Source organism: Triticum urartu, chromosome 3 (genome assembly GCF_003073215.2).
Source record: "Triticum urartu cultivar G1812 chromosome 3, Tu2.1, whole genome shotgun sequence".
In the NCBI taxonomy this organism is placed as follows: Eukaryota; Viridiplantae; Streptophyta; class Magnoliopsida; order Poales; family Poaceae; genus Triticum; species Triticum urartu.
In genome coordinates, this window is record NC_053024.1 from 593,037,511 (window position 1) to 593,108,256 (window position 70,746).

Sequence of the window (70,746 nt, forward strand, 5' to 3'; positions counted from 1 at the left end):
TATATGTCTGTCAAGATGCTAACGAATGTCACCCTCTTCAGGATGGCTCCTCCAACGCGTCAGAATCCGGAACCGCCGCCACCACCTCCACCTTCGGAGGCATGGCAAGCTGTGATGGACGCTACCAATGCCAACACGCAGATGCTTATGCAACTCTTGCAAGAGCGCAACCAAGGAAATCAAGGCCATGGCAACAATCAGAATTAGTTTGCTACACTCAACCAGTTCCTCGCAAACTAGCCAAAGACCTTCAGTAACTGTGTCGAGGCAACAGACGCTGATGATTGGCTCGTGGATATCTGCAAACATTTCGAGTGCAGCAACGTCAGGCCTGAGGACTTTGTCAAGTTTGCCTCGTTCCAACTCAAAGACCAAGCTGTAGAGTGGTATCAGCAATACAAAGATTCCAGAGGAGGTCGCGTGATTACCTGGGATGAATTCCGCCAAGACTTCAAAGCTCACCACATTCCTCAGAGTGTTGTTGAGAGCAAGCGTGAGGAGTTCCACAATCTGAAGCAAGGCAGCTTATCTGTTTACCAGTACAACATCATGTTCCAGAAGCTCACTCGTTTAGCTAAGCAAGACGTCCCTGACGAGAAGAGCATGATTTATCAGTTCAGAGGTGGCCTCAAAGAAGATCTGCAACTAGCCCTTGTGCTTTTCGAGCCGAAGAAGTACGATGAGTTCTACAACATGGCACTGAAACAGGAGACTGCTCAGCTCAAGTGCGATGCTTCCAAGAAGCGAGTCAGGGATGCAACTCCTTCTTCCTCAACTCAAGTGACAACTAAGCAGCAAAATTATTGGTTGCCTCCTCCTCCTCCGTTCCGTCAGCCTTATCAGTAGAAGAGCAAAGTTGGCAATGGATCTTCCCACCCACCCAACCCAGGCTTTCAGAACAAGGCTTCATCTCATGTTCCAAGATCAAGTGCTCCGTATCACCGTCCACTTTCAGAGGTCACGTGCAACAAGTGTCAGCAGAAGGGTCACTATGCCAACAAATGCTTCAACCGGAGGCGTCTTCCTCCTCCTGTGTGATCTGCTAGCACCGCCATGGTCAAGCATAATCCCAAGCATGCCAAGGTCAACTTGATGAAGCAGCTCAGGCAGAGGACTCGTCAGAAGTTATCATGGGTAACCTTCCTGTTAACGATATTCCTGCAAGAGTTCTTTTTGATACTGGTGCATCGCATTCTTTCTTGTCATTCCCTTTTGCATCAAAGCACAATGTTAAGTGGATGACCTAAGGTTTATCAATCCGTGGGAGGCATAGGATGAAGATGGTCTCTCTGAAGCAACCTTGCAACCAAATAACAAAGAGTCTCTTGTGTCCCCAACACACCCAATACAATGGTAAATTGTATAGGTGCACTAGTTCGGCGAAGAGATGGTGATACAAGTGGTATATGGATGGTAGATAAAGGTATTTGTAATCTGAAAATATAAAAACAGCAAGGTAACTAATGATAGAAGTGAGCGTAAACGGTATTGCAATGCGTTGAAACAAGGCCTAGGGTTCATACTTTCACTAGTGCAAGTTCCCTCAACAATAATAGCATAATTGGATCACATAACTATCCCTCAACATGCAACAAAGAGTCACTCCAAGGTCACTAATAGCGGAGAACGAACGAAGAGATTATGGTAGGGTACGAAACCACCTCAAAGTTATTCTTTCCAATCAATCCGTTGGGCTATTCCTATAAGTGTCACAAACAGCCCTAGAGTTCGTACTAGAATAACACCTTAAGACACAAATCAACCAAAACCCTAATGTCACTTAGATACTCCAATGTCACCTTAAGTATCCGTGGGAATGATTATACGATATGCATCACACAATCTCATATCCATTTATTCAACCAACACAAAGGACCTCAAAGAGTGCCCCAAAGTTCTACCAGAGAATCACGACGAAAACGTGTGCCAACCCCTATGCATAGGTTCATGGGCGGAACCCGCAAGTTGATCACCAAAACATATATCAAGTGAATCATGTGGTATCCCATTGTCACCACAGATACGCACGGCAAGACATACATCAAGTGTTCTCAAATCTTTAAAGACTCAATCCGATAAGATAACTTCAAAGGGGAAACTCAATTCATTACAAGAGAGTAGAGGGGGAGGAGAAACATAAGATCCAACTATAATAGCAAAGCTCACGATACATCAAGATCATGCCAAATCAAGAACACGAGAGAGAGAGAGATCAAACACATAGCTACTGGTACATACCCTCAGCCCCGAGGGAGAACTACTCCCTCCTCGTCATGGAGAGCACCGGGATGATGAAGATGGCCACCGGAGAGGGATTCCCCCTCCGGCAGGGTGCCGGAACGGGTCTAGATTGGCTTTCGGTGGCTACAGAGGCTTCTGGCGGCGGAACTCCTGATCTATTGTGCTCCCCGATCGTTTTAGGGTATATGGAGATATATAGGAGGAAGAAGTGCGTCAGGGGGGCCACGAGGGGCCCACAAGGGTGGAGGGCGCGCCCTAGAGGGGTGGGCACGCCCCCTACCTCGTGGCCTCCTCGAAGGTCCCCTGACGTGCACTCCAAGTCTTCTGGGCTTCTTCTGATCCAAAAATAAGTTCCATGAAGTTTCAGGTCAATTGGACTCCGTTTGATTTTCCTTTTCTGCGATACTCTAAAACAAGGTAAACACAGAAACTGGCACTGGGCTCTGGGTTAATAGGTTAGTCCCAAAAATGATATAAAAGTGTATAATAAAGTCCATAAACATCCAAAACAGATAATATAATAGCATGGAACAATAAAAAAATTATAGATACGTTGGAGACGTATCAGTAGGAATGACATCCTCAGTAGCCTTGAACTTAATGGATTCCTCAGGTGGTATTTCATCTAGCACAGAAGGTAGGTGCTCTCTTTGTGAGCCATTAGTTTCATCGAACCGCACATCTACAATTTCAACAACCTTGTGGTGATAGGTGTTGAAGACTCTGTAGGTGTGCGAGTCCTTTCCATAACCAAGCATAAAACCTTCATGTGCTTTCGGTGCAAATTTAGAGTTGTGATGAGGATCTCTAATCCAACATTGAGCACCAAAGACTTTGAAATAATTCACATTGGGTTTCTTGTCAGTGAGGAGTTCATATGAGGTCTTTCTAAAGAATTTGTGAAGATATACCCTGTTGATGATGTGGCATGCAGTATCAATTGCCTCAGGCCAGAAGCGAGGAGTCGTCTTGTACTCATCAAGCATAGTGCGAGCCATCTCAACAAGAGTCATGTTCTTGTGCTCCAGGACGCCATTTTGCCGAGGAGTATAAGGAGTAGATAACTCATGAGTAATACCAAGTTCATCAAGATAGTCATCAAGACCAGTGTTCTTGAACTCAGTTCCATTGTCACTTCTGATGTGCTTGATCTTCACACCAAAGTTTGTTGAAGCCCTCGAAGAAAATCATTTGAAGACTTCCTGCACTTCAGTTTTGTAAGTGATCATATGCACCCATGTATAACAAGAATAATCATCAACAATGACAAAGCCATATAGAGATGCAACATTAGTAAATGTGACATAATGAGTAGGGCCAAAGAGATCCATGTGAAGCAATTCAAATGGAAGAGTGGTAGTCATGATGGTCTTTGAGGGATGCTTGGCCTTGGTCATCTTTCTGGTTTCACAAGCTCCACACAAATGGTCCTTGAGGAATTTGGCACCCTCGATGCCGATGACATGCTTCTTCTTCGCGAGCGTGCGCAAGTTCCTCATGCCAGCATGACCAAGTTGTCGATGCCATAGCCAGCCCTCTGAGGCTTTTGCAAGTAGACATGTAGCAGGTTGTGGTCCTGTGGAGAAATCAACAATATACAGATCTCCTCTCCTAAAGCCTTCGAAGACTTTGGAGTTGTCAGCTTCCATGATCACAACACAACGATACTTGATGCTACCTCTTGAGCACTGCGTTGGTTTTCCCTTGAATAGGAAAGGGTGATGCAGCAAAGTAGCATAAGTATTTCCCTCAGTTTTTGAGAACCAAGGTATTAATCCAGTAGGAGGCCAGGCACAAGTCCCTCATACCTACACAAACAAATAAGAACACCGCAACCAACGCGATAAAGGGGTTGTCAATCCCTTCACGGTCACTTACGAGAGTGAGATCTGATAGAGATAATAATGATAAGATAAATATTTTTAGTATTTTTGTGATATAGATTGAAAGTAAATATTGCAAAGTAAAATAGATCGGAAACTTATAGGATGGAAAATAGACCCGGGGCATAGGTTTCACTAGTGGCTTCTCTCAAGATAGCATAAGTATTACGGTGGGTGAACGAATTACTGTCGAGCAATTGATAGAAAAGCGAATAATTATGAGAATATCTAGGCATGATCATGTATATAGGCATCACGTCCGTGACAAGTAGACTGACTCCTGCCTGCATCTACTACTATTACTCCACACTTCGACCGCTATCCAGCATGCATCTAGAGTATTAAGTTCATAAAAACAGAGTAACGCCTTAGGTAATATGACATGATGTAGAGGGATAAACTCAAGCAATATGATATAAACCCCATCTTTTTATCCTCGATGACAATAGTACAATACGTGCCGTTTCCCTTTCTGTCAATGGGATCGAGCACAGCAAGATTGAACCCAAAGCTAAGCACTTCTTCCATTGCAAGAAAGATCAATCTAGTAGGCCAAACCGAACTGATAATTCGAAGAGACTTGCAAAGATAACCAATCATGCATAAAAGATTTCAGAGAAGAATCAAATATTGTTCATAGATAGACTTGATCATAAACCCACAATTCACCGGATCTCGACAAACACACCGCAAAAAGAGTTACATCGAATAGATCTCCAAGAAGATCGAGGAGAACTTTGTATTGAGATTCAAAGAGAGAGAAGAAGCCATCTAGCTAATAACTATGGACCCGAAGGTCTGAAGTAAACTACTCACACATCATTGGAGGGGCCATGGAGTTGATGTAGAGGCCCTCCGTGATCAATACCCCCTCCGGCGGAGCTCCGGAAAAGGCCCCAAGATGGGATTTCTTGGGTACAGAAGGTTGCGGCGGTGGAAATAGGGTTTCGTGGTGCTCCTGGATGTTTTCGGGGTATGTGAACATATATAGGAGGAAGAAGTAGGTCGGCTGAGCCATGAGGGGCCCATGAGGGGGAGGGCGCGCCCAGGGGGTAGGCGCGCCCCCTGCCTCGTGGACACCTCGTCCGTTTCTTGACGTCCAGTCCAAATCCTCTGGATCACGTTTGTTCCAAAAATCACGCTTCCGAAGGTTTCGTTCCGTTTGAACTCCGTTTGATATTCATTTTCTGCGAAACACTGAAATAGGCAAAAAAAACAGCAATTTGCACTGGGCCTAGGGTTAATAGGCTAGTCCCAAAAATAATATAAAAGTGTAAAATAAAGCCCATTAACATTCAAAACAGATAATATAATAGCATTACACATACATTATCTATATCTATCTATATCTATACCTACTATTAAAGTAAGATGATATTTTTGGTTTCGTCCCACGATAAGTTTTTTTTTCCGTTAGTTTTGATCACGTACGAGGTGGCGAGGTGGTACTAAACGCTGATCTCAATTTTAAGTCCGTTGTTGGGTGTTGGGCCTCCTTCGTACAGATACATATATGGGCCAAAAAAATCATGCGAGCCTTTAGTTTGCCCGCACACCCGTTGTGGTACTATTGCAAAAAGGCCCTTCTCTTTTCTGAAAATTGAACCCGCACTCCTCACGTAAGTGGCTCTGGGAAAAACGATGCGGTAAAACAAAAAATCCTTTTCGTGTATCCTCTGTTTCTTCGTATGCAGACCGGCAGTGTTGGAGGCCGCGGCGGCGAACGGGGTGGACGAGGTGGCGGAGCAGGGGGCGCAGCACATCCCGGCGGAGCAGGGGGCGCCGCACGGGGACTGCGAGCCCGCTGCGCACCTGTCACCCACCAGCGCGGACCCCGAGGCCGTGCCGACGACGATGGACAGAATCAGGATGAGGAGGATGCCACTGCGGATCCATGCCGATCCGAAGCACCGAAGCGCCGGCACAGATCCACGCGGCCCCGTCAAGCAGCCGCCGAGGCCATCGCCGCCGCGCCTCTGCCACAGGCCCAGCCAGCTCCGTGCGCGCAGGCCCAGCCAAAGTCGCGCCGCAACGGGCCGACGAACACGAAGCAGCCATCGGTCATGGGCGTTACAATCTGGGAAATCAGAGAGATGGGGTCAAAGGGCTTAGGAAATCAGAAGAGAGAGAGATGGGGTCAACGGAACCAACACCAAAAGAGGGGATCAAGGGCGGGGAGGGAGGAGGTTACCACACCCATCAGTGCTCGATTCGGGTGCCGCGGGCAAGAAGAGAGAGGGGAACGCCACGGCGTGGGCTGTGGAAGACACGGGCGCGTGGTGTGGTGTGGCTGGAGCATGGATAGAGAGAAGGGCAGCGCTGATGGAGTGATGGGGTTCGTGGGCTCGCTGGATGGATGGATAGATAGAAGAGGAGATGAGCACCGCTGCTCCAGAGGAATGGAGATACAGAATAAAAGCACACGCAGTGGAGAGCTTCTCGGTGAGGATCTGTTGGTGTGGATTTGTTTTTCTAATGGCTGCACCGACCATAAGGTACTAGCACTAGCACCGATTGCAAAAAAATAAAATCTAAATGAGCATCGATATAAGGCAGACTCCAAAGTATCGAAGCAAACAGACGCGAACTTTGTTCTTTTTTGTCCTTTGGGTCGGCGTTTTCAGCCTTGTTCACCTTGTTCCCATGATTGGTAGTGCACCCAACGCGCTGACGCATTTTTCATCCGCGCGGCTGGTATTCAGTCAATTTTTACTCTTTTGCATATATCAAAAAAAATTGCCCAAAGTTCACATAATTCAATCAAATACAAATATTTTATAGTATCACAACCAAATAAAATCTCATGGTTTACAAATCAAATAAAATTTAAATTGGCACAAATACAGTTAAGAGATAAAATTTAAATCTCATAGTAGCCGTGCTTGGAGTGTTGCTGCTGGCGGCGGAGGCGAGAGGTGGCTTGGACGTTGGGGTGCTATGGCGGCGGCGAAAATAGTCCACCAACGCCGGCAAGAATAGTCGCCGGGTAAGGCGTGCTGCTGGGGGAGTTATGTGGGTGCGAGCGACAGCCTTGGCATCGGAACTAGGCGGCAGCGGCGAGGGAGGGGCGGCCGGGTGTGGTGGCCGTCGGCGGGAGAGAAGGGGAATGGCCAATGTGTCATCGACTGGCAGCCCATGGGGAGGACAAGGGAGGGTGTCGCACGCGTGTGCTTCGTGTCCGCGCCGACACAAAGCCAACCCAAATTTGGGTCTAAAAAACATCGCGAGTGGACAAAAAACAAACGCTCATCCATTTGCGTCTGCGTGTTGGGTCGTGATTTATTTTTGTTTCGAGCCAAATGGACACATGTAGACAGTTTGTGTCGGCGCGTTGGAGTTGCCCTAATTAGTTGTCGTTGTTTTTTTGTTAGTCATAGTTTAATGTTCATGCCTACCACATCTTATGAATAGATCATCAGATACAATAATTAAAGATGAGTGAAATATTTGATATAAATATTTCTTAAGGGATAACATATTTTGAGCTCACCCAGACTTGCCGACAATTAAGATATTTCTCAACTCTGCATGTCACCGACATCGTTGGTGACACAAGGTGGAGCGAGTGAGGGATAAAGAGTAGAGAGAATGTCACAACAGTGCATCAACCTAGAATTTAGCCATGATGGGAAGGAAAAACTTGCTTTTTTTAGGTTCCATAGCTAAGGTTATTGCCTTAGAATTGGTTATATTAGAACATGGTGTGACCATGTGAACAAGAGTCTTGACGAATGTTTATTGAATAGGGGCCTATGATATTTTCTCCCTTGAACTCTCGAATAGTATACAACAATTCCACTATTTGTATATCCTGCTAAAGACAATTACACCATTTCGCTTTCACTTGATGATAGTGCTAAGTTGAAATAGGCGCCATCAAAGGATATTCCTATGACTTTCTTAACTTTATACTACTTGGTATGGACACCAACAATCCTTTTTTTAATTGCAGACACCGAGCGTGTTTTTTAAGATACTTTTTTAAGATACAGAGTGTTTCAAATTCTTCTTGCTTCAAAGAGAAAGCTTTTAAATTTGTTCACGCTTTTTAAAAAATGCTCAAAATTCCCAAAAATGATTTCAACTTTTTTAAAATCAATCACAAATTTTAAAAAAAATTGCTTAAAAACATGGTTAAAAATGTTCATTTTCAAAACATGTTTAAATTCTCATAAAAATATAAAAAAATCAGAATTATTTAATTATTTTATAATAAATAAAAATAGTGTTTTTTCAAAAAATAAAATATAAAACCGATTACTAGACTATTCCATGCACCACTACTCTTCCATCAGATGAAGAATATTAGGGTGGCTTCTTTACGTCTACACTTTATACTTCGAAAAGCAATAACAATATAGACTTATTAATGATGTTTATCAGAACTGTATATAAGAAATGGCGCGTACTATCACATGGAGCAGGCTTTACAATATTTTTTGCCTGTTACAACGCATGGGCATTTGTACTAGTTACTAGTTAAAGAAAAAAGGCAAAGAGCACCTCCACCATAGTTCTACAAACTTTTTTTAGAACATAGACGTCCAGCTTTAAATTAATAAAGCCCTCAACATAGGCAGCATGCACAACCAAACAAACCAACAAACGGAACCAAAGCATGTCTTCCATGGTCTCAGACACACCACAAAAGGAAACGGCGGCGAAATAGAGTGCATTACATGGCGCATCCGGCCAAACTTACGAGCACGCAAGCTCGGGGGTAAACATGACCAAAAGGGGCTGCCCATCCCTATGAGGCGGCAGTCGATGACGACGGGGCTCGAGACGCCGAGTAGACGAAGCGAAGACGTGCTAGAGCTTGGCGGTGGAGATCAGAGTCCTGTTGTCTTCCCAGCGGGGCCCACTGCTGCAAGAATAAGATGCATTTGAAGATTACATCAGCAGGGTGTGAGGGAAACACTCCCTCTATAGTAAACTTGTTACGAATCTGCCATAAGGTCCATAGCATGGCCGAAGCACATGTCCACATGATCCGGCGCAAAGAGCCTTGGACCGAGGACAGGGATGACACAAGCTCGGAGCGAGAGCGTGGATCCCAATCCACACCCGCAGCCTCACGGACCGCGCTCCAAGCAAAGCGCGCCAAAGAGCACCGGAAGAACACGTGGTCAGCATCTTCCGGGTCACCACACAAAGCACAAGGACCGGAAGCAGGGCCATTGCGCTTAGCTATATTGATAGAGGTAGGTAGGCGATCTTGGCAGAGTTGCCAGAGGAAAACCTTGATCCTGAGAGGGATTCGAGCCTTCCAAAGCCCGTGGCTGCCGTAGGGGCATGTCCACGGGACAACTCTCTATAGAGGGGCTTGACAGTGAACTTGCCAGAGCCCGAAAGTCTCCAAGAGACCAAGTCTTCAGTGTCCGACAATCGCACATCCGTTATCATTGCCCGTAGGCGATCCCAATCCTCCAGCTCCGGCCCCGATAGCTCCCTTCTAAAGTAGATAGGGGGCGGGGAGGAACTTAGAGTCGAAGCAACCAGTTGGTTGGGCTCAACAGCAATGGAGTAAAGTTGGCTAAACTCCGACCAAAGAGGATGCTAGCCTATCCAAACGTCGTGCCAAAAACGCGTGGAGCGACCATTATTAACCGAGAACCTCGCGCCCCTGGCGAAGAACGGTTTGAGGGATTGGATGGAGTTCCAAAAAGGAGACCCATGAGGTGTTGCCTCAAAGAAATTCCCATGAGGGAAGTATTTGGCATGAAGGAGGTCAACCCAGAGGCCGGTCTCTCCCTGGGCCAACTTCCAGATCCACTTGCACATGAGCGCAATGTTCATCAGCTTAGAGTTGATGATCCCGAGGCCCCCCTGGGCTTTAGGTCTACAGACGGCTTGCCATTTTACCATATGGTACTTCCGTTTAGGTCCCGCTCCTTCCCAAAAGAAACGTGCCCGCGGGGTGTCCATTTTCGTGTGGACCCCATCAGCCAACAAGAACATACCCATGGCAAACATAGGTAGGGACGAGAGGCTGGAGTTAGTTAAGATTAGTCTAGCCCCTGAAGACATAAATCGACCTCTCCGCGGACAAACCCGGTCCGCCACCTTAGTGTTGAGAGGTTCCCAATCGGCAATCGAGCATTTCTTCTCTGCGATTGGGAGGCCGAGGTAGGTGAACGGAAACTTCCCAAGTTTGCAGTTAAGCAAATTGGCTACCCGCAGACTTTCGACCGCGTCCATCCCTATGGACACCACTTCACATTTGTGAAAGTTAATTTTTAGTCCGGACATGAGTTCAAAACACAGAAGGATGACCTTAACCGTTGCGATACTGTGTTCGTCCGGCTCGAAAAGGAGAAGTGTGTCATCCGCATACTGCAGGTGTGACACACCCCCCGGGATCAGATTACCGACCACTCCCCTGATGTGTCCAGCAGAACGAGCTTTGTCTGGCATGGCGCCCAAAGCGTCCTCCACAAAGTTGAAGAGCAACGGCAAGGCTGGGTCCCCTTGACGCAGCCCACGCTTGTTGCAGAGGAAGTTTCCTACTTCTCCATTCACCGCAATCGCCGTTTGGCCCCCCGAGACCAATTGCATCATGCGATGAACCCATATCGACGAAAATCCTCGGTCCAGGAGGATTTGTCGGAGAAACTCCCAGTTCACTCGATCGTACGCCTTCTCAAAATCTAATTTCAAAAGAATTGCAGGCTGGCGAGTGCGTTTGAGCGAGTGAACAATCTCTTGGATGGCCAACGACCCCTCCAAAATGTTGCGACCACGAATAAAAGCCGACTGGTTCCTACTAATAATACGATGAGCTATCGGAGACAAGCGCATAGTACAAGCCTTAGAACAAATTTTAAACGGGACGTTAATAAGCGCAATAGGGCGAAAAAGTCTAATATTGTCCGCGCCCTGAACTTTGGGGATAAGAGAGAGAACCCCAAAGTTAAGGCAAGATATATCTACAGTGCCACGCATGAACCCGTTACATACTTCGAAAATAGGTCCATTGAGCACTTGCCAAAACCGTTTAAACATCGCCACCGGCCACCCATCCGGACCAGGGGCGGTGTCAATTTTCATCCCAAGGGCCGCCTGGTCAATCTCTTGGGGGAGGAAAGCCAGCCCCAGGCCCTCATTTTCCTCGTCCGTGACCCGCAACGCGGGGTCCCAAACATCTGACCGCAGTCGAGCCCGGGACTCCTCCCTGGAGCCCATCAATTGGATGTAGAAGTCGTAAATGTGACCGACGATATCCTGTTGTCGCAAAAGGAGCCCCTGCTCAAATTGCAGTCTCAGGATGGCGCACTTACAACGCCGGCCGTTAGCGTAGGCATGAAAATATTTAGTGTCCGCGTCCCCCTTGAGCATCCACTTGATACCACCGCGTCTACGCCAGTACTCCTCCTCGGCTCTAAGGAGGGACTCAACTTGGGCTTCTATAGCGTAGCGCTGAGCCCAGTCTTGCTCCGAGAAAACCTGCGAATCCGCAGTCGCATCCATACGAGCGAGGTCCGCGATCAAACGCGATCGGAGCAGCTTATCCTCACGGCCCTGGTTAGCCCCCAACCTTTGAGAGCCGCACGCATTCCCGCCCCTGCGGCAATCCAGAACTCCATTGGCCCGTGCGTGTGCCCGATCCGGGCAACACATGTCTTCCATTTGGAGAGAAATATTTGCTCGAAGTTCGGGGTCTCGAACCACGCGGTTTCAAAGAAGAAATGAGGGCTACGTTTTAACCTATCCTCCCCTAAGGAGAGGATTAAGGGGACGTGGTCCGACCCGATCCTCGTTTCAGCGTGTAAGGAGCACATGGGAAATAGCATTTCCCACTCCGCGGACATAAAAACCCGGTCCAGCACAGACCGCACCGGCGTAAGCTGCTTGTTTGTCCAAGTGTAGCATGCGCCCACGCGGGCCACTTCCCTAAGGGCCATAGATGCTATCGCATTATTAAACATGGACACCCTTGTCCAGTTAATGATCCCGTTGTTCTTATCTGCTCCCGAACGGATTAAGTTGAAATCACCACCCACTATCAGTGGCAAGTTACGCACGCCCAAGGACGCTACCTTCTCTTGTAGTTGCCCCAAGAACTCATGCGAGTGCGAGTGGTCGGACGGGCCATAAACCACGATAACCTCCCACTCATGGAGGGTTGTGCGGTGGCGCACGTGTGCCGACAAGAAAAATCTACCGGCATCCCACGCCACCACCTCGCAGCAGACTTGGTTGATGCCAAGCAACAGACCCCCCGAGTGGCCCACCGCCGGCACCCATTGCCATGCGAAGCGTTCGAGCGGATCGACGGCTAGCAGGTCCCGATGAGAAAACTCGGCCTTGATGGTTTCCTGCAAGCCAACTACGTCGATCCCCTCAACACGTATGAAATATTTTAGCTGGGTCTGCTTCCCAACATGGCTGAAGCCTCGGATGTTCCATAAGATGAAACACATTATATTATGCGGTTGCGGAGGCGGATACCGTGAGCGGTAACCGCTTTGGCCACACGTCGTGTCTTGGCAGGACAATGGGTTGAGGGGGACGGCGCAGCCCCTGCTGCTGTGTTCTCCTGATCGGGCCGCGCAACAGGAACTAGAGAAGCCCCTGCTTCTTCTGCTACTGGTGCAACGCGGGCCGCCACTGCCTGGGCGAACGCGGCCTGCGCGATTTCCTTAGAGCGGATGAGAGATAAAAGTTCTTGAGCTTCACCCACATCGGACATATCGACACCACTATCCTCTAAGATACCCCCTAAACGCTCGTCCGAATAGTCGTCAAAAATCATAAAACGGGGTAGGGGATTACCTTCGGTTTCCATGCTCTTCTGGGCCACCAAGAGTTGAGCGCGTTGCAGTGCTGGAAGGTTGCCCTTGGCGCCCTTCGAGCGGGAGCTTGCCCTCTCCTACGCCACCAGAGCCCCCACCACCGCCTTGGAGCGCTTGGCCGTGGATATGGGCACCGCATTGGTCACCTCCGCCCGAAGCGCATCAGAGGGAGGAGGGGGGATAGCCGGCGAGGGGCCACCAGTCGGACCCCCAGGAGAGGCCAGCGCCATCACCACCGGCCGGTGCGAGGCAGGCGTGCCCGCACGAACCGATGGGGGCTTGCCGACGCCACCGAGGGAGTCTTGCGGCCCGCCGTCTTCTTGTGGAGCCGCACCCCGCCGCCACTGCTACGTCTTGAGCTTGCGTTGGTTTTCCCCGAAGAGGAAGGGATGATGCAGCAGAGTAGCGTAAGTATTTCCCTCAATTTTTGAGAACCAAGGTATCAATCCAGTAGGAGGCCACGCTCAAGTCCCTCGTACCTGCACAAAGCGATAGCTACTCGCAACCAACGCGATTAGGGGTTGTCAATCCCTTCACGGTCACTTACGAGAGTGAGATCTGATAGATATAATATTTTTGGTATAAAGATGCAAAGTAAAAAGTAAAAGCAAAGTAAAAAAGCAAAGCAAGATTAAAGTGATGGAGATTGATATGATGAGAATAGACCCGGGGGCCATAGGTTTCACTAGTGGCTTCTCTCAAGAGCATAAGTTTCTACGGTGGGTGAACAAGTTACTGTTGAGCAATTGACAAAATTGAGCATAGTTATGAGAATATCTAGGCATGATCATGTATATAGGCATCACGTCCGTGACAAGTAGATCGAAACGATTCTGCATCTACTACTATTACTCCACTCATCGACCGCTATCCAGCATGCATCTAGAGTATTAAGTTAAAAACAAAGTAACGCCTTAAGCAAGATGACATGATGTAGAGAGATAAATTCATGCAATATGAAATAAACCCCATCTTGTTATCCTCGATGGCAACGGTACAATACGTGCCTTGCTGCCCCTTCTGTCACTGGGTCAGGACACCGCAAGATTGAACCCAAAGCTAAGCACTTCTCCCATGGCAAGAACTACCAATCTAGTTGGACAAACCAAACGGATAATTCGAAGAGACTTGCAAAGATAACCAATCATACATAAAAGAATTCAGAGAAGATTCAAATATTATTCATAGATAGACTTGATCATAAACCCACAATTCATCGATCTCAACAAACACACCGCAAAAAGAAGATTACATCAAATAGATCTCCACAAGAGAGGGGGAGAACTTTGTATTGAGATTCAAAGAGAGAGAAGAAGCCATCTAGCTACTAACTATGGACCCGAAGGTCTGAGGTAAACTACTTACACTTCATTGGAGAGGCTAGGATGATGTAGAAGCCCTCCGTGATGACGGCCCTCTTCCGGTGGAGCTCCAGAACAGGCCCCAAGATGGGATCTCGTGGATACAGAAAGTTGCGGCGGTGGAATTAGGTTTTTTGGCTCCTGTTCTGATTGTTTGGGGGTACGTGTGTATATATAGGAGGAAGAAGTACGCCGGAGGAGCAACGAGGGGCCCACAAGGCAGGGGGCGCGCTCTAGGGGGGGGCGCCCCCCACCCTCGTGACCGCCTCTTTTGTTCCTTGGAGCAGGGTCCAAGTCTCCTGGATCACGTTCGGTGAGAAAATCACGTTCCCGAAGATTTTATTCCGTTTGGACTCCGTTTGATATTCCGTTTCTTTGAAACACTAAAATAGGCAAAAACAGCAATTCTGGGCTGGGCCTCCGGTTAATAGGTTAGTCCCAAAAATAATATAAACATGGAAAATAAAGCCCAATATAGTCCAAAACAGTAGATAATATAGCATGGAGCAATCAAAAATTATAGATACATTGGAGATGTATCAGGCATCCCCAAGCTTAATTCCTGCTCGTCCTCGAGTAGGTAAATGGTAAAAAAAGAATTTTTGATGCGGAGTGCTACTTGGCATAATTTCAATGCAAATTGTCTTAATTGTGGTATGAATATTCAGATTAGAAAGATTCAAGACAAAAGTTTATATTGCCATAAAAATAATAATACTTCAAGCATACTAACAAATCAATTATGTCTTCTCAAAATAACATGGCCAAAGAAAGTTATCCCTACAAAATCATATAGTCTGGCTATGCTCCATCTTCACCACACAAAGTATTTAAATGGCAGGATCAGTCACCCGGGCAAACCAAAACCCTCCTCCAAGAAGAATTGTGCTATGCCCCCCCCCCCGATATCCCTATAGAGCGAAAGAGCTGCCTGGTGATCCCTAGGTTGCAGCACGTCCGGTCGTTAACTCCTCGCTAGCTGCCGCTGTTTCTAGGACCGACCGACGCCTCACCTGCATGCATAGGTACCTACGTAGTGTAGTGTCGGTCGCACATTCATAATAGCATTCGGACTCATGTGCCTTCCTGAACCAGGGGAGTTCCCTTGCTCCTGCTGCGTACGATTAGCCGGCCTTGCGGCGGCAAAAGGATTAGGACGTGGAATTGCTTCTTGTCTGCTTTGCCGAGTGCACAACCCCGATGACAAGCCAAGCAATTGTTTCATACTCTAACTTTTTCAAAACTTTTTCAATATTCATGCAATACATGAGCGTGAGCCATGGATATAGCACTATAGGTGGAATAGAATGGTGGTTGTGGAGAAGAAAAAAGGAGGGGAAGATAGTCTCACATCAACTAGGCGTATCAACGAGCTATGGAGATGCCCATCAATAGATATCAATGTGAGTGAGTAGGGATTGCCATGCAATGGATGCACTAGAGCTATAAATGTATGAAAGCTCAACAAAAGAAACTAAGTGGGTGTGTATCCAACTTGCTTGCTCACGAAGACCTAGGGCAATTTGAGGAAGCCCATTATTGAAATATACAAGCCAAGTTCTATAATGTAAAATTTCCACTAGTATATGAAAGTGACAACATATGAGACTCTCTATATGAAGACCATGGTGCTACTTTGAAGCACAATATATGAGACTCGCTATATCATGGTGCTACTTTGAAGCACAAGTGTGGAAAAAAGGATAGTAGCATTGCCCCTTTTTATTTATTTTCTATTTTTTTGGGGCCTTCTTTTTTTTCTTTGGCATTTCTCTTTTTTTTATTGGGACAATGCTCTATTGAATGATGATCATCACACTTTTATTTATTTACAACTCAATGATTACAACTCGATTCTAAAACAAAGTATGACTCTATATGGATGCCTCCGGCGGTGTAACGGGATATGCAATGAATCAATAGTGACAAGTATGAAAAAATTATGAACGGTGGCTTTGCCAGAAATACCATGTCAACTACATGATCATGCTAAGCAATATGACAATGATGAATGTGTCATGATGAACTAGATGGTGGAAGTTGCATGGCAATATATCTCGGAATGGCTATGGAAATGCCATAATAGGTAGGTATGGTGGCTGTTTTGAGGAAGGTATATGGTAGGTGTATGATACCGGCGAAAAGTGCGCGGTATTAGAGAGGCTAGCAAAGGTGGAAGGGTGAGAGTGCGTATAATCCATGGACTCAACATTAGTCATAAAGAACTCATATACTTGTTGCAAAAATCTAGAAGTTATCACAGCAAAGTATTACGCGCATGCTCCTAGGGGGATAGATTGGTAGGAAAAGACCATCGCTCGTCCCCGACCGCCACTCATAAGGAAGATAATCAATAAATAAATCATGCTCCGACTTCATCACATAACGGTTCACCATACGTGCATGCTACGGGAATCACAAACTTTTACACAAGTATTCTTTAAATTCACAACTACTCAACTAGCATGACTTTAATATTATCACCTCCATATCTCAAAACAATTATCATGTTTCAATCTTTTCTTAGTATTCAACACACTCAAAAGAAAGTTTCACAAATCTTGAATACCAAGCATATTATTATTAAGCAAATTACCATGCTATTAAGACTCTCAAAATAATTTAAGTGAAGCATGAGAGATCAATAGTTTCTTTAAAACAAATCCACCACCGTGCTCTAAAAGATCTAAGTGAAGCACATAGAGCAAAATTATAACGCTCAAAAGATATAAGTGAAGCACATAGAGCAAAACTACTTAGCTCAAAAGATATAAGTGAAACACATAGAGCAAAACTACTTAGCTCAAAAGATATAAGTGAAGCACATAGAGTATTCTATCAAATTTTAATTCATGTATGGCTCTCTCAAAAGTTGTGTACAGAAAGGATGATTGTGGCATACTAAAACACAAAGACAAAAATAATACAAGACGCTCCAAGCAAAACACATATCATGTTGGTGAATAAAAATATAGCTCCAAGTAAATTACCGATGGAAGTGGACGAAAGAGGGGATGACTTCCGGGGCATCCTCAAGCTTTTACTTTTTGGTGTCCTTGGATTATCTTGGGGGTGCCATGGGAATCCCCAATCTTAGGCTCTTGCCACTCCTTGTTCCATAATCCATCACAAGAATTCACCCAAAACTTGAAAACTTCACAACACAAAACTTAAAGTAGAAAACTCGTGAGCTCCGTTAGCAAAAGAAAACAAAAGACCACTTCATGGTACTGTAATGAACTCATTCTTTATTTATATGGTGTTAAACCTACTGTATTCCAACTTCTCTATGGATTATAAACTATTTTACTAGCCATAGATTCATCAAAATAAGCAAACAACACACGAAAAACAGAATCTGTCAAAAACAGAACAGTCTGTAGTAATCTGTAGCTAGCGCAAGATCTGGAACCCCAAAAATTCTAAAATAAATTGCTGGACGTCAGGAATTTATCTATTAATCATCTGTAAAAATAATTAACTAAATATCACTCTTAAAATAAAAATGACAGCAGTTCTCGTGAGCGCTAAAGTTTCTGTTTTTACAGCAAGTTCAACAAGACTTTCCCCAAGTCTTCCCAACGGTTCTACTTGACAGAAACACTAATTAAACACAAAAAACACAACCAAAACAGAGGCTAAATAATTTATTTATTACTAAACAGGAGTAAAAAGCAAGGAATAAAAATAAAATTGGGTTGCCTCCCAACAAGCGCTATCGTTTAACGCCCCTAGCTAGGCATAAAAGCGAGGATAGATCTAGGTATTGCCATAATAGTAAGATAGATTATTAAAACTCATTTCATATTCTCTATGTTCGGCAGCAAGCTTTCTTTGAGGCAAGAAAAAGTAATCAAAAGGACTAAATTTAATGGGACAAAAGTCCCCAAGATCAACCTTGGGAGGTATAGGTTCCTCCTTTGGTCCTTCGTAATGCACAACCAATTCATCATTATAAGCATTCTTTTGACAGAACTTTGTAAGCCTATATTCAAGAGAATATCCTAGCTCATTATTTCGAATAGCCAAATCATCACTAAGTTCAGAAATTTTATCAACTAAAACATTGGTAGGAACCCTTCTTCTAAGATTTTCATTGAAAGCAACATCATCTAGAGATTGAAAACGCATTATTTCTTCTTGATCAAAGAGGATAGTTTCTATGGGAGGACGGCAAGCGTCCATCCTATAATGCGCAAAGATTTATTTGGCTTCTCTTATTATGAATCTAAACTCATGAGCCAAAAAGATAGTAGCGGCACGATTAACAAAACAATGCTCAATATTAGAAAATTCCAGAAAAATCCTTTGTATGGAAGGATGCATGTGCATGAATTGTCTTTGAAGTTCAACTACAAGCATGGCAATAGCGTCCGCAAGACTACTAGTTCTGTGAAGGATAGAACTACCCATAGAAGGTAAAGCACCGACACAAGTAAAGAAATCTTGAATACCTCCTTTTCCAATAATATTACCACTACCAACACGGATTTTTTTTGTATGAAAGATGGTAGGTTCTTTAGCAGGAGCATCAGAATTTTCCATGATATTGTTATCGCCCATATTGGCGATAACTTCCCCAATTTCAGACATAACGACAAGCGAGCAAACTAGCACATGAGCAAACAAGAGGCAAATAGAGAGGGAGGACAGAGAGAGAGAGAGAGAGAGAGGGCGAATAAAACGGCAAGGGTGAATTGGGGGGAGAGGAAAACGAGAGGCAAATGGCAAATAATGTAATGCGAGAGATAGGGATTGTGATGGGTACTTGGTATGTTGACTTTTTACGTAGATTCCCCGGCAACGGCGCCAGAAATCCTTCTTACTACGTCTTGAGCTTGCGTTGGTTTTCCCCGAAGAGGAAGGGATGATGCAGCAGAGTAGCGTAAGTATTTCCCTCAGTTTTTGAGAACCAAGGTATCAATCTAGTAGGAGGCCACGCTCAAGTCCCTCGTACCTGCACAAAGCGATAGCTACTCGCAACCAAAGCGATTAGGGGTTGTCAATCCCTTCACGGTCACTTACGAGAGTGAGATATGATAGATATAATATTTTTGGTATAAAGATGCAAAGTAAAAAGTAAAAGCAAAGTAAAAAAGCAAAGCAAGATTAAAGTGATGGAGATTGATATGATGAGAATAGACCCAGGGGCCATAGGTTTCACTAGTGGCTTCTCTCAAGAGCATAAGTTTCTACGGTGGGTGAACAAATTACTGTTGAGCAATTGACAGAATTGAGCATAGTTATGAGAATATCTAGGCATGATCATGTATATAGGCATCATGTCCGTGACAAGTAGATCGAAACGATTCTGCATCTACTACTATTACTCCACTCATCAACCGCTATCCAGCATGCATCTAGAGTATTAAGTTAAAAACAGAGTAACACCTTAAGCAAGATGACATGATGTAGAGAGATAAATTCATGCAATATGAAATAAACCCCATCTTGTTATCCTCGATGGCAACGATACAATACGTGCCTTGCTGCCCCTTCTGTCACTGGGTAAGGACACGCAAGATCGAACCCAAAGCTAAGCACTTCTCCCATGGCAAGAACTACCAATCTAGTTGGCAAAACCAAACGGATAATTCAAAGAGACTTGCAAAGATAATCAATCATACATAAAAGAATTCAGAGAAGATTCAAATATTATTCATAGATAGACTTGATCATAAACCCACAATTCATCAGTCTCAACAAACACACCGCAAAAAGAAGATTACATCGAATAGATCTCCACAAGAGAGGGGGAGAACTTTGTATTGAGATTCAAAGAGAGATAAGAAGCCATCTAGCTACTAACTATGGACCCGAAGGTCTGAGGTAAACTACTCACACTTCATCGGAGAGGCTAGGATGATGTAGAAGCCCTCCGTGATGACGGCCCTCTTCCGGCGGAGCTCCGGAACAGGCCCCAAGATGGGATCTCGTGGATACAGAAAGTTGCGGCGGTGGAATTAGGTTTTTTGGCTCCTGTTCTGATCGTTTGGAGGTACGTGTGTATATATAGGAGGAAGAAGTACGCCGGAGGAGCAACGAGGGGCCCACGAGGCAGGGGGCGCGCCCTAGGGGGGGCGCCCCCACCCTCGTGACCGCCTCTTTTGTTCCTTGGAGCAGGGTCCAAGTCTGCTGGATCACGTTCGGTGAGAAAATCACGTTCCCAAAGATTTTATTCCGTTTAGACTCCGTTTAATATTCCGTTTATTCGAAACACTGAAATAGGCAAAAAACAAAAATTCTGGGCTGGGCCTCCGGTTAATAGGTTAGTCCCAAAAATAATATAAACGTGGAAAAGAAAGCCCAATATAGTCCAAAACAGTAGATAATATAGCATGGAGCAATCAAAAATTATAGATACGTTGGAGACGTATCAGCCACCGAGGCCGATCACAGACTTGGGGGAGCGCGACGCGAAAGCGCGCAGCCCACCCACCTCCGCAGCCATCGGGGAGACAAGCATCGAGCGGCCCTCCGAGTCGCACGAAGCCGAGACGCCCTTGTCGAGGTCGAGGCCGAGTGACATGTTGGAGCCATATTGATTGAAGCCGTCTCGTTGCTGCCCACAACCACTTGACGCTCCTCCTGGTCCTTTGCAGCCCCCGCAGCCGGGGCCGCGGCCTCAGAAACCTTGTCCTTGAAGCCCAGCTTGTTCCAAGTCGCGGTGTCGATGGAGTCATCACCCATGCTCGTGTCACGATCCTTGTCCTTGCCATTCGGCCCCTTGTCCATGCTTGAAGGGGGAGGGGGAGGGGGAGAGGGCAGCACCCTGCAGACCACCCGCCTCGGCCTCTAGCCGAATGTTGAAGCCCTCACTGTTGAACCACACTTGGACATACCCCCTGAGTTTAGCCGGGGAGCGACACGCAAAGCGCATCCGCACAAGTCCGAGCCCCACCAACGATGCCTTGCCCACCTCCATCGGGCGCCCAATCATCACTGTCCCTGCCATGAGGCGATCCACGCGGCGGTGCTTGGGCGGCACACCCCACAGCTTGACCCACACATCCGTCATGATTTCGGCCTTGGGCTCCTCCGGAAGAGATTCCTTGATCTCCGCCATGATGTCGTTGAGGGAGAGGTATAACTTACCGCTGCGAGTCGCCATCCGCAGCATGGCCTTGTTAGGAAAGACGACGGAGAACAGATCGTCCCCGATGGCCGTCACCTACCAGTCCCATTCCCCCTCGAAGAGGTGGGGGAGCTCCGCCTCCAAGATGGGGATCGACAACTTTCCGGGCGCCGCCGAGATGATCGCAACGTCCGCCACCAGCGGGGCGCGAACCTCCTCGCCCTCCGTCTCCACGTAAGGCAGGCAGAAAAATCCCTCACCGGGGGTGGCGTTGCCCATGATCTGAAGCAGCAAAGGCCGCCCGCGCGTGGGGCAATGCGCCGACGCGTGCCCCTCCTCATGGCAGACGACGCAAAGGGGCTTGAAGTGGCACATATTCTAGTAGTGGCCCACCCGGCCACACTTGAAACACTCTGGCCCGTCGGACTCCTCCAATGGAATCGGGGCATCGGTCGAACCCTTCGAAGCCGACGGCCTGGCCGCAGAGACGGCAGTGCCGAGCCAACCCCCTTCTACTTCTGCTTCTTGGCTAATGGATCCCCAGTCCGTTCACCGCTCAGAGGAAGCTGGGATTCCTTCCTCTTGAGCTCTTTCTTCTGCTCCAAACCACGACGCCTATACTCCTCCTTCTTCTTCTTTTTGCGCTCGTGCTCCTCCATCTTCTTCCATTCTTGCTCCGCGAGCCACCAAGGAGGCGGCGGCCCCCAGCCCCCTCCTCCGCGAGGGGCGCCGGCACCTTGGAAAGCGCCTTCGCCCGCAGATCCTGCTCGTGCTGGCGCTCGGCCGCCGGGATCGGAGGCGACATGGGTGGCTTCTCCACGCGGCGGGATCCCATCCGCACCGCGGTCACGAACGAGCAGGTGAGAGGGGAAGGAGGGCGGAGCGGAGCAGACGACGAGCGAGATGCCCGAATCGCCGCACTTGCGAGTGGGATGCAGGAAACCCTAGCGATAGATCTAGGGCACCCTTTGGCAGCCACAGCCACCTATAAATAGGAGGAGGCGGCCGCTCGTCCTCCACTGCTTTGGGCCCGGGCCTAATCTCAGGCGAGCACAAGGCTACCGGTCCAAGCTGGCCAGGCCCCAGCACTGGGGAGTGCCCCCACTGGCAACGAAACGGACGGGTCGGCCGATGACCCCCCCCCCCCGGCCTACGCCCTGGCAAACTGGGCTAGTCTGTCAGGCCCAGCAAGGGAGCAAGCCCAGGTAGTGGCGGAGCTAGATGCAGACTACGCCTGGGGCTGTGCTATGTTGAGTGATAAACTTCTATAATTTTCTATGCTTTGCATGAAGAAATTACAAAGGAAGTTGTTTCTAGGCCTGGGGCTATAGCCCTAGCTGCCCCAGGCTTGTCTCCGCCACTGAGCCCAGGCGTCGTCAACACCGAAACCCTAGCCTGGACCCGCGGCTCCCTGGCAGGGGCAACCCCGCCGCCGTCGCCGTCCCCTGTCGACGCCGGCGAGCTCACCGACACCGAAGGCGGCGCAGCTAGCACCAGATCCCGGCGCCCCACCTCCGACAGGACACACGAGCGGCCCTCAGGGCCCGCATCCACGTCCCTTGGCGGTCGCCAGATCCGCGGCGTCAGGCGGCGCCCGCCATGCCCACCAGGAGCAAATGCGCGCCGGCGACCAGCCACGAAAGAGCCCCCAAGCTCCTCCGCACGGGCGACAAAGTCACCCACCGAGCACGCCGCAGGCGGCCTCGGCGAACCTCCACCACTTACCTAACTCCTAACCTGATTGGACTCCTCCTCATCGTCGTCGGAGTCGACTCCCCCCAGCGCCCAGAACCTGCTACCAGATGGGGACGGGCCAAAGGGGCGCCCGCCGGACGAGACGCACCACCGCGCGCGCCCCTCGGCCGGCCGCACCGCCGTCCAGCCGTCCGCCGCCGCCACGGGGCTCCCCCGCCGTCGCCCGTAGTGTCGCCCCCGAGTCGCCCGGTCGTACGAGAGCCTTTGGGTCTGCCATTCCCCGAGTAGATCAACGAAATTGCAAGCTCACCTACCAGAGTTGCCCCCCACCCCCCAAAAAAAAAAACCACCCGAAAAAGCTCACCTATACCAGAGTAATGATCGAATAATCGATTGCTAGGTCTCTCGTCGATCGAGCAGCTTAATTATAGGAAAAGTAGTGCTACGTACATTCACTCTTCAGAGGATGGACGTGAGATACGAGTAACAGATGTACCCACGGCAGCAGCATCAAGCTCTCATGTCGCTGCCGGCGGAGGCATGTTTCTCCGCCAGCGGAGGTGCACGCAGAGGCGACGTCCGCTTCGCCAAACTACCGATGTCGCCGGAGAGGGTGGTATTCATGCTGCCGCCGGTACAGTTGCACAACGATCACGCTGGATGCCGTTATCGCCGTGCGATGGTTTCTTTCTGCCCCGGTCCACTTAAATCTGTTGTATACAGAAAACTCGTTTGTGCAAAAACATATATTGGTCATTTTTCTATAAACTGGTTTTTTGGGTTTTTGTAGAACTTGAATTTATATATCCACGATCCAGTTAGAAAACCCAAACACAAGTTTTAGGTTGTTACAACTCCTAAGTGTCAATTTGTTATAGAACTGTACTATTACTCCAACAAACACCTTGGCTGCCATTATGATGTTAGCGTCACCTTTGACATGGGCAACCATGGCAAAATCTTGCGGCCGGCAGCGTCTTCTTGTTTGCATTGGCAACTTCTCGGCCGCTGCTTTTACAAGCTCCGCTCACTATACTCGGTCAATGAATATTGGATGAAGACTTCCACTCTTTGTGTTTAGATGTAATTTTATTCCTTTGTAAGGATGTGTTTATAACAGCCTATGACACTTATGTATGGCCTTAGGCCTTTCCGCAAGACAAAAAAAAAGAACTTTTTATGTACACTGCTGCTTGACTATGATTTTTATAGCATCTATGGGGGCACGCCTATGCTTTTACCCGGTTGAGAGTTCAAACAAATCGAACATCAACGATGTACACAATGTAAAGCATTGACTTTTCAAAGGGAATTATTAACCATGTACTACTAAAAGACAAGCAAGATTTTTGGCACCTCACCAGAGTAACATATCTGGGCTGCATGGCATAAGAGGCCCAATTGTAGTATATGTTATTGGTAACCAATATTACATTTGCAAGAATTTATAATAAAATTATTGTTCAAGCAAAAAAAGAAGCATCGTCCTAGGCACAACAACATTGATCGAGCTTGCAGTAGGCTCCAATCGAGGGTTGGCCGCTGATGCTGCATGCAGTCTGGCAACGGTCTTGGCATTTTTCCTGATGGAAGCACGTTGGAGGATTCGCTCCATCTTCAACTGCAATTTCGATCAATGATCCATATAAGTCCCAACATGAATTAAGCAATTAATATCAGCACACTAAAATATTAATTGAATTATGTGTGTAGTGAGAAATAGTGATGGATTTTCGTTAACAAATTTACAGATGCAAATATATATCAATCAAGACTCTAGAGGACTTCAAAATTTGGCATCACGTGTATATATAAAACAACAAGAAATGTCATTACTTGTGCAAGCGTAGCAGGGCGATGATGATAGGGTGAAAGACATGATCATAAGAACCACGAAAACCGCCGCCATCCGGGTCGTTGTGCTCTTGGATGCCATGACGAAGAGATGGATGAAGAATCACTTATTTCTTTGCTGTGTGCTCAAGGATACCGTAAGCTTTGGACCTGCTGTAGTCGGTTATATAGAGAGAGAGAATCAAATATTTGGCATTAAATCAGTGTATATCAGCTAATTAATGTATATGTCTTCCTGATTTTTTATTGATTTTTAGCCGGAATTGATTGGTTTCCAGAAGTGTAGTATCCTCCTTTTCTTGGCAATGATCTCCTGCCTAAGTATAACTTGATTTCCACCGAATATTCCCTCACCCGAGCCACGGCTGCGAGGTAAGTTTTTTGTTTTGGCAAGAAAACAACCATTTTTGTGGGGAAGAAAAAGAGAACAACCTAGGTTAGCTCGTGTGGGCTATTGTCACTAATGGGCTAGCTGAACTTTGCCTAAGGGGCTGCAGCAAAGAGGAGGATCCAAACAGACCCACCAGCACTCGGTTTACAGCCCGCAAGTAGCCCACCAGCCCACTGCCTATTGGTGGACTGGACTCGTGATGGCCATGGAAGGAAGACGAGATGAAGAAAACTACACGGCCGTCGCCCCGCCGCCCCCACCCCTCATCGCGGCTCGCCGCCGCAGGCCCTTCGGCCGCGCGCCGCGATAGCAAGAAGCGGCGGCGGCGGCGGCGGCGGTAGTTGTCGTGGCAGAAGAAGGTTATGAAGAACAGGAACGGGCGGAGAAGGATGATTATTGCAAAGGGATTTAGGGGTTAACGAGCCGGAGGAAGCAACCCGCGGCGCCTACTCGTGCAGGTGGAGGAACCACATGCGCGCGCCATCCAGTCCAAACTGCTCGTCGCCAACATCCAAGGTGAGGTACTGCCATGTCTATTATCACCCTCTACTATTTCTATTGCTGGTGTCTGAAATCGATGATCAAGCGATGGCTAGTACAGTAGTTTTTTTTTTCTGAAAGCTTATCACTACTAGTCAGTACTACTCAGTAGCACCTCTTCGACCATGAGATTTTTCTGAATTTTTTGTAGCATTTTCTGATAAGAATGCGTGCCTCAATATTCATAAGTAGTAATGTTGAATAGATTTGCATGATTGTGTTTTCGGAGATAGAGAAGAGGGTGAGGGGCTGACGGCAATGATCACTTGATCGGACGTGCCGGTGCCGGTGCTTTTGCAAAGGATGTGGAGCTGTTCTTCAAGAGCAGGCCTAGCTGATAAACTATGTTGAGGTGAAATGTAGATGTTACCAAGCCGTTGTTGATTGATCTGATAGGTGCAAGCAGGCCTCAAATTCGACTTCTGATGAGTACTGACGACTGGCAACCGAATCACTAGGACCAACACCTTTGCCATGTTTGAGTGCTGTTAGGCCTCAATGATGGACAACTGGATTTTGATGGAGGTTGGAAATGTGGACGCTAGGTGCTGAAGCAAGGCTGGTTAGATCACCAGCTACATTTTTGTTTTCTACTAACGCATAAACTATATCCCCAGCATATGTGTTAGTTTAAATTGTGTTAGAGCTTTTGTAGGATAGCGAGCATGTTATCCCTGAATTTTTGTTAAACCATGTAATCCCTTAATTTGTTTTTTGATTTATTTATTTTCCTGTTGTCGTTGACCTGTACACAGATTTTTAGGAAAAAATTCCTCATTGTCAAGACATAAAAACTGAAAAATAGTAATAGTGAGATAAATATATGTTACACTCATTGGTGTCACTCTGCGACTTTGGGGGGTATTGTGCTGGGTTACGTTCAGTTGACAAATAGAGTTTACTCGTAAGGTCGATTCGCTGTTTGCCTACCCACTAGAAAAAAGTAGTGGCGCAACTATTTTGCCGCTTGACCTATTACTTAGAAGTTTTAGTCTCCTTAGTGCCTTATGTTGACTACCTGATCAACTATTACCATCAATGATTTCCTCTCACCTTTTTAAAATTTAGTTAATTAATGACCTGGCAAGAAATATGCAACCTCTTATGTGTCATATATGCAAAATATTTTGGTACATGGGATACTAATATTCAAAACACTGAAAGCTGCCAAGATGCCACTGCACATAATATTCCTGTATTTTCTGATTGTGACATTTCATCATTATCCAATTACCTTTTCAGTCAGTGCGAGATTGGAGAAACTTCATGGTCTCAAAAACAGTTGTACTTTCAAATGACAACTGACAATGTCTTTCTGCACACAGGGCATCTGTAAAGTAGTAATGCTAGAGATAAGTGTGCGAAGACTTATTCATGTTTGGTTGATGTCCCATCCACAGTCGGTTAGCAGAGTTTGCTCTGCTACTGTTGACATAAGTAAAAAGAATCTGTCTTCCTTCTGAAACCGAACTGGCACTAGCTTCTATCCCTTTCTTGTATCACATTACCTCCTTCCTTCTTCAATACAAATCATTTTATCCCTAAAATTTGATCATGCAAGGATGAAATTAGAACTTATTTTCAAGGACAGGAACTGACCATAACTTGGTAGGTGCCATGTTTGAGCTACATGCACTGGGCTGCCCTTTCAATGTTGGGAAAATTGAAATATATCGACGTCGATGTATTATTGATCAAAATTCTCTGACTAAAAGTAAGTTCACTGTGAGCAGGAAGAGAGATTATCAAGTTAAAAACAGATAGAGAAACGAAAGTCTGACACATCCACAACTCCAATAATGACTTGAATTTTGTAGTCTCTAATTATTACTCCCTCCGTTTGGAAATAATTGATGTGTTTGAACGGAGGTAATAGTATTTACTTAAATTTCTTCCAAAAAAATCATATATTTTCAGCTAAAGAAAGACGAAGTTGGCTTACCCAGGTGTTGTAGGTTTATGATTTGAAACAGTCACACCCAACAAATTTATACTCCAATACACATCCATGAATATTTTACGTAAACTAATGCAACAAGAATGCAAACTATTTGGAAGATGGACTAATTTAGAAGCTTTGATATGTTATTAGTCTAGTAGCAAAACATGCACAGATCTGGCATATCTCTGGCTATTACAGGATAGGTGGCTCAAAAGACATTATCTATGATTGGGTAGTACTCATCCATGAGATAATGTCTTTTGACCATGTTATTAGAGGCAATACTCACCTATCCTGTTATTAGAGGCAATACTCATCCATGAGAGAGATGTATTATAATCTTTGACCATGTTATTAGAGGCAATACTCATCCATGAGAGAGATGTATTATAACTTTGTTCGTGAAGTGAGATTTCAAGGTGATGGCCATCCCATGAAAACCAGATCTAATAGATTGACATACCAACCTACTTATCAAATTTTGCTAATATATTTTAGAGTTGCCTATGAACTTCACATGGTAATCACTTTGCATTTTGTTCATAAGTTATTGTTAATGTAGGCTACCTCAAGTATATATTCCAAGATCCCTTTGCACCAAAAGGAGAAAAGAAGCAGAAACACTTAAGTATATATTCCAATACCTATTCTGCAGCAGAGCATCACTGCTTTGCCAAATTATGATATGCATTAATTATAACTGAATGTGCCAATCTAAAAGCTAGAAGTCCTCAAACACGTTAAGTTTGGAAAAGCATCTCAAATATCTAATCGGAATGAACAAAACGATCGCCAGCTAAGTTAGACCTATGTGCTAGAACATGCATCTGAAGACATATCTGAACCTGTGGATTGTTTCAGGACATCAGTGCATCCGTTGAATGGCATAAATACTCTGTTTATTAAGATGCTATGTTATGGAGAATTCAATAGCTCCATATTGGTAAATGCGTTAAGCAGAAAAAATGAAACCCATTCTCTTGATTGTCAAGACAACTCTGATCGGTGTTCTCTCCTGGTTCAAGAGGTGAGCATGATGGGGACCCCCTCTCCTCCTCCTTCGGTCCAGTGCAAATTGTGCGGCAATGAGGCCCATAAGATCTTTGACAGTGACATATATCTTGTACATCAAACTGTCTTCGGAATATGGCAGGGAAAGCATCTTCTTGTTTATCTAATTTCAGCACCACAGTACTGTTGGGGATCTTAATGTACGAAGATAAGAGCTACTTGGTGAAGCTTGTTGATTCGGAGATAAAGCCCGGCAAGTTGATGTAGAGGGACCATAGTCCCCTTCTGGCAAGCAGCATATCGTTGTCCGATTACAGTACGTATTCTACACCATTCCTTTCCTGCTCCATTTCTGTTTACTACTGCTGCTCTCTGCTTGTTATGTTGGTCTAAACCCGCGATAGCTATCCAAAGTAAGTAGAAGCAGGATATCAAGAGTGTGTTTTGTCTCTCTTTCTGTTCTGTTGCTGTACTGAAGTCCATATCTTGTTCGGTATAACAGTTTGTTGCTTCACAAGTGCGGTCAAATTAATCTCTGTCACGGGGTGGTACCACTTAGGCAAAACCTTTCCTCTCTTTTTCCGGAAAGTTAGGGTCTTGTTTGCGTCAGAGTCTAAGCTCATACTAACTATGCTGGGCTCAAGGCTAATTAAAAGCATTCATCTCTCGCTGTCTGTAAGACCATCTGAATACTAACTGCCGTATAAACAAAGTAGCCGTGAACATACTGGCAGTTGGCAGATGGTACGTCCATGCAAGCAAAAAAATATCTTTGAGTAAGGCGTGGCTCCGTACCTTATTGAGCCGATTTTATAGAGAAAGGTTCTGGCATCAACTTGCTTGTGTTTGATAATCGTCCTGCACTTAGTTGGAGCATATTCCCTAGCTGTTCATTCTTCGAGCAATTTCTTTTGGTTTTCAAGTAAGAGCATATTGCAACGAGTAGCACCTTTCATTCATATATTGATAGTAAATAGAGGCCAGACAGCCTTTTTAGGGACTATTGCCTATGGCACACAATTCAGCAGTACGACAAGTCCTTGATGCTCTTCAGTCTGGACGATCTTGTAATGGTAGTCGGCTTACATGGTAGAATGGGCATAAATGGCACTCTCTCTTCATGGAATATGGCTTTTAAAGGTTTTTACCATCAAATTTCCACAGTAAAATATTTGTTCGAAAATATACTTTCGTGCGATCAGTCTGAATAGTTTGTGCACATTAAGGAAGCTCGACCATCAAAATTGTGCAATCTCATGTAGGATGTTCTTTGTTGGTCCGGTGAAAAATCAACCCGTCGCCTTTTCCCTCTTCGAAAAGGAGGGTTTTCCGGCCACCGCATAGTTGATGCATGTTTTTGGAGAAAACGGGGTTTTCCCCTGATTTCCATTACTAGACCCCAGATAGAAATTCTTACAAACCACCAGCATACAGTTGGTGCATGTATTCACATCACTCACAGTCACCTTCCCAACCTTCCACTCTTCCAGTGGCAGGGGGATGTGACGGATCCCTCTTCACGTACACCATCCATCCATCTAAGCCTGATGATTCGACTGCTCAGGCGACTTGCCAAACATTAGCGGTAAACGGTTATCATGGGGCATGGCCTGGATTGGTCTTTTTTACTGCGCGTGACCCTACCCAACCCAACCCTGTATCGTTCTTTTCGGTGCACAACAGCACCGCCGCTCGGGCGTGCACTAGTAGCTGTAGGCTGTAGTGTACGCGCCAAGCCCCGACCCTTCTTATACCCACGCCCCTCCACTTCAACCTCCCAGCAAACACACACACGCACACACGCACACAGTCCCCGCACGAGCTAAAGGCACCCACAGGGCTTTTGATTTCCACGTCCGGAGGAAGAAAGTCCGTCCGTCCGCCCGTCCGGCCGGAAATGTTCCGTCATTCCTCGTCGGCGCCTTCGTACGGCGACGCCTACATGCAGGCGGCCCTGGCCGCCGTCCCCACCCAGATCCCTCGCTCTGCCGCCGGGGGATACTATGATAGCGGCAATGTTGTCAATGGCGCGTTCCATCCCTTCGCCGCCACCGCCGCCTCGTCTCCGCCGTCGTCCTACTCCTCGTCGTACTACAACAACATCCATAGGAGCATCAGCGAGCACTCGCTCCCGCTCCCGCTCCACATCCAGCTCGGCGACAACCTCGGCGGCGGCGGCGCATTCTTCTCGTCCTCGTCCCCGTCCCCTCACCAGCAGCTGTCTTTGCCTCCCATGTCCTCCTCCCCGTCCTCCTCCTGCGGCGATCTGTACGATTTCAGCAGCTCCGCATGCACAGTCCGCCGCGTCTTCAGCACCGGCGATCTCCAGGTACCGCGCCACAGCCCTGGAACTTACACAATTGTGATCGATCGGGCTGTCTGGAGATTGCAATTGAGCTGTCGACTGTTGTTTTCCTTGCCTTTTGCTGACAAAACTAATGAAGCAGGGGATGAACGGGTCATCGCCGGTGCCGTCGGGCGACGGCTGCGGCCAAGACGCCGGAGGAGGGCCGTTCTCGCAGAAGGTTGGGCGATACAGCGCAGAAGAGAGGAAGGAGCGGGTGCAGCGATATCGCCTGAAACGGCACCAGCGAAACTTCACCAAAAAAATCACCGTACGTACCATCCCGATCTCCATTAGACTCTGCAAATGCACGCCGTCTCTTGCCACTAACGTCTTGCCATCATTGGCTCTGGTTCCGGCAGTACGCGTGCAGGAAGTCGCTGGCCGACAGCCGGCCGAGGGTGAAGGGCCGGTTCGCGAGGAACGGCGAGGCGGAGACGGAGACCGACGACCGGGAGGCGTCCGACAACAGCTACGACTACTGCGGTTACAGCGATCCCAGCAACCAGAGCACGGGGAACAGCCGCTACCACGGCCAGCAGCATGTCAAGGACGACAGCGTCTGCAACGGCGCCGCCGCAGCAGCGTTCGCCGGAGCCGGTGACAATGGCGACTGGTGGTGGCGGGCGCCGGGGGCAGAGGGGCAGCGGCAGGCCGGCTTCGACGTCGACGAGGAGCTCTGGGCCACCCTGGGCGACATGCTGTCCGTGAACCTGGCCTCGTAGTAGGCGATCGACGGCACGGCATGTAAGGGTCGGTGGAGCCGTTAGTGGTTTTTGGTGGGGGCCGTCCGGCGCACCAGACGGCACTATTATAGCTCGGTCAGGTCAGGGTGGCGGCTCGGCTGGCCGCCGTGTGCGCGGCACAGTGCAGCCATGGAGGGGCGAGGTCAGAGTGGCGCCCGTTGACCTTGTCCCCCGGGGCTGTATTATTGTAACCTTTAGCCAGAAACATCATGAGAGTCGGAGACAAAAGGAGAGAGAGACCGATCGCCTTCCTCGTGCTAGACTTTGAGAACAACCTGTGTGTGTTCCGTGAGTTCCCGGTTACTTCCATGTACAAAAAAGCTTGAAAAATTATCTGCCCCACTCCCGAGTCCAAGTGCATGCCCCTCTGTCGTCCAAAGCACCCCTGAATCCTCACCTCTTCCTCAGTGCTGCCTGCCGGCTCCCCTGCGACCTTCCGTGCTCGTTTTGTTTCGCCCGTTTTCCTTCTCCTCTGAGACTACACTCAACCGTTGTCGACCTCCCAGTGGCACGGGGCACCTGTTTTTAACAAAGTCCACGCGCTACATGGGCCATGGCCAGCCAGTGACGTGACAGGACAAGACACGGCACGACGCTTATGCATGCAGTTCGCGCGCATTTCAGCTCTGCCCAGCCCGGCCGCGTACGTGGTTGGGTGGGGTTGGGCTGGCTGGCTGTTCCGTCGCCGTCGTCGTCGTCGTCGCGGGGAGATAGATCGATCGACCGCAACGGCGATGGGAGGTCAAAGGGGTACGTGCGTGCGGACGGATCGCCGTCTCATCGCCGGAGGCGAGGCGCCCGTGACTGACGCGCAACCATCTCCATCTCCTCCGTGGCGACATCTACCTCAGCTTTTTCACGAGGGGTTAATGGCCGCTTCTCGGGCCTTCTCATTGGCCCTGCCGCACGCATGTGATCAGTCCCCGAGTTGGTTAGCTGTTCGCTCGCAGCGAGCCGGGTCAGCTCAGCTCGTGCGCGCAGCACATGAATTTCACCGGGATCATTGCATCTCTGAGACTCTGACTCTCACAACAGCAAAAATCATCTGTGTTGATGATGTTTTTCCAGGCGGAAGTTGTGATGTTCTTCGCTTCGGTTCTTCAGAAACATCCCTTGCTTGCAATTTTAGCATGCAAAAAAGTGGGACTACCGTACCGGATTCCGGCAATTTTAACTCATCGATTTCCCAAAAGACGGCAGCAGCAAGTGTATATATGTGGAGAAGAAAAGAAAACCGCGGCCCGTGGAATTTCGGAGGGGGGATAAGGTTAGGGTTTATCACGAACAATTTACTCTACAAGGGGCAAAAATTCGATTCGCCGGGGCTGCCTCAAATGCGATTAATCTGTACTGGTGGTACGCTACACCGGCCTTTTGACCACCAAAAGGCCGAGCAAATTTCTATCTTCAGAGAATAATACCAGCAGGCACCAATTAGTTGCGCCTCCAAATGTAGCAGGACAGGGAAATGTAGTAAAAGGACGTTCAGGAAATGCACTCAACTGGAAAGAAGGAATTCAGTTCCAGTGATCCAATCCTCACCCCTTCTATCTCGAGTATATTTTGTGAAATTGCGATTTGGGAATCATCCATCAAAGAGTTAGAAAGAAAGACGGAAGAACAAAGAGGACCTTTAGGCCGATCGCAACGGGCACGATCGCTCGATCACCGCGGCAGCACCACGGCCCAGGACAAGATACCGCGAGGATGGGTCAAACGAGAATAAGAACCCTAATGGTGGCTGTCTTGGGGACTCAAATCATTAGGACTTAGAGCGATGGAGAAGCCTCTTCTATGCATGCTTTCCAGTGAGTTAACTAGTGCTACAAAATACAAGAAGCAAAGAGACCAGCATATGCCTCTTGGTCACTTAATTAGCAGAAGGCTGCCTAGCTCTCTCGTTCATCGCTGTCATCAGTTGTCACTGTCACCGCTAATTACCGGCAGTAAAAAATGGGGTTTTGACAGCCATCGGTAGATTAGCCGCAAATGGTAAAACGAGCACAAGCAGAACTCATCTACATATTGACATGTGACATCAGACATCACTGAGCATTAACCAGGATTAATTCAACTCAAACTCTACTATGCTAGTGCATGTGGTACCTTTTTTGCATGTGACGATGGGATTCATGTGATCAGTTGCCTGATTAATTATGACATGAAAGTGGCCTATGCATCTTTGAACTTAATTACATGATGTCCACATCGCCGGTCTCCCTACATACTACTGCCCCTCTGCTGTCAGTTATAATCATCATCATCAGTTTTTTTAATGGCGCAAGGCATTCCCAAGCTCACATGAAGGCCACTGCAGTTTGAATGCTGCGTATATAGGGTAGGATAATTACCAAAAGGGATTACTAAGCTAGGAGAGCCCTATAACTAAGGGCGCACTAATTCCCCACCGCACAGTATTTTAGAGCAAGCAGCAGCATGCATCTCCCTCTGCCTCTTTGGAATTTGCTGCTTTCGCCAAGGCTACCTCTCTTTTCCCTTCTTCCCTAGAGCTGCGGAGTGTGGCTGCCGATTCTTTGTCGGCCGCTAACAGGCGTACTTTGCGCTGATAATCTTGTTAACTGGCTATGATTTCAAGTGTAATTAGTACTCTTTGTGGCACAAATTCTTATGCAATGTTGAGTTCATGGATATGTGACTGTTTTCTGAACGTGCCACCGTAGTATTAGGTAAAATGCCGCATTCCGAACCTGTTGATCTGAGCCCTTTTCAGCTAATGGCGCCGCGCGACAGTTGATGTTGGCTAATCTCCAGGTAGAGTAGCTACATGATGATGAGAGTGTGTTTGGGCAAGGCATATTTCGCAGTAGCACCCAAAGCAATCGACGGATGAATTTAGAATTAGAAGCACCAAACCACTTTCTCCAGTGGAGGAGGAAGAACAAGGGAATCATGTGAGGTGTTGCATTCGCTAGCTATCTATATAAGCATATATTATGTGTCTTGGTTTTCTTAATTAATTGTGTAAGTTTCTTACACGAGAAGGCGAAGTGGAGGCCCATGAATCAAATGATGGCCTTGCCTTTTTGGACAAATCAATCATTACTAAAACACATGGGCTGAACATCTGAAAGTGCACCCTTGGATGCTATTGTTGACCCTAGTAAGAAATGAGTAGCCACGTAGGGGGTAGCCCGCCCTAAAACCCCTGCGCCAATTAGAAAGCTCTTACCTGGGGGTTAGAGCAAAACAAAAATGATGTGATCTTTGCGCACTCAGCAGGGGGGATCCTGAATGGGAAAGTATCATTAGTCTGTCCAAAGCTAGGACAGAATCAAGATTAAGACACTGAATGCGAGAATACGGTCAAAAGATTCCATAAAAATTCCTTTCTCAAGTGGGAAAGGGCATGGTAAAAAAGTATGGAATCAGCTAAGCGCGAAATATGTTTACTGGTAATAACAACAGAATCAGCAAGGACATCATCGAGAATAAAGACAGTGAATGTGGGAATAAAGGAGTGTTTGTTAGTATAAGTGGTAATAATAATGGTCCTTGAAATTCCCACAAATGCCAGATTTAAACTATACTAGCTAGTGGTTGTTTGTCACTTGCGAAAAGTTAGTTATTACTAATGTAAATTCAGTGTACTAGCTTAAGCATCTCTGGATCGTGCATGACAGCAGCTTGAATGTGAAAAATCATATTTATTATGATGGTCAAACGACTTCTGCAATACTCTTTCCCAACAGTGAACACAGTCATGTTCGTAGTATATATGGAAGTATTTATAACAATTGTGGTTATTAATTAATATATGCATGTAATATTGAAGCTCATGGTATATAAAATCTTTTTTACTGTCAGTCGTCATTTTGAACCACTTGATCTAATCCATTGATATGTCTCCCTTCTTCCTCTCACCACGACCGCCACTACCCTAATGACGGTGTCAGTGTTACATCCCAGGGGTCCCTCGTCATACCAGAAGCCGGCCCAAGTAGGCCGCCCTGTGGCCCCTTGGGTCGGTTATGCCCTAGGTCGACGTCCCGATCTATGGGCCCTATGAAGAGAAGGACTCTGAGGACTCTGAGTATGCGCCAAGTAAACCTTAGGCCCCGATATCCCATATAAGCCGGGGCAGGGCTAGTCGATAAACGCAAGAACATAGAGACTACGCTCAATCCCTTGATCACCATTGTACACCCATGTACATCATTCAATACAACATGAGCAAGAAATAGGGTTTTACCTCGATCTCGAGCGCCTGAACCTGGGTAAACCATGTCATGTTTCCCCTCTGATCTTCGTCTGGCCGGAGTACCCTATTGAGGGATTTATCGGATATAACTCCGACACCTAACAACTCCAACAAAGTATTTCTTGCTTGGTTATGCCTTTAATAGATGTAGCATTCCTCTGCTAGTGCTGTCTCCATTTACTGCTTTGCCAGGCCAAGCATCATATAACCTGAGGGACTTCTTCTCAACCCTAAACTCCATATTTCCTAACCAATACAAAGAGCCTCTCCTCCATCAAATCTAAATCACCACCCTTCACCTTGCGACCCTGACCACTTCAACAAAGTCTCCTCCCTCAGCTCTGTCTTCACACTTGTGTTGCCAGTGACTCCTAGTCCTACTAGTAATCCTAAAAATTCCAATAAATACATAACGTTGAAAAACGTGATGAGCAAAGTCAATGGTCATCACATGGGCAAATTAAAAACAATGGATTTGGGGATTATGTAACATTGAGCTACTGAAAATAAATATAAAAATCATTTTACTAGAAATAGAAAATTATGTTTGAGGAAGGGGGTGAGGGATAGAAAAAAAATTAAGCAGAAAACTACTTTTTTCAGAACATAAAGCAAGAAACTATTGGTCAGGACTTTTTTTAGAATCGTTCCGGAGATTTTCTAAGTAGGCCGGACCCAACACAACCCACAAAAGAATATAGCCCAGCCCCAAAAAATTATCTGATACAAAAGGAGGAGGGCTTCTCGAGAGCAACTAGTTAACGAACGCTCCTTCGGGAGCCTTGCAACGATCAGCGTCACTTGGTGCGCTCTCAGCCATTCGCCACGTGCCGCGCTCTGGGCGCTACCTCCGGATTTTGTTTTTTCACACGTGTTTTCGGCTTTTTAAACGATTTTTTTCTGGGGTTTTTCGATGTTTTGGTTTTCCACCGGTCTTCCTTAGCTTTTCAATAAAAAAATGAAAAAAAATATTTTGCGCGAAAAAACGTGTTTTTTTTTCCTTTCATGAGAGTCATGGTTTTGTTTCCGCGAGAGGCACGGTTTTGCTTTCGCGAGAGTCACGGTCGTGTCTCTCGAAAACGAAAAAAACGCGTTTTCTATTTTTCTTTCTTTCGCGAGAGTCACGGTTTTGCTTCCGCGAGAGGCACGGGTGTGCTTTCGTGAGAGTCACGGCCATGCCTCTCAGAAACGAAAAAAAACGCGTTTTTTTCTTTCGCGAAAGTCACGGTTTTGCTTTCGCGAGAAGCATGGTTGGGCTTTCGCGAGAGTCACGGCCGTGCCTCTCAGAAAGGGGAAAAATGTGTTTCCTGTTTTTTTCCTTTCGCGAAAGTCACGATTTTGCTTCCGCAGGAGACACAGATGTGCTTTCACGAGAGTCATTGGCGTGCCTCCTCGGAAACGAAAAAAAACGTGTTTTCTCTTTTTTTTCGTGAGAGGCACGGTTGTGATTTCGTGAGAGGCACGGGCGTACCTCTTTCGGAAAGGGAAAAAACACGTGCTTTCGGTTTGTTTTTTTCGTCCAGTTTTTTTCGTGAAAAAAAGTTCATCAAAATCTATCAACATGGGATCTAGTTTTGAAGATCTCGACGCGAGGAATCCAACGATGAAAGCGGTTCGAGATTTGGACGCACGATTTGAGAGGTAAAACGTTTTGAATAAACGGATCTACGAAAAAAGGGAAAACTCTTAGGTTGCGACAAGTGGCGCGCTGCATGTGCGTCATTTATCGCAACTAGAGAAATTGGAGTGATCTTTGCAACGAGTATTTCTTAATTATTGATTTCGGGGCTTCTCATATATTGGCCCATATCGCATCGTACATCTGCCAGGTGGGCCGCCGCTCGCAAATAGTAGTAGGCGTGAGTTCGGGAGCGTGCAGGCTATTTTTTTTCTTTTTTTTTGTTCATATTTTCAAAAGATAAAACTTCTTGAAAAATATGATTTTGAAAGAAAAAATGTTAACACATATCATAAAATGTTCAAAAGAATTGAAAAACACGTTAATCAGACATTTAAATTTTTTAACCATTTATAGAAAAATGTTTTTGATATCTAAAAAATGCAAAATATGTATGAAGAAAAGTAGAAATCAAAACATATATTAAAAAATGTTTCAAAATGTATTTAAAAAATGTGAAACATATCCAAACAAAAGTTCAAAAATATGTGTTTGAAAAGATGTTAATCATGTATGTTTAACATGCACAAAATAATATTCCAGGTGTATAAAAAAATGTACAATGTGTATGAAAACATGTACACATCAGAATATATATTTTCAAAAAATGTCAATCATGTTTTTTTTCATGGTAATATTTGTCTCATTAATAAAGAACAAGTTACATGTCCCGTAAACACCGACCTGACAAAACTGAAAAGAAAGTGTAACTCTAGCCTTTGCACAAGAGACCATCAGCCAAGAGAGCAAACACACAATCAAAATCAGATAATCCCCTGAGTTTGACATCAACGCCCGTCACCTGCCTCCAACACTATTGCAACAACCACCAAAAGAGCATGTGACAGATCACCTCTTCACCCAACCTCGAGTAGCTCCATCGTTGATATGCACGTTTTGCGGACTTCCATGATAGTTTACCAAAGGCGAAGGCATTACCACTGAAGGAATCAAAACATAGAAACACCCGACCGCATCATCAAACCCTAGATCTAGGCCCAGCTCTACGATGATGTGGGAGGAGGAAACCATCTGGCAGATGCCAGCCACGATACCCGCACATGATCCACTATCTTCCATTTTGTCGTTGATGCATACCACTGATTGCATCCGCTCTTGCACTACCTCCTGAGCTCCGTGCTAACGCTGGAGCAAATGTCGTTGCAAGGATGGAGCTTGAGGACACGTAGGGATATCATTGTCGCCACACCAACGAGTAGAACATGTGTTTGAAAAATGATAATCATGCATCTGAAAAAAAATCAACATGCATAAAAAATGATTTCATGTGTATATGAAGAATTTAATGTGTATGAAAAAATTAGTTATCAAACACATTAAAAAATGTTTAATCATGCATAACATGTATCCAAAAATGTTCCCATTGTATACGAAAATATACGATATGTATCAAAAGTTAGACATCAAAACATATATCTAAAATTTTTCCAAATGTTTAATTGACATTTTACTAATCCTGTATTTCAAATTTGTTAAAAGGTGTATAATAAAATGTTCCTGTTGTATATGGAAAATGTAAAATTTATGTATAAAAAAAGTAGACATGTGTTGAAAAAAAAGGAAAATAAAAAACCCAAAGAAAACTGAAAAAGAAATAAAGAAAAAACAAGAAAAGGAAAGAAAAAAAGAAGAAAAGAAGATAACCCGAAGAAACCGATCCAAAACATTAAAACACTGAGAAACTAAGAAACCCGATGAGAACCAAGAAAGAAACAAAAAACAAAGGGAAAAACGAAAATAAAAAACAGAGAAAAAAAAACTAAACCAGAGAAAACGGAGCGAGCTAATGAACGCAGCGACCCGAGCGAACCCAGCGGCCGGGCGAGCAAATCGCGTTAATGGGCCGTCCGATACCTTTGGAAAAGTACGGGCGGGGCGATAGAGTCTGGACCCGAAACTGCTTTCCTAAAAAAAAAAATCGACTCTAAACGCCACTCGAGTCCGTGGTCCGGCGCCTCCGCGCCGTGTCGATCCGGCCGACGAACGGCGGTCCCCTCCCCTCCTGCGCAGCAGCCGGGGCCGCTACTTCCAGCCGGCTTCCTCTGGCGTACAACCCCTACTCCTCTCAGGTCCAGCCCTCCGGCTCCACCCCGCCCTTCTCATCCAACCTAGGGTTTGTGCGACCCTGCGAGCTCCGTCCCCGCTCTCCCCGCTCCACCCAGTCGCGGGCGTACCAGCCGCCTCCCCGAGCCGTTCGAGCACAGGCCTCCTCGCAGAGGCACCTGTTGCCGCCCCCGCCGCCGCCAAGCACGAGGTGAGGTCAACGTATCTGGCGCCCTACGTTTCGGCCCTAGGTTTGGCTTTAACGACTGTCTGCATCCCTTCTGTTCGATGAGATGCTGCTGTAAATTTCCATAGTAGACCAAGCGCCTTGTCTATCTGTTGCGTATCATATTTTGGCTTTAAAACTAGGGATAGCCGGTTCCCTATATGCCTTTGGGAGCAAAATGTTTGGGATGGATCTCGTAAACGTTTGGGTAGTTTTAGATGGAACATAGGAGATGCAGGTTACCCTACAATGCTCATCTTTCCCAGATTAACTTGACTTAGGATGGCGATAGCACATTTTTCTGTGGACTTGGTAGAGAAGTTTTACTTAGGATAAAACTAGGTTTTCATTAATTTGGAGAGCAGGGAGTACAAGATAAGTCAGAGAGACTGTTATTTTAGGTTATACTTGGAAAACTATACTGTAAGGAGCAATGTTATGTTGCTAGACTATCTCTTTAATTAATTTATAAGCTTACTATAAACTTGCCTAGCTAAACTCTTATCAGTGAATATTTGGCCCTTCCCTAACATCTGCTTCCTTGTTTGGCTCAAAAAATATTTTCTTCCTTATTTGACACTGGATGTAAATTTTATTCCTTATGTGACGCTTCCGTCCATTTTGACCACCAACGGTGTTAAATGTGATGTGAAAACACCATTTTCCCCCTGGTATTGTATTTTGTGATTTTTGCTAATTAAAGTAGTACTCTACAAATGTAATCTAATTAGTGTATGTAACATAACAGTTGAACTGTACGTCCTGTATTCGGCATAAAAAACTGTACGTCTTGTACGCACCACTAATGGTGTACTAATGCCTGTTGAAAAAAATGATATACTAATGTACACTGCTAACCATTCGATTAGAATTACTTGTAGAAACTTGCAGCAGCTTCCGAGTACCATACTTGTCGATTTCATAAGTCCAACGAACGCACGACGCGACTTGCATAACAAACCAATCAAGATGGTATATTTTATTTTGTTTACAGTAGGTGAAATAGAGTGGCAAACAAATGAGTTGGTATTTGCTGATTCTCCATCTCAGTTACAAAGTGGAACTAGTCTACTTTTGAAGTAGCAACTGTTGGCTTCTGAAACATAATAAAGATCATCATTTCTCATGGTTAAGATTTACGTGTGTATACCAGTTGGGACGCACACCACTTCATGCCAATATTATATTAACCTAGTTGTGATTACATTTCTGAGCCACGCAACGTGCACCTTTTCTGGCATGAAGCAATCATGCTCACGAAAGCAACTCGACTTCATGTTCTTCTTCTTCTGGCAGACGTCTCCTTGTTGTGGGCCTGCTCACGGGCGAACACAGGGAAGCGTGCCGCAAGTGAAGAGGGGCGCAGGGGGAGACAGGGGCATGACGGAGAGGCAGTACGACCACTTGGTCGCCGGTCGCCATCGGTGTCATCTGCCAGGAGAGGGAGCAGAACAGGTGAGGCGAGAAAAATAGTAGAGCACACGTATGCTGCTCTCATCTATGTGCTGATCGATTAGTTACATGGGTGTATCATGTTAGTGATTAGGTTATAGCAGAGTAGTAGGTTTATTTTGTAGCAATTAATTCACCTAAATACAATATCAGGAGCAAAAAGTCTTTTCATGTCACATTTAACACCGCTGGTGCCAAAAATGGACGGAAGTGTCAAATAGGTAATAAAATTTACATCTAGTGTCAAATAAAGAAGAAAATATTTTTTCGGGCCAAATAAGGAAGCGGATTTTAAGAAAGGGCCAAATAAGGAATTCTCTCTTTTTCTGTGGACTTGTAGAAAAGTTTGACTTAGGACAAAACTAGGTTCCTGGTAGAGAAGTTTAACTTGACCTGTGGCTGCACCAAAAGGAGAGAAGTTTGAGTGCCCCCTCGCCCGGCAGGCCTGGCACGAGGTCCTGGCCTGGCTGTGCATCCCAGCCCTGACGCCTAACCAGGAGCCTACGCTCATGGACTGGTGGCTGCACGCCAAAGGAAACACGCCGCCGGTCCTACACAAAGCTCTGAGATCTGTGGTGATGCTCGTGCCTTGGATGAGCTGGAAGCATAGGAATAGCTGTGTCTTCGACAACAAGAGACCCTCCCTGCATACGCTAGTCAATAGGATCAAGGACGAGATCCGCTCTTAGGCAGAAGCCGGGGCAACTGGCCTTAGGGTTGTGCTCCCACAATCCTGGGACGTGCACTAATCATGCTGTAATTCGTGCGTCCTCAGACGCTTGTAACTGAACCCTTACCTTTTCAATGCAAAGACTTTTGTGTTTTCTAAAAAAAACTAGGTTTTCATTAATTTGGGGAGCAGGGAGTATAAGATAAGTCTAGAGAGACTGTGACTTTAGGTTATACTTGGAAAACTATACTGCAAGGAACAATGTTATGTTGCTAAACTATCTCTTTAATTAATTTATAAGAGCTAAACTCTTGCTCATTACCGACACGGCTATCTCTTTAGGATCACTCTGGAACATAATTATCATATTGTCTGGAACAGAAATACATTTCTACTTGACCTATGTGCCAGACTGCCGTATTGAGGCCTGATACATACCATGACATGATACCTGTGTCACCCGCGCGAAGTGCCGTGCTTCCTAAATCCTAGGTGTTGGTTAATATCAGGCATGTTTCTACATGCCTGACTCATCTAAATACTGCATTGTAGCTGTGAAAGTGCTCGCGTTATTGTTACTTGTTCTTTTGAGTTTTCTTGCTTATGATGACTCATTTTGTTGATGAAACTATTTTCTTTCTCCTCCAGGCTGTTTCTAGCTAAATCCAAGGAATTGGTGCAATATCAGGTCATGGAGGGGAGTAAGAACATGCAAGAGTCAGACACTGCATCTGTTGTCAAAGTATCCAGGGAGCCTGTTATCATTATCAATGGTGTCCCAGACTTGCCTCCTGATTTCGCATCTGGTTCACAACCTGCAGTAAGAGACGCTCAAGGATCTCGAGTTGATCATCGCTTTGGTGAATGGCTAGAAGGGCGGAAAGTGAGAAAGCAGTTTGGGGACAAGTATTTTGCAGGGAAAGTTGTCAAGTATGACAGTGAAAGCAATTGGTACAGTGTTGTCTATGATGATGGAGACCAGGAAGATCTTGAATGGCTTGAACTGGAGGAGATCCTGCTACCATTGGACATAACCATTCCACTCAGAAAACTTGTTATGGACAAATTCAAACATCAGAATGCTGTTCCTGACTACAGACTTAAGGGGGCTAGATCATCGCAAGGAACTAATGGTGCTCGCAACCAGGTGGTGGTCAGAGCAGTAAATGGCCTACAGTCAAACAACCTGCCACTACCAGGGTTGCTTCAGGCGTCCCCATCAAATGCAGAGACTGTCAGGGCAGAAAAACTGAAGATGCAGACCTCCAAAAGAAAAACTGAGGAGGTATATCAGCCTAAAAAAAGGGGCAGGCCTCGAAAGGATAGAACTATATCAGTATCAGGTGACATTCAACCTAAAAAAAGAGGCAGACCTCCAAAAGAAAAGAACATATCTGGGGAGAGTAGTGTTCATAAGCGCAATGCAGAGACTGTCAGGGCAGAAAAACTTAAGAGAGAAAGCTTGCGTGTTCGAGGGGCATAACCTAACAATCAATCTCACTGTTACAATACAGATATTTCTAAATATTCCAGTCTATGTATGCTGGTGACACTAGCTTTCAATGTACTTTGTACAACCCAGCGTACAACAAAATTTGTAAAGCTATATTTACTATTCGAGCACTATCATATTTCTTTTCCTATACAAGTATATCTTCCAACTGTTTGAAATTCTTCGGGTATGGCCTTAGAAATTTTCCTTGTGGAAATGGAACCTAGTTGTGGTTGTCTGGCTGAATTCTTTTGAAAGATCCTTGAGTTGTTTCGTGAGTGTTGGAGATCCACAATAGAAAACACCTGTAGATTCATGTTCATGTTAACTATTGCACGGTCTAGTATAAATCTGCCATGATAAGGTCTTTAGCGAATTTAGCTCACCTATACGAGAGTTCTTGTGGGCATTGGCCAAATCAGAGAACACTTTTCTCCAGTTAGGCCTTGCAAAATGTGTCCGAATCTACAAGAGACGTGTCAGAAAAGGAAGCAGAGACATATGGGATCAGATGAGAATGCAGAGCTCGGCAAATACCTTGCTTCCGGAGACGATGTCAACACCATTTTTGGCATGCTGGAGTGACTGAACCATGGCAATCAGCGCTGACCTTGCGTCGCCTTCTTCATACACGCTGGTGAGGTAATTGTGCATCTCTATGACATCCTGCAATTGCCATATTACTTTAGCCCAGTTTTATAGATGCGACTAGACATTTTGTATCGTATGGAAAGATGAAATTGAAAATATCAGAGTGAGATAAGTACGCTGTGATCGTTGTCAGCGACTTCATTCATGACTCCTTTGAACCAGTCGAAGGATCCTTGCTCTCTGGTAACCCAGTAGAAGTAAGCTCTCCCTGGCCCACTGTTCTTGAAGCTGCCTATCTCAGAACCGTGTATACTTTCCACCTCCTGTTCCATCAACTCATTTTCTCAGTTATGCTATCTCCATTAGCTATATTATTATGTATATAATGTTTAAGAATACTTTGCAGTGAAAGAAATTTACATCATTGGACTTTATGTTGTTCAAGAGATCTTTCAATATGCTGATGAAAGGAGTGGCGCCAATTCCAAGCCCGATAAGCAAAAGAATGTCGTATTTCTTGTAATTTTGCGCCGGTGCACCATAAGGGCCATCGATGAAGACCTTAGGAAACCTAAAGGAGACACAGCAATGATGATATAAAAAGTCTGTACTCAAAACTAACTGAATTTCGCGTTGCCAAATAGTTAAATGAGCTCACCTGGTGTGTTCTGTCGCAGAGTCTGCCACAACTGTAGTTTCAAGTCTCGAAAGGGTGGCCTTCTTGGAAGTAACTTGTGCCTCGCAACACTGTATGAATATGGATCTTTCTAAGTATTCATTCTTGGATAGTCTGTTTAATAGTGAATAAACATTTGCAGTTTAGTTGCCTGAACTGACCTTCCCGAACAAGTTCCTGAGTTCAGATGTCCAGTCACCTAGCGTGCGGATATGCACGCTCAGGTAATCATCTCCAGGTGCAGAAGTAATGGAGAACGGATGCCTGCAAGACCATCATCAACTGTAAGCAAGAACCTCGGATGAACTGTATCTTTGTTCATATATGCAGCAAGGATTGGAGTGATACCATTCGAAAGGCGAAACGTCGGGGCATTTCACAAACAGGTACATCCCACTCTTGTACTTGAAACCCGGTGGCTTCTTCATGTGAAGAGAGAGCACATTTCCTGGGTAAATCGCAGCCTGCATAGTATGTGGCAACATTGGTTAATACTGTAATAGCTAATAACAGTCAGAAAGAAGTAATAAATCAGGTGAATTGTCAGTGGCCTGCCTTGAGAATGTTCACGTGGTAGTTGTTCTCGCGAACTTTTCTGATAATTCTCTCGCAGGCGTAGAAGAGGACAGGGACTATGAGGAACATCCATGTCTGAGCAAACAAATAACGATGATCAACATTTGAATTTATACAGGTGGCTGATCATCATCAGTAAGGAGGGCAGAGGATTAATTACCGTCTTCTTGTACCAGACCCTGGTGAGGAATATGAAGTAGGAATGCACCACGAGGAGGACGTAGACGAGCAGCAGCAGGTGGTGCGCGTACCAGAAGGCGTTGAAGCCGGCCAGGTGGTGCAGCGGCGACGGCAGCTTGACGACGCTCCGCCTGAAGGTGTGCATGGCCAGCGTGAAGGAGAAGGTCATGATGATGATCATGAGGATGCCGGTGACCCCCGGGGCGCTGGCCAGCAGGTCCGGGTACGTCGGCTGCCTGAAGCCGAAGTTGGGGCCCAGCAGGGCCATGAACTTGTCGCTCGGGCAGGAGACGAGCCTGGGGAAGTCGCAGGTGACGTGGGCGAGCGTGTGCACCACCGTGCCGACGGCGATGGCGCCGGCGAGCACCTTGTGGAAGTTGATGTTGTCGTCGAAGGGGATGACGTGGCTGAGCGCGGTGGAGCGGAGGGTGGTGAGCGTGTTGCGGCAGACGGGCAGCAGGATGAGCGCCATGTTGAGCTTGAGCGTCTCGGCGGCGCCCTTGGCGACGCAGACGCAGTTGCCCATGACCTGGAAGGAGGACCGGTGCTTGTACTGCTCGAACTTGTAGACGAAGAGGGCGAGGTTGGCGGCCAGCCAGAGCGCCACCAGCCATATCCGCTTCCAGTTCTCGTGGACGAAGTCCATGGTCCTGGTGACGTGCCGCTTCAGCGGGCTCCGGTACCGCATCGGGATCATCGTCCTCGCCAGGCTCGACGTCGTCCGCTTCAGCTTCACCTCCGGCGCCTGCGCGCTCACCATCCCGCGCAGCAGCGTCTCCAGCTGCCAAATCTGCATCGGAGGTTTGGAGGTCAGCAACTCGCGCCCTCTGAGGTTTCGACATGGCGACCACTACTACTAGTTTATCATTACTGCCGTACCTCGATGTAGCCGCGGTCGTCGGGGTCGAGCTCCTCCATGATGAGCGACGAGTAGGTCGCGGCGTGGCTCTTGAGCTTGGCCAGCTTGTTCGCCGACGCGCTCAATATAATAACCTATCACCAGCGAGCAAAAACAACAGGCTGATTATTCATTTCTCATTGTTTCAGAATACAGCAGGTCCCATCGAGAAGAAGAAAATCCCCACCTCCTTGACCTCATCCTCCGTGAGCATCCCATCGCCGTTCTTGTCGCACCTGCTCGTGCCAAATTTCATCCATCAGTAGGTTCGTTCGACTGATGAACTCCAACGCTGGTGCTAAAAATCAGACTGAACCTATAGCTTACATGTCGAAGAAAATGCGGAGCCGCGAGTCGAAGTTCTGGTCGGTCATCTCCGTCCAGAACTCCCTGAGCTGCTCCTTGGTGATGCCCTGCTCCGGCTCGATGCTCCGCCGCCGCGACAGCGTCACGAACAGCTCGCCGGCGAACTCCTTGGAGTCCCCCATGCCTTCGGATCAAGAAGCATCCCCCCATTAGTGGTTATTAGTGCACCGACCGTGAGCCCGTTCGGGGGATCCATGGACGTATTACTTCTTTTGAGCGGACATTGTATCATGGGCATTTATTGCTAAGATCCAAATTAAATTAGCAGCTAGGAGTGGGGGTGCTGATACTGTACTTGATTTTGGGTTCTGACCAGGCACTATTTGGGACAGCAAGCAAGCGCTGATCTGGGGAAATTCTTGTGGGCCGAATAGTGGATCTCGGTTCGGTGCGCCGACCCTGCCAACAACTCTTTTGGGCAAATAGGAACAGTTCGTGGTAACTTCAGACGACTGTGGGCAAGCATAAAAATGGTGGATGCAACAACAAGATGCCCCTAACAGAAGTACAAAAGATTCCCCATGCTCGTGGCCACTTTGTCAGATTCAATCGTGCAGTTCTAATTAGAAATCAACTGTTTTGTGTCTAAAATTGTTTGCTACTGCCATTCTTAATCACACCGTAATCGAACGAGATTAGCTCACGGTTTTGTTTGAAAGAAAAGAGAAAAGATTAGTAGCACACAGTGGATGCATGGGTGCTCACCGATGCACTTGCCGAAGCTCTCCTTGGGGAGGCGGCCGCTGGCCTTGCTCATCTCGTCGAAGCGGCGCTCGACGGCCTTCCAGCCCTCCTTGCTCCCGGAGGTCTTGTCGAGGAAGCGCAGCCCCTTGAGCCCCATCTGCGCGCTGGACTGCATCCGCGTCATCCGCCCGCCGCCCGGCCGGATGCCCGGCACCACCTCCGGCACCTTCATCGACACCCGCGACGCGAACTGCCGCACCCCGGACGCCAGCCGCGACGGCTGCTGCATCAGCCCCCGGAACCCCGGCGGCCTCGGCAGCCCCGCCGGCGGCGGCGTCCTGCCCCCGCCCCCGTCCACCGTGATCATCCCGTCCAGCGGCGGCGCTGGCCGGTCCGCGTACCCGCCACCCGGCGACGCCATCCGTCAGTCAAGAACCGGCCCGGAGAGCGCAATGCCGCCCGCCGGCGGCTCGCCGGAAGCTGGCGGCGGGACCCACCCGCTGCGAGGGGGAGGTGGGGTGGACGTGCTGGCCTGCTGGTGCCGCTACGGCGAATTCTTCGGGGGGAGGGGAGGAGACAGGATATGGCGGGTAACATGGGTGGATGTCCCAGTTATAGCCGTTGCGACGACGCCACGACGCCGCCCGTGTACTGCTGCCGCTGCCGCTGTCCACCGCGCGCGCGCGGGGATCGATGCGGCGGCGTGGACGAGTCCGGCCGTCGGATGCTGGATCTGCGGCCCGCGCGCCACCCTGGCGAGATTTTGGGCCGGGGGGGCGATATGTCGTGCCGTCGGCGTGCGTCGAGAGCTTATCGTGTCGTTCTTCCCGAATAGGCAAAGGTCTGTGGAGGTCGTCGGATGATGAGCCGACGGTTGATGATGGTGAGCGTTAGGTGCGGCGACGTGGTGCCCCGCCGGAGGGAGTGGGAATGGCGCTCGGCTCGACGTGGACTGGCCCCGTGGGCCCGCGGGGAAGGTTGGTGCGCGTGTGGTGTCGTGGGCCGCGGTGGTCTTTGCCGGTGGCAGCTTGGCTACGGGAACCTCGTATTATCTTCACCTGCGTCCTAACAGGCCTTTTCCAGACTTTTTCTCACATCGGTGTTTAAAAAAAACTCAGTCGAGCCCTTACGAGCTCGTTTTTTGTCGGCTTGAACCGAAATTAACGCCGGCGTACTCAGATTAAACCCGGCATGCTGGGGGCGTCCGGGACGCCGGGGCGAGCGTTTATGGCGCGAAAGAACCACGGGCCAGCTGCGTCAGCGAGACGGCGCCTCGTCTTTTCCAGAGCGCCTTGGTTTCCCGCGGGGAATCAATGGCAAGGCTGACCGGCAGCAGCCTTGCCATTGATTCCTCACGGACGGCGCGACGACGCCTCCTGCGTCGCTCCCCCTCGCCGCTGGCCACCCCAGCGCGAGCCCAAACCAGCCGCCGCGCCACCGAGCTCCCCCGTCTCTGCTCTCTTCCATCCGTGCCGCCGAGCTCCCCCGTCCTCCCCTTCCCCGGCGATGGCCGAACGCTTTCCAGGCGACGCCGCGACGGCCAACGGCTTCGGCCGCCGCTCGCTCCAAGAGTGGGAGGCGTGACTGCTTTTCGAGGCCAACATCTCGGCGTCGCCGGACATGCGCGTCGGGCCGACGGGGTGGAGGCTCAGCAACGGCGGCGTCCCCATCCTCCCGGTGCCCGACGTCGACGCGCGCCCCGGCGTCTTCGCCGCCGAGGTCGACTGCATGCGGGCGGCCTTCACAGAGAAACAGCGCGCCCTCCCCCAGTACGCCGCCAACAACCACGCGGCGTGGGTGGACTACTTCCAGCGGCGGCAGGCGCAGCGGCTGGCGTCCACGAACGGGGTGTCGGTGGTCGGCGGTGTCAAGAACAGTGACGCCCGTGCGCGTCTGGTGGGGCGTCCCGGGCCGCACGCTGTACGAGGTGCTGGAGTACCTCGAGGGCAGCAATAACCCGCCGCTGGCATACCCTACCGCGGGGGCCCTCCCGCACCCCGCTGGAGCGCCGGGCCGTGGGCGCCCAGGAGGTTCGGCTCCTCCTCTTCTTCCTCATCCTCTCGCTCCTCCTCCCACTCTTCCGGCTCGCTGGCGCTATTCGGCGTCAAGGCCAAGCCCACCGCGGAGACGCTACCCGGCACACCCGCAGCGGCGGCATCGTCATCAACGAGGGTGGCAGGCGCGCCCCCTCCTCGGCAGCTCCGTACTTCGTCAAGCCAAAGACGGAGTCGGGGCACGCCGCCGTCAAGACGGAGCCGGGGCTCCCCGTCGTGAAGACGGAGCCCGGGCTCGCCGGCGGCGTCAAGGAGGAGTAGCTCGATGACGCGACGGCCCTCAAATGGGCGCGCGATGACTGGGCGCAGCTGGAGCTGGAGCGCCTGCGCGCCGCCTACGAGCGGTTTGAAGCTCAGCGCCGTGGCCGGGATGAGGGAGGCGTCGTCGTCCTCGATGACAGCGACGACGACGACGCGCCAACGCCACCACTGGTCCGCCTTGGAGACGCCGGGCAGGGGTCCAGCAGAGGCGGCCGTGCCGTCAAGAAGGAGAAGGACGATGACGACGACGAGGACGTCGGCGACTTCACCGCGCTTAGCGACTTCTTCGCCCCGTAGATGTCTTTTTTATAAATAATTTATGTAACACCGAACATGTTGAATATTAATGTCAGATTTACCAAATTTAGCCGAACTTTGCCGAATTCGGATTTTTTAAAATAAAAAGAAACCACGTCTGGGACGACCCTGGGGCGAGCGGCTGGGAACCCGCTCGCCCCCACGCCAGTTTTAGCGCTGGCTCGCCCCCAGGGGCACGTAAAATCGCTGCCTGGGGGACCAACGGCTGGAGATGCTCTCACTATATCTGGATTATTCACAGTTGATTTTATGTACCGTGTGTTCATATATTCAGAGATGTCAATGGATAATAACAAGAGAATTTGGATGTCGAAGATTACACTATAACTTAATAACAAGAGAATTTGAATGTCAAAGATTCCACTAAAATTTAAAATCTTCATGTAGTACCTTTGAAGGTGAGTTGTGCTAACCAGGGGCGGACCCAGGATTGAGCCAAGTCCAGACCCCAGGCCGCTACAGTGCGAAGTAAGCTACAGTCAACGAAGTAAATCGCTCTCACGCCCTGGGCCCAGACCTGGGTCCTGAATCCGTCACTGGTGCTAACCAAAGACAACCTTAGTCGTCATAATTGGCAAGGAAGCAAGTATAGCTTTTGTACTCATGATGAGATAATCAGACACTTTTTTCCAATGCAAATTTATGCGTTCTACATGGTCATTCATCCAAATAGCGTCATATTTGTATCCGTCCATAAGTGCTGACAATATTTTTGATCATTCGTTGAACGGTATTCCAAATAAATTGAGAACGCTGATAAGGGTGGGAGCGTATGATGCTTTATTATGGATGTTTTGGTTATGTAGAAATGATTTGGTGTTTGAGTGCAAAAATTCCTCTCATTTACAGGTTATTTTTCGCTGTACGCACTTCCTTCGTACGTAGTCGATCTACGTTATATCGAACGAAGTACCAACCACTGTTCAAGATGGCACGTATGCGGTTGAAGCGGGTAACGAGGGAGGTTTTTACGTAACATGGATGGTAGCATAATCTCCGGACCGGTCCAAATATTTGACATAGGCATAATGTCGATCATGTTTGATTGTGCTGTTGCTGATACGTCAGTTCTTATTTTTGTCTGTTAGACTATTACCGTTTGCTTGTATGCATTCTAATCATGTAGAGACCGGATATTGCTTAGTATACTTTGTATCGGCTTGATACTACATTTTAAGTTAATAAAAATGCTATTTATCAAAGAAAAAGATCCCTGCCTGTCTTGTTGCAAAAGTAGGATAGTGGCTATCCTTTTTTTTTAAAGAAAATATGCTTAATATGTGTATGCTTAAATGTCGTTTACATGGTCTGCTTAACGTCCCGGTGCAATAATGCTAGACATACAAAGAGTTACACGCAATTACACGCTGACTAAGATTTTTTTTTCATCTACTTCTTTATACGTGTAGCATTACTCGTCCTGGTGAACAATGAAATCTGAACCGATGAGAGGGATTACATTAATGTCGTCCGCAGAACATGGTTAAGGTGGGGCAACTCGTCGCCCGCTGTTTGGTGAGACAAGTAGTACATCGAGAGTTTGAGAGTGAGGCGACGACCATGTATGTACGTATGTACGTACGTACATGCCAAACTCAAACTGCCAGCCTCTCACGAGCAGGCACGACCAAAGGTTCTGTACTCTACATGGCGTAGTACGTTCCGTATCAGTATGTACTGTGCACCTTTCTTTGCGAATAGCATGTACTGTACTTGATTAACACCGAGGGCACAGCATGCACCCCTGGCGCTCACCGGCATCAGGACCAGCGACCCTCCAAAACCTGTGGCACGACTCGTGGCTTTAGCTGTTCATACTTGTCGCGTACAGTGACGCACGTTTCGTCTTCGGATGGAGCCATGGAGAAGATCTCCATCCACAACAAATGAAACCGTTGTATGCATGCGTGTGCATCCGACCACGAGAATCTACCCTGCACGATGCTGTCCTGCATGGTGTGTGATTCTACCCGTAATTTCTAGTGCCTTTAGCAGGGCAATCTGAAATCAAATTCTTACCGTGAGACTTGTCGGTAGCTTTTAATTCACTATAGTATAATAACTACTCCCTCCGTTCCTAAATACTTGTCTTTCTAGTCATTTTAACAAGTGACTACATACGGAACAAAATAAGTGAATCTACACTCTAAAATATGTCTATATACATCCGTATGTAGTAGTCATTTGAAATGTCTAGAAAGACAAATATTTAGGAACGGAGGGAGTAGTACATGCATCCTTTCAAAAAAAAGTGCATGCATCATGAGGTAAAACGTCCTAAACTATTATCCGCGCACTAACAACTTGCCTCCCGCTTGGGATGACAGACACACACACGTCCAGGCTTTGCTTGATGTGATTCTGAGGCATGACAGTGGCCACCTATCATGCCGGATGGAATGATGGCTTTGCAGGAAATAATAATAATACTGACAAGTGATATATATTTTTTTAGTTTGCGGGTTTGGTGGCGTGGAGATGTCAGATGAACACGTGATTTTGTGATGCACAGGAAAAGCAGCGAAAAAAATGACGCTGATCAGATAGCCTTACGATACAGTCGATCGAATCATTTCGAGGTGAATAAATATCTTGCTTGGTACAGTTTTGTAGCTAGGGCATCTCCAACATTGATCTTAAATCGATCCGTGGACAGTGATATGGAGCCCGCCATTCAACCATGTCCTTTAAAACTTTCGTCTCTTTTTTCTCGAGTCCGCAAGCTCAAAATAATAGCATTCAAACCGTAAATAATGGAAAATGTTGAAATGTGACATTAGCTCTAATTTAAATATTAATCCAACAAAGCTTTCAGATTAAAGTTGTTCAGACTTGAATTTAATTAGCACATATGTTTTAGTTGTCCCTTTAACCGCACACAAATGCTCAATCAAATATTTCTTGAGCCGCTCGACGTCGGACTTGTTGATGCATTTGAACAAACTCATCAAACGTGGTCGGATTCTGGTCTGAAAGTTGAATAGGATCACCCACATTCTCAAATTCAAGAGTTGCGGCGGCATCTTCACTCATCTAGATCGTGTTGTGTCCATGATCACACAACATATTATCACCCGCAACAAGGTCTCTGGATCCCCATTGTTTAGCAGGTCCACGAACATCTGCAAAACGAATCTGGAATATAAAGAATAAATTCCATCATCATTTCTAGCTCCTTCTTGGCTTTGTGCAAAGTGAGACATTTTCTAACCAACTAGCTCTGAGATAGCCTTACAATGGTAGCCCGCAAAGAATAAATTCCATCAACCAGATAGTAGTCCATCATTGCCCTACATAGCCCTCCTCGTCGGACGAGTCGTCGAACAACTCAATGTAGTGTTCGTATATGTACTTCATGTTCTAATCCATTGCTTCAAAGAAGAGATAAAAAATCTAGCACATACATTTCACCAAACACTTGTCGGGCGTGGTGACCCCCGTAGGGCGGATTGTACCTGCGCGGCATAAGGACGAGAGGTCTGGACCGGTGACAGAGGACAAGCGGAGTGGAGGCCGGGTGTAGAAGTGGAGGTCACAAAGGTCGTGCAGTTATGGGAAGGGCTTGGCGGGGGCGGGGAGGGGGTCTGGGTGGTACAGAGCCCCCTAGTTTGCGGGGAAACAGACGTCTGGATTGGTCTGCGGACCGATGCGGGATGACTTTGGATGGCAAATTGTGTATGGACAAGTCAGTCCGGACACTTGCGGGAGGTTTAAGGGTCCGCTTTGAAGATGCCCTTAGGAATGCATCACACTTTATATGCATTAATATGTGCCAAAGTAGTGACCTGAAATTCATAGATTTGTACTGTCTAAGTAGATAAATCCAATTCTTCGAAGCATTTTCCTTCTGCCTACCCCGGCGAAATCCTTGGAATTAGAGCGGCAACAACCATATACCAGCTTTTCCAGAGCGCGCGCGTTGTTGGGGTAAGGCGATGGCGCCACCATCATCATGAAATAAATCCTTCCCGTCTCATCCTCGTTTTGATGGTGCTTCTTGGCAATGTTGGAAGGTGTGTGGAGGGTGGTGTGTCCCGAGATCTGGTTCTCCGGGTCGGGATTTTTCTTATGTAGGTTTGTTTCGGTGGCACTATCCTCTGGAGTGGATGTGTGTCTTGATCCTACGACTCTAGTTTGACCGATGAAGGTTGACCAACTTTGGCCTTGCCGGGAAGCGTTTGAGAGTTGTGTTTTTCGACTTCGTTGGACTGGACCTGCGATATTATGCGTGCCCTTTCCGAAGATTTATTCTACAGGCGTTGATTTGCCACGAGGATCGTGGTCGTCGGCATTTTCTACTCTACATCGTTGACTTCCCGGCCACTGCTTTTACAAGGTCATGGTTTCGAAAAGTTTGCTCCTCCGAGACGGAGGCTCAGAGTCGACAACAAACTTTCCTCAAGGCGCGTCGCCGGTACATGCAAAAGAAAGATGACATCGACACCTTCAAAGATTTAAATATACTTCTCAATTTTCGTAAGGGCCTATGCCATTTAATAAACAGTCCTTGCCTTTTTCCCTAATAAAAATGATTCTTTCGAGCGTCCGTGGAAAATCAACAAATACAGATGTGAAAGCCATCGCCGGAAAGGCGCCAATGATCTGAAATCATGCCTTCAAATTCTTCAACGGGTCATACATCTTTAAGTGTGCATCATTGCAACGTGTAAACGTTCCTACCCTGCTGACTTCCCCAAGCAGGCTCTCGTTTGCTACCAGGTAACAGTAATCCCGGGGCCTAATTGGCACACGACAAGGCACTAACAAAAACAAAGCTTGCGTGCATGCTCGGAGAGGAAGATCAGCTAATCGCACTCATTTTTCTTCCCTTGTGATGGTTGCCACCTAGAGTTCTAGATGCCCGCAAAATCACCCCCCAAAGTCCGACCATCCATGTGCCAGCAAAATCATGGAAATCTCGGCTCGGAGTAGACGTAAAATAGAATCTTAATCTGCCTCGTAACGAACGTCACGGACCGTCCGATCACGCCCGCGCCGTCCTTGGCGTGAAATGCGACACGTGAAACGGTCAAAGAAAAAGGCGAGAGGTGGCACTCCCGGCGAGATCGTCGGCCGCGAGCCCGGTGGAGCTCGCTGTCGTCGGTGGGAAGGTCAGCCTCCGCCCGTCAGGGCTAATCTGGACAGGTGTACGTGCGGCGTGAAGAAGATAAAGATAAAGAGGCCTGCCAATGCCAACTTGCCAAGAGTAGAGATGTTGGTTAGCCGCACGTGCTGCCGATGTTGTTGCCTCTGGCGTGGCCGGAGCTGTCGCCGGGCAAGAGGAGGGGCGCCATCGCCATGGCCGCCTGCCTGCCAGCTCGATCGGCAATTGGCGTGACAGCGAGCGGAGCTTCCGGCGCGCCCCTTTGAGCAATGATGTGCACAAAGATCCTTTTCTGATCAAGCTCTCTCTTTCTTTTGGCGAAAAAGGTGGGAGATTCTAATCAAGTTTCTCCACCTAACGCGTCCACCTAAAAGAACAGAAAAGAAAATGAAGGTTCATACGTAGAACACGGCCTCCTACGCAAAATCAAATCAAGGACTACAAAGATCGTTTCCAGAAGGCACGATCACGACGCGCCAAATGATTAGGGGCGAGCGAGGCCGAGCGATCTTTGATTGATGAATGATGATGCGTGCTCCACCAAGATTCTCCGGCTAGCACGCTGGGACGCCGTGGGGCTCGATACATAAATTCGTAGCCCATACATAGAAATGGAGCCTGTCTGCAATAGAATGTTCCGACGGATGCGCAGATTTTATTTATAAAAAAACTCGCAGATTGTTTGTCTACTCATACGCCAAGGCTAACACACACGAACAGGCCACCCAGGGGGGAAGAACGGTTGACAATGCACCGTCCCTCTGTCTCTACCAAATCCGACTCCATCGGACCTCACGACAAGAAAAGAGATCGAGGCCGCAACGCGTGCCATCTCGCACGCGCACGCCGAGGAGAGTCGTCGCAAATTTCTAGTGCCCAAAAACTGGGCCGCACGTTGGGAGCGGAGGGACGGGGGGAGACCGGAGCTCCTCCCCAACTCCAACTGCTCCACTGAACCTCTCCGGGATGAATTATATATATTTTTATAAATATAATAACGTTTTCCTTACTATACTACGTTTGGTACGGAACCTTCCTAAAGAACAGGAAAACGAAGGTGCATTCCTGTTGCAGCTTCCTCCGGTCCGGCGTGGTAGTTCAGTGCACAAATGATTACTGGCAGCAATAGTTTTGGACGCGCTAAGCACATCATGCTGGATCCCCTTAACACAGACGGCTGATTGCCTGCTTCCCTACCTAAATCACAAGAGCATCTACAGCCGGGTGTCTCTAACCCGCCTCAAACGCCCGAGCGAACCACCCGTCATTGATTGGTCACGTTTTTTCGAGTCGGACAGACGCCTCAAACGGGGCTCTAACGCTCGGGCTGACCGGCACCCGACATATTCAACCCAAATATAGGGCGGATATAGGGACATCCGGGCACGTCCGTCACGTCAGGCACAACTCATGTTGTCCTATCCGACCCCACTTATATTTGTCTCAATCCGTTCGTCAGAGCAAACCCTATCCACTTCACTCCACTTCTCTCTACTCCCCTCCGCCACTCGAGCTCACCTCAGGCGGTTTCCGACCTTCTCCGCCATGGTAGGCAGCGGACCAGACTCCAACAAGTCCGGATCCATCGACTGGGGTGTCATCCCGTGTAGGTTGGAGGGGGCAATGGCAGTCCGCATTGCACTCCGCCGCTCCCGGGAGGACAGCACCCGGCTGACGGACAGATCCGTCCCGCGCGACGCCATAGCGTCGACTCACCAGGCGCTCGGGTCCTCTGGTGCTGGATCCTCGTGGCCCCGGCCGAAACACCTCTCCTTTCCCATCACCGGCCGGGCAGAGTATGAGTCCCACCGCGAATGAGTGGCCCGCCGTGGGAAGGAGAGGATAAGGACCGCCGAGGCCCGTATTACGGCGGAAATGACTGCGGCGGAGCGGGCGGCCACAGATGGTTCTATTTCTCAACCTTTCTGACTTGCTCCTATGGAACCAAGGTCGAAAGGATTGAAAAAGTCAGTCATTCACAACCACTGATGAAGGATTCCTTGAAAAGTTAAGGATTAGTAGTTCCTTTTCGAAATCGATTTCGAAAAAGAATGTATTTGGTCTTATACATACACGAGGAAGGTAATCAAAAAAAGAGAAGATGAGTTCTTTTTTCTTTTATCACTTAGGCGATGATGCCATTTGCACCCTCATTGTGAAGAAACGGCAACGCGGGAACACGCTCGCCCTCGCGCGAGAGCAGAATCGGACGGTTCGTGCCATGGCCGGACTGTCGCCGAAGGAGGAGGAGGAGGACGACGACGGCGAGGACAGCTTCGACGACGAACAGATCCGGCTCGATTCGTACCGCGTCTTCGACCGCTATCTCCGCGAGAAGGACGTCAAGGGCGTCGGGAAGCGCAAGGGCAGTGTCGGTGTACAAAAAGAGGGGTACACTTTTTGTACCCCTATAACTGTGCACGGACAGTCTGAGCCACGGGCACCACCACACTAAGCAAGGCAAGGGAGGTGAGCCAAGGTAAGACTGAAGCTCAGGAGAAGCAGAACGACGCCAAGACCAAGACCACAAAGAGCAAAGGGGACGAAGCGGACCCCTCCGGCAAGATCCTTGTCGGGAGGCGGTTTTAGCAAACCCAGCAAGACCCTTGCCGTGGCAGCTCGCCCCACACCTACGGAGTGAGTCACCCTTGAGTCCACTGCCCCCATGGGGCAAGGATTCGGGAGACATCCCCGTGGTGGCATGCGGATCTTTGTGAAGACATTCAAGATCAGATACACCCTTTAGAAGATGATGATCCTTGGCGGGATCCCAGCCAAGGAGGACCACAAGGCCCCCGGCAAGAGCCTTGCCGGGGATGACAGCAGGCGCCACGGCAAGACCCTTGCCGGGGCCCCGGCAAGGCCCTTGCCAAGAACACCCGTAGGGCCACCATCAGGCCCACGCCAGTCAAATCTCCACCGCCGTTCGCATGCAGCTGCCGACCCAACCAGCTGGGCAGGCACCTGCGTGGCGGCATGCAGATCTTCGTGGAGACCCACCGCCGCGCCACCTCAGTTGCCTGCCTGCCTACATGGCACCGCGGGCGCCGCTGGCCAAGGCGCGTGTCGACACGAGAGGGAGCGGCGACGGACGAGATAGGGCTCTCCCCCGTCCCCGATAAAGCAAGGACACCTTGGCAAGACGCATTAAATGCGCCTTGTCATGTAATGCGAGGGATAACCTCACATCACTGTACCATTTTCACCTCTTGTGTGCCACTGTGGCAACCCCTTTCCTATAAAAGGAGGCTCGAGGCGACCAGGAGGAGGATTCGGCTTTTTGGAGCTCCTCACGCCCCATAGCTAGCTCAAGAACACAGATATACTATCCACCAAAGCAGAAGTAGGGTTTTACGCATCCTCGCGGCCCGAACCTGTATAAACGAACCATGTGCTATCTGTTTGATCCGCTCTTCTCACGACCCCGTGCCCCGCAACCGTAGTAGGGATTCTTGTGATCCCATAGGTGTCGTTCCCACCGACATCTTTGGCGCGCCAGGTAGGGGGCGCAGTTGTGAGAATCAGCTTTAGAAGTTAGTTCGACGCTTCTTCATCATCATGGCGCCCAAGAAGAAGACGACGGTGGCGGTTGGCCCGTCGGAAGCCGGACATCCCGTCCCGACGCGGGCGAGCAGCGGACCGGTCGCAGAAAGGACTCGGGGCGCCGTTCGCGAACACCAACACCGTCCCAGCAGCCGGAGTTTGGGAGGCGGCGATGTTCGTGCGCCTGGTAACGGGCCGCATGCCGCCAAATCCAAAGACGGAGCCAGGCCCCCCGCGGGTGGCGTGGGGCCTTCCAAGATCGCTACCACCCCGCCCGAAGGCGATGCGAGCGCCTCCAAGACTCCCACGCCGGCGCCGATGGCGCGCTCCTCTCAAGCGGCGCGCGACGAACGGCGTAATCACGCCGAAGACCCCGGGCGTCACCGCGGGAAGAGCCCCGAGCGCCACTCCCGGGAGGTAGAAGACCTGCCCGCTCGCCGATGCGCTGGTGAAGATGGCATGCGACCGCGGGGTCGTGATAGAGCTCCTTCTGACATGGTCAGAAGTCGAAGCGCGTCGCGATCCGTGCAGGTTTCGCTGCCCAACGCCAGCAGAAGCCCTGGCGCGCGCGCAGTTGCTCCTCGATTTTCCTCCCACTACGGGGAAACTCGACGAATGGAGAGCCACTATCCGAAGCCTTGTTGCGGTGGCCAACAAAGATGAACCGAGTCCGGTGGAGCCCCGGGGTCAATGCTCCGACGGAGTCCCACGCACCAGTGGCAGGAAAGCTGGCGGCGCCGCGACCACCGTGCACTCGCCTCCTCCTCGCCCGGTACCGCAGACGCCATCCCGTCGCGATGTTACGGGCGACGAAATCTCCATAGCGTCGTCCGACCCGCGGACCCACTGTGACCAGCGCCAAGTCCTTCGGGAACGAGAACATGAAGACGCTCGAACCACTATCGAGCGCCGGCGCGGAGCGCGCCACCAGTCAGACAGGCGAGCAGGGCCTGCTGTGAACCACCCGGCACCGGAGAGCCCTGGAGGCCTACCTTACGAGGTAGGCTGTCCGGCTTTTACCCATGAGCTGCGGCAGTTCCAGTGGCCCACTCACCGCACCTTCAAACCTGACGTGGGCGAAAAGTACAGCGGCAAGACCCATCCGTCCGAGTTCCTCAGCATCTACACCATTGCGATGCAAGCTGCCGGAGCCCACGACGATAAGGTGCTTGCGAATTACTTTCCGTTGGCTCTTAAACCCAACACCATGTCATGGTTGATGCACTTGCCGGTAGACTCTATTTCCTCCTGGTCGGATTTGTGCCATGAGTTTGTGGGCGCCTTTACTGGAGGCCACCAAGCCCATGGCCAAGCGAGCGACCTGCACGTCATTCCCCAGAAGGGAGGCGAGAGTCTCCGCAAGTATATACAGAGGTTCAGCCAGATACAGTACAATATCCCTGATGTTCACCCTGCCGCCATCATCAGCGCGTTCCATCAGAACGTGCGTAACCGCAAGATGCGCGAAGTGCTGGCAATGAACAAGGTGAAAGATGTAGCAGAACTCTATGTTCTTGCTGACAGATGTGCCCGAGCTGAAGAGGGAAGGAAGTACCCCGGCAAAGACGCCGGCGTGGAAACCGACTCCTCAGATGAAGATACTACCGCCCCGGCGAAGAAGGGTCGGCGCCGCAACAGGAAGCGCAAAGGTAAAGCCGTGCTTGCCGTCGAGGGATCTGATGACACCGGCTCCACCAAGAAAACCAAGGCAGATGACCCTGGCAAGGAAATTGCCGGATGTGTCGCCTGCCGGGCCTTGGTGGTTGCCGAGAAACCAGGAAACTCCGACAAGCGATACTGCAAGATCCATCGCACCAAAGGCCATGCTCTCCAAGACTGCCGACAGGTTGAGCTCCTCGCTGAGAAGCAGAGGGCTGAATATGAGAGGCGGGACAAGGAGAAGGGCCAAGACAGTGCTGAGGGGTCCGGCAAGAAGCGTGACAGCCAGGCAGGCCGTCGTGGCAAGGATAAACAACAGGAGAGGCCCGCCCGGGGCCGTGACAAAAAGCCAGAAGACGACGATCACGAAGAGGACGACGAATCTGGCGACCAAGAGTTTCAGAAAGCTACAGAGGCCATGTGCGTCGACGGCGGCGCCTCGCTGCATACTTCTCACCGCTAGCTTAAACAGTGGGCGCGAGAGATTACAGCGGCAGAGCCGTCGTTTGATGCCCAAAGGCCGCTGAAGTGGTCCAGCACACCTATCATTTTTGACACTGAGGATCACCCTGATCGCACTACTGCGGTCGGGTGCTTGCCATTGTTGGTTTCACCAACAATACGCAACCTCAAGGTGACAAAGATGCTAGTCGATGGCGGGGCCGGTCTGAACTTGATCTCGCCTGCCGTGATCGAGAAACTGCAGATTCCTGATGGAGACCTCGAAGAGACGGGCACGTTTCAGGGGGGTCAACCCGGGAAGAAGCCAACCTAAGGGAAAGGTCACGCTGCCCGTGACTTTTGGAAGCAATCTGAACTACAGGACGGAGAGGATCGTGTTTGATGTTGCCAAGATCCCCTTGCCTTACAATGGGATCCTTGGCCGCCCAACGCTGGCCAAGTTCATGGCGGCGTCACACTACGCCTACAACACCCTGAAGATGCCAGGACCTGTGACGATCATCACCATCCCCTCCGATAAGAAAGGTGCGCTGATTTGCGCTGAACAACTATACCAGCAAGCAGTTGCAGCAGCTGCCGCCACTAGGGCACTTGCTCCTGCCGCTGGGACCCCGGGAGGGAAGAAGAAGAAGAAGACCAGTGAGACCTCGGACACCCACTCCGGCAAGCACACCTCTTTGAAGTGTAGCGCTCCCGTCGAGGACGTGCCATAGAGCTCCACCGGCGGAAACAAGAAGCCCAGGGCCATACCGCCGAGAACCAAGAAGGTTTCTGTCAATGAGGACGGCACGGGAGGGGCTTTCACCATAAGCTCCACCCTTGACGACAAATAGGAAGACGCGCTCGTCACCTTCCTGTGGGCGAATGTCGATGTGTTTGCATGGCAAGCTTCCAACATCCCCGGCGTTCCCAGGGAGGTGATTGAGCACCACCTTGCTGTCTGTCCTCATGCGCGGCCCGTAAAGCAGAAGGTCAGAAAGCAAGCTTTGGAACAACAAGAGTTCATCACAGAGGAGCTCCGGAAACTGGAAGCAGCGGGTTTGGTAAGAGGAGTGCTCCATCCAACGTGGTTGGCCAATCCGGTCGTAGTGCGCAAGGCTAATGGGAAGTGGAGGCTGTGTATTGATTACACAGATATCAATAAGGCTTGTCCTAAGGACCCCTTCCCGTTGCCGCGCATCGACCAGATTGTTGACTCCACAGCTGGGTGTGATCTGTTGTCATTCCTCGATGCCTACTCCGGCTACCACCAGATCTTCATGACAAGAGAAGACGAAGAGAAAACAACATTCATCACCCCATGTGGTATGTATTGTTTCATGCGGATGCCTTTCGGCCTGAAGAGTGCTGTTCAACGTTTGCAAGGGCGGTCCAGATTGGTTTTGAACCCCAGCTCCATAGAAATATGGAAGCTTATATGGATGACATAGTGGTCAAAACCAAGGACATGGCAACCCTCATACCGGATTTGCAAGAAACATTTGCAAACCTGCGCAAGATCAATCTCAAGCTAAACCCTGAGAAGTGCGTCTTTGGCGTCCCGTTCGGCAAGCTTCTCGGGTTCTTTGTGTCACAGCGTGGGATAGAGGCCAATCCGGACAAGATCAAAGCTATAGAGCAGATTGAAGCACCCAAGTGAATCAAGGATGTGCGTCGGCTTGCTAGTTGCGTCGCCGCCATGGGCAGATTCATTTCCAAGTCTGCCGAGCGCGCCCTTCCCTTTTTCAAGATCCTGAAAAAGGCGGGCCCGATGGAGTGGACACCAGAAGCCGAAGTAGCATTACAAGATTTGAAGAAGTACCTCTCCTCCGCGCCAATACTAGTTCCGCCTAGGCCATAGGAGCCGTTGCTGCTATACCTGGCGGCAGCGAACCAGGTGGTCAGCGCCGCACTAGTGGCGCAGAGAGAGGTTGACGACGAGGTAATGGTAGCGACAGAGACCGACACCACCAATGCAAAGACGACACAGCCAGTTGAAGTGCCGCCGAAGAAGAAAATGATGCAGCACCCGGTCTACTTTGTTAGTTCCCTCCTGCAGGGAGCTAGATCAAGGTACTCCGGCGTGCAGAAACTACTCTTCGGCCTTCTTATGGCCTCGAGGAAGCTGCGTCACTACTTCCAGGCACACGAGATCACTGTCGTCACTCGTCTCCCTCTGCAACGGATATTGCACAATCCAGATGCAATGGGAAGAATTGTGGAATGGGCACTGGAGCTGTCCAGCTTTGGCCTCAAGTTTGAAAGTACTTCGACGATTCAGAGCCGAGTCCTGGCGGAGTTCAATGCAGAGTGGACTGCAACGCCTAACGAAGAAGCCCAAGAGACTGCTCTCCCCGGCAAGGAGGCAAGTTGCAGTTGGATCATGTACTTTGATGGAGCTTTCTCCTTACACGGCGCCGGGGCTGGCGTACTGCTTGTCGCGCCCACCGGAGAGCACCTCAAGTACGTGATCCAGATGCACTTCCCCAGGGAGGTGTCAACAAACAATACGGCAGAGTACGAAGGGCTGCTTGCCGGTCTTAGGATCGCGGCGGACCTCGGAATCAAGAAGCTCATCGTCAGGGGTGACTCGCAGCTCGTCGTCAAGCAAGTCAACAAGGACTACCAGAGCCCGTTGATGAAGGCCTACGTCGATGAAGTGAGAAAGCTGGAAGAGCGTTTCGACGGTATACAGGCTAAATATGTTCCCCGAGCGGAGAACGATATCGCCGATTACCTGTCAAAACGCGCTGCCCTCAAGCTACCTGTGGAACCAGGTACCTTTGTGCTCCAGCTAACTCAACCATCCGTTGATCCATAAATAGAGCAGAACAAGAGGAGGAAATCAGGACCCGGCAAGTACTTTCCCGCCGAGCTCCCCGGAGCCGCCGGCAAGGATGTTGCCGGGGACACTGAACCCACCACGGGGCGGCTAGCTCCGGCGGAGCGTCAAGCTCTTGCCGTCGAGACAGCCGCTCCCATAGCGGAGGAAATGCCTTTAGTCCTCGCCGTCGAGCCCCAGGCTCCAGCGTGGGCACAACATACCGTCCGATTCCTCCAAACAGGGGAACTTCCTGAAGAGCGGGAAGAAGCGGAAAAAGTAGCCCGTCGCTCTACCATGTGCCAGTTCGTCGATGACGTCCTGTACAGAAAGAGGCCGAACGGTGTGAAATTGAAGTGTATCCCTCGGGAGGAAGGACTGGAGCTGTCGGCGGAGATACACGGAGGCATATGTGGATCCCACATCGGGTCAAGGGCCCTTGCCGGCAAGGCATTTCGGCAAGGCTTCTTCTGGCCCACCGCCCTCCAGGATGCGACGACACTAGTCACCAGGTGTGAAGCGTGTCAGTTCCATTCAAAGAAGCTTCATCAGCCAGCTCAAGCCCTTCAAACCATTCCTCTCTCCTGGCCCTTCTTGGTCTGGGGGTTCGACATACTGGGCCCTTTCCCCCGCGCTGTCGGGGGCTTTGAGTACTTGTACGTTGCAATCGACAAGTTCACAAAGTGGCCGGAGGTGGAGGCAGTGAGGAAGGTCACAACTCAGTCAGCCGTCAAGTTCTTCAAGGGACTAGTGTGCCGTTTTGGTGTGCCCAACAGGGTCATCACCGACAACGGCACACAGTTCACAAGCCGCACCTTCATGCAATATATCCAAGACCTCGGCAGCAAAGTCTGTTTCGCTTCCGTTGCTCACCCACGAAGCAATGGTCAAGCTGAGAGGGCAAACACTGAAGTACTGCGAGGCTTAAGGACCAAGACCTTTGACAGGCTGCACAAGAGTGGAAGGCGCTGGATTGATGAGTTGCCGACGGTTCTTTGGTCGATCAGGACGACGCCAAATCGAGCCACCGGCCAGACACCCTTTGCCCTAGTATACGGGGCAGAAGCAGTTCTCCCCACTGAACTCATATACGGGTCATCTCGAGTGCTCGCTTATGATGAGCTTGAGCAAGAGCAACTGCGGCAAGATGACGCAATGCTCCTTGAGGAAGATCATCTTCGGGCGGTTGTGAGAGCAGCACGCTACCAGCAAGCCTTGCGCCACTACCATAGCCGCAAGGTTCATGCCCGAAGCCTTGAGGAAGGCGACCTTGTCCTTCAGCGCGTTCAATCGACCAACAATTCCAACAAGTTGACGCCAAAGTGGGAAGGCCCTTATCGGGTAATACGAGTCACCAGGCCCGGCGCAGTCCGCTGGAGACCGAAGATGCCGTTCCGGTGAGTAACTCCTGGAACATTGAGCATCTTCGCAAGTTTTACCCGTGAGGCGCGGCTTGCCGGGCCCCCCGGCAAGTCACCTTTTGTACAAGCATTGCCGATGATGCATGTAACCCTTTGTACAAAGCCAGGCACAGACCCTGAGCACAAGTAAATGAAGTGTTGGCACCTAAGTTATAGCATGCATGCTAGGTCAAGTCTCGTCCTTGGTTAGGGTTGATAGTGCTTAGCGGCGACTAACCCCTAGCTTAGAGGTCGAGTGTGCGTCTCTTTGTCTTTCTTTTATCTTCTTTGGTTCACAGGGCACACGAATATCCGTGCCGAACCACTTGGGAAGGAAAAGAAGATGAACAGACCAGCATCTAGCCCCCGGCAAGCCAGCATTGCCGGGGGCTGCAAGAGCAAATATTCACCCACGGCGAACCAGGGTTGCCGGGGGCTGCATCTTCAGATAAGTTCTTCATCCCTTATCATGCATTCCATTATGGACTGAGGTATGTGAAACCTCATTTTCCCCTAAGCTATCATGCTCCCATAACTCTAGGCCCTAGGGCTCGTTCCTGGGGCCAAGTTTGGTCGTAGTCGCGGCAGCGAAATGTGTTGGGGAACGTAGTAATTTCAAAAATTTCCTACGCACACGCAAGATCATGGTGATGCATAGCAACGAGAGGGGAGAGTGTGATCTACGTACCCTTGTAGACCGACAGTGGAAGCGTTATGACAACGCGGTTGATGTAGTCGTACGTCTTCACGGCCCGACCGATCAAGCACCGAAACTACGGCACCTCCGAGTTTTAGCACACGTTCAGCTCGATGACGATCCCCGGACTCCGATCCAGCAAAGTGTCGGGGAAGAGTTCCGTCAGCACGACGGCGTGGTGACGATCTTGATGTTCTACCGTCGCAGGGCTTCGCTTAAGCACCGCTGCAATATTATCGAGGATTATGGTGGAAGGGGGCACCGCACACGGCTAAGAAAATGATCACGTGGATCAACTTGTGTGTCCTTGGGGTGCCCCCTGCCCCCGTATATAAAGGAGCAAGGGGGAGGAGGCCGGCCCTAGGAGGGGCGCGCCAGGGAGTAGGATTCCTACTCCTAGTTGGAGTAGGTTTCCTCCTTTCCTAGTCCAACTAGGAGAAGGGGGGAAAGGGGGGAAGAGGGAAGGAAGGGAGAGAGGGGCCGCGCCCCAAACCCCTTGTCCAATTCGGACTGGGCTTGGGAGGGGCGCGCGCCACCTCCTGGTCCTTCCCACTAAGGCCCATTGAGGCCCATTGCTTCTTCCTCGTATTCCCGTAACTCCCCGGTACCTCCGAAAATACCCGAATCACTCGGAACCTTTCCGATGTCCGAATATAGTCGTCCAATATATCGATCTTTATGTCTCGACCATTTCGAGACTCCTCGTCATGTCCCCGATCTCATACGGGACTCCGAACTCCTTTAGTACATCAAAACTCATAAACTCATAATATAACTGTCATCGAAACCTTAAGCGTGCGGACCCTACGGGTTCGAGAACAATGTAGACATGACCGAGACACGTCTCCGGTCAATAACCAATAGCGGAACCTGGATGCTCATATTGGCTCCCACATATTCTACGAAGATCTTTATCAGTCAGACCGCATAACAACATACGTTGTTCCCTTTGTCATCGGTATGTTACTTGCCCAAGATTCGATTGTCGGCATCTCAATATCTAGTTCAATCTCGTTACCGGCAAGTCTCTTTACTCGTTTCGTAATACATCATCTCGCAACTAACTCATTAGTTGCAATGCTTGCAAGGCTTATGTGATGTGCATTACCGAGAGGGCCCAGAGATACCTCTCCGACAATCGGAGTGACAAATCCTAATCTCGAAATATGCCAACCCAACATGTACCTTTGGAGACACATGTAGAGCTCCTTTATAATCACCCAGTTACGTTGTGACGTTTGGTAGCACACAAAGTGTTCCTCCGACAAACGGGAGTTGCACAATCTCATAGTCATAGGAACATGTATAAGTCATGAAGAAAGCAATAGCAACATACTAAACGATCGGGTGCTAAGCTAATGGAATGGGTCATGTCAATCACATCATTCTCCTAATGATGTGACACCGTTAATCAAATAACAACTCTTTGTCTATGGTTAGGAAACATAACCATCTTTGATTAACGAGCTAGTCTAGTAGAGGCATACTAGTGACACTCTGTTTGTCTATGTATTCACACATGTATTATGTTTCCAGTTAATACAATTCTAGCATGAATAATAAACATTTATCATGAAATAAGGAAATAAATAATAACTTTATTATTGCCTCTAGGGCATATTTCCTTCAAAATGATGAAACAAGGAGCCAGAACCCGCCTCATCCCTGCCTCTGCCAAAGGCGTGAGGAAGGTCGAGCGAAGTGGGGAGACGGCAAGGCCTGTTGCCGGGCAAGGAAATGTTTATCTTGAAGATATCAAGGATTTACTCCTTGTCGTGGGTTCCACCCGCAAACAAATGACCCGACAAGCATCCCTTTTTCATTAAAAACATTCCACTCAGGTACAGTCCATAGGGAATGAAAAACATTAATGATGGGATTACAAGTTTTAAATTCAGCTAAGGCCCGAAGGCTTACAAACTAAAAAGAGATAAGGTGCCCGTAATCCCTTTCTTGTCCCTCTCCTCAGGAGGCAGGTCAAGGAGGCGAAAAGGGAAAAAGGGGTGCCTAGGCGAGCTACGGGTGGCAGAAGACACCAAGAGAACATCTCGGTGGCCGTCCGAAGGCTGAATGGTGATGGCAGCACCGGAAGCAGAGCTCGAAGACGAGGCGGCAGGACGTCAGCACGCGTCGAAGGCGTCGGTGCCCGCGTACTACGATTTGACGGCCTTGCCGCCCGCCCTCTTCCTCTTCCACAGCCTCCCAACGCCAGCCGCCCAAGGAGACGACCCTGAGAAGTTCAGGGAGCCGGCGACACGGATGATGGGGTCGCCGGTGCCGCACGGAGTGGCGCCCGATGTCGTGGTTCTAACTCTGACAGTGATGTAGGGGGGTATGTATGGAGAGGCTAGATCTTAGCTATGGAGGAGTTGTAAGCACATGAGGATTACGAGTTCAGGCCCTTCTCGGAGGAAGTAACAGCCCTACGTCTCGGTGCCCGGAGGCGGTCGACTGAATTATGTGTGTATGAATAACAGGGGTGCCAACCCTTGATACTGAGGAGGGGGTGGCTTATATAGAGTTTGCCAGGCCCCTCCAGCCCTCAGTAATGCAAGGTTTAAAGTACATTAAGATTGGGGGTTACTGGTAACGCCCCTAATAAAGTGCTATGATGACCATAAAAGCTACTTAATGACCGACCGTTTGCGTGCAGGGTGACTTTAGATCTCCTAGCAGTCGAGTGGTTGGAATTTGGTCGAGTGATTGCTTCGTGGTCGAGTGTCTTGAATCTGTCGAGTGGGATACCTCCAAGTCGATTGAAAGGTGACTTCTTCTAGGGATGTCCTTGGGTAGGGTACTTAGGACAGGTCCATGCCCCTATCCTAGGTACATAGCTTCATCATTAGCCCCTGAATGGATCGAGGTTCGAGTGGGGAAGGAGTTGGGGATCTTTCCGACTGGTTCTTCATGTTATATGAACGTCTTGTTTTGGATCAATTGTCACGGATGACGTCGTCAACTTCTTTCAGTCGCCTTGATCCATTCTTGGCCTCTTGCCGAGTGAATTTCTTTACTTGTGAAGTTTCGAGTGACGGTGTGAAAGGGATCTTCTGTTTGACGAGTTGTTCTGAGTGTTGGGGAACGTAGTAATTTCAAAAAATTTCCTACGCACACACAAGATCATGGTGATGCATAGCAACGAGAGGGGAGAGTGTGATCTACGTACCCTTGTAGACCGACAGCGGAAGCGTTAGCACAACGCGGTTGATGTAGTCGTACGTCTTCACGGCCCGACCGATCAAGCACCGAAACTACGGCACCTCCGAGTTTTAGCACACGTTCAGCTCAATGATGATCCCCGGACTCCGATCCAGCAAAGTGTCGGGGAAGAGTTCCGTCAGCACGACGGCGTGGTGACGATCTTGATGTATTACCGTCGCAGGGCTTCGCCTAAGCACTGCTACAATATTATCGAGGATTATGGTGGAAGGGGGCACCACACACGGCTAAGAATATGATCACGTGGATCAACTTGTGTGTCTAGGGGTGCCCCCTGCCCCCGTATATAAAGGATCAAGGGGAGGAGGCCGGCCGGCCCCTATGGTGCGCCAAGGAGGAGTCTTCCTCCTAGTAGGAGTAGGACTCCTACTAGGAGGGGGAAAGAAGTGGGGAGGGAGAAGGAAAGGGGGGCGCCGCCCCCCTTCTCCTAGTCCAATTCGGACCAGGGGGGAGGAGGCATGCGGCCCACCTTTGTCTGCCCCTCTCTCTCTCCACTAAGGCCCATATGGCCCATTACTCCTCCCGGGGGGGTTCCGGTAACCCTCCGGCTCTCCGGTTTTCTCCGAAATCACCCGGAACACTTCCGGTGTCCGAATATAGCCGTCCAATATATCAATCTTTATGTCTCGACCATTTCGAGACTCCTCGTCATGTCCATGATCACATCCGGAACTCCGAACTAACTTTAGTACATCAAAACTCATAAACTCATAATATAACTGTCATCGAAACCTTAAGCGTGCGGACCCTACGGGTTCGAGAACAATGTAGACATGACCGAGACACGTCTTCGGTCAATAACCAATAGCGGAACCTGGATGCTCATATTGGCTCCTACATATTCTACGAAGATCTTTATCGGTCAGACCGCATAACAACATACGTTGTTCCCTTTTGTCATCGGTATGTTACTTGCCCGAGATTCGATCGTCGGTATCTCAATACCTAGTTCAATCTCGTTACCGGCAAGTCTCTTTACTCGTTCCGTAATACATCATCTCGCAACTAACTCATTAGTTGCAATGCTTGCAAGGCTTAGGTGATGTGCATTACCGAGAGGGCCCAGAGATACCTCTCCGACAATCGGAGTGACAAATCCTAATCTCGAAATACGCCAACCCAACATGTACCTTTGGAGACACCTGTAGAGCTCCTTTATAATCACCCAGTTACGTTGTGACGTTTGGTAGCACACAAAGTGTTCCTCCGGTAAACGGGATTTGCATAATCTCATAGTCATAGGAACATGTATAAGTCATGAAGAAAGCAATAGCAACATACTAAACGATCGAGTGCTAAGCTAACTGAATGGGTCAAGTCAATCACATCATTCTCCTAATGATGTGATCCCGTTAATCAAATAACAACTCTTTGTCTATGGTTAGGAAACTTAACCATCTTTGATTAACGAGCTAGTCAGGTAGAGGCATACTAGTGACACTCTGTTTGTCTATGTATTCACACATGTATTATATTTCCGGTTAATACAATTCTAGTATGAATAATAAACCTTTATCATGAAATAAGGAAATAAATAATAACTTTATTATTGCCTCTAGGGCATATTTCCTTCAGTCTC

General features: G+C 48.8%; 4 protein-coding genes across 5 annotated transcripts; 2 read left to right on the forward strand and 2 right to left on the reverse strand.

Annotated features, from left to right (window-relative positions):
• Positions 1 to 5,414: 5,414 nt before the first annotated feature.
• Positions 5,415 to 6,655, reverse strand: LOC125548787. 2 transcript variants are annotated; one of them, XM_048712328.1, is made up of 2 exons: positions 6,316 to 6,655; positions 5,415 to 6,201 (listed from the first exon to the last, which is right to left on the reverse strand). In XM_048712328.1, the coding sequence occupies exons 1-2, from the start codon at positions 6,614 to 6,616 to the stop codon at positions 5,573 to 5,575; spliced, it is 930 nt and encodes a 309-aa protein (XP_048568285.1). In that variant the 5' UTR covers positions 6,617 to 6,655; the 3' UTR covers positions 5,415 to 5,572. The 2 variants fall into 2 exon arrangements, with proteins under 2 accessions (XP_048568285.1, XP_048568286.1); XM_048712329.1 differs by having other exon boundaries at positions 6,321 to 6,654.
• Positions 6,656 to 29,186: 22,531 nt separating this feature from the next.
• LOC125545218 (zinc finger protein CONSTANS-LIKE 2-like) lies at positions 29,187 to 32,238 on the forward strand. Its single transcript, XM_048709108.1, has 3 exons — positions 29,187 to 31,117; positions 31,236 to 31,403; positions 31,495 to 32,238. The coding sequence occupies exons 1-3, from the start codon at positions 30,686 to 30,688 to the stop codon at positions 31,855 to 31,857; spliced, it is 963 nt and encodes a 320-aa protein (XP_048565065.1). The 5' UTR covers positions 29,187 to 30,685; the 3' UTR covers positions 31,858 to 32,238.
• Positions 32,239 to 39,689: 7,451 nt separating this feature from the next.
• Positions 39,690 to 43,840, forward strand: LOC125545220. Its single transcript, XM_048709111.1, has 2 exons — positions 39,690 to 40,050; positions 42,836 to 43,840. The coding sequence occupies exon 2, from the start codon at positions 42,879 to 42,881 to the stop codon at positions 43,668 to 43,670; it is 792 nt and encodes a 263-aa protein (XP_048565068.1). The 5' UTR covers positions 39,690 to 40,050; positions 42,836 to 42,878; the 3' UTR covers positions 43,671 to 43,840.
• LOC125545219 (putative respiratory burst oxidase homolog protein H) lies at positions 43,601 to 48,379 on the reverse strand. Its single transcript, XM_048709110.1, has 14 exons — positions 47,672 to 48,379; positions 46,928 to 47,090; positions 46,788 to 46,836; positions 46,582 to 46,695; positions 45,683 to 46,492; positions 45,502 to 45,597; positions 45,295 to 45,410; positions 45,108 to 45,210; positions 44,929 to 45,017; positions 44,691 to 44,841; positions 44,447 to 44,593; positions 44,217 to 44,345; positions 44,066 to 44,144; positions 43,601 to 43,984 (listed from the first exon to the last, which is right to left on the reverse strand). The coding sequence occupies exons 1-14, from the start codon at positions 48,069 to 48,071 to the stop codon at positions 43,875 to 43,877; spliced, it is 2,556 nt and encodes an 851-aa protein (XP_048565067.1). The 5' UTR covers positions 48,072 to 48,379; the 3' UTR covers positions 43,601 to 43,874.
• Positions 48,380 to 70,746: the final 22,367 nt, after the last annotated feature.

What these genes read in the sequence shown, in the direction of transcription:
- LOC125545218 (XM_048709108.1), top strand. Translation starts at nt 30,686, where the DNA reads ATGTTCCGTCATTCCTCGTCGGCGCCTTCGTACGGCGACGCCTACATG. An exon ending in TCAGCACCGGCGATCTCCAG is followed by an intron (nt 31,118 to 31,235) that starts GTACCGCGCCAC and finishes CTAATGAAGCAG; the next exon opens with GGGATGAACGGGTCATCGCC. An exon ending in ACTTCACCAAAAAAATCACC is followed by an intron (nt 31,404 to 31,494) that starts GTACGTACCATC and finishes TGGTTCCGGCAG; the next exon opens with TACGCGTGCAGGAAGTCGCT.
- LOC125545219 (XM_048709110.1), bottom strand. Translation starts at nt 48,071, where the DNA reads ATGGCGTCGCCGGGTGGCGGGTACGCGGACCGGCCAGCGCCGCCGCTG. An exon ending in GAGCTTCGGCAAGTGCATCG is followed by an intron (nt 47,091 to 47,671) that starts GTGAGCACCCAT and finishes CTTGATCCGAAG; the next exon opens with GCATGGGGGACTCCAAGGAG. An exon ending in TCAGGAACTTGTTCGGGAAG is followed by an intron (nt 45,018 to 45,107) that starts GTCAGTTCAGGC and finishes ATATTCATACAG; the next exon opens with TGTTGCGAGGCACAAGTTAC.
- LOC125545220 (XM_048709111.1), top strand. Translation starts at nt 42,879, where the DNA reads ATGGAGGGGAGTAAGAACATGCAAGAGTCAGACACTGCATCTGTTGTC.
- LOC125548787 (XM_048712328.1), bottom strand. Translation starts at nt 6,616, where the DNA reads ATGGTCGGTGCAGCCATTAGAAAAACAAATCCACACCAACAGATCCTC. An exon ending in ATCGAGCACTGATGGGTGTG is followed by an intron (nt 6,202 to 6,315) that starts GTAACCTCCTCC and finishes CTGATTTCCCAG; the next exon opens with ATTGTAACGCCCATGACCGA.